At 37.7% G+C, this 72089-nt stretch overlaps 1 pseudogene; it reads left to right on the forward strand.

The window, feature by feature from the left end:
* The first annotated feature begins 21099 nt into the window (after positions 1 to 21099).
* LOC149240479 (respiratory burst oxidase homolog protein F-like) lies at positions 21100 to 50597 on the forward strand (annotated as a pseudogene).
* Positions 50598 to 72089: the final 21492 nt, after the last annotated feature.

Consider the following 72089-nt stretch of genomic DNA (forward strand, 5'->3'; position numbering starts at 1 on the left):
TGCATTGTTGTTAGGGAAACCTTGTGGCTTATTTGGCATGCAGGCTACATCAATGAACAATATTTTATCAGATGACTGGGAAAATAACAGGGAAACATGGATTCAAATCCAAATTTAAACAAATTTAATTGAATTTGAATCAAATTTATACACTAAAGTTAAGCAAATTTATTTGGCCATACTTTTAATTCAGTGAATTTCCAATTTGAAGGATATATTACAACAAAAAAGATGGATAAGCCCTAATTAAATAAGTCTTAGTGATGAGGAAAACATGGGCTTGTTGACAGTATCATTGATTATGTAGTTGCATACATGTATACATGACTACATGTTTAAGTTCCATCATTGTGGGAGAAAGATCATTTGAGTCTATCAACCTACTATGATTATAGGGAAGAAGAGCGATTTGTCATGTAGGTTGTGAGTTTGGCGTTGAACGAAAGACCATATTTTATTTGGATTTCGGGTTTCAAGCATATCATCCCATTGAATTCCCCATAGGATTAGCTATGTTTACTTTTCCTCCACCTAATCATGGTCCACCCATCGTCCCTATGCTGACTATGCTAAGGTTGGAACTAAATAGAGAAGTTGTCAGTCGTGAAATTCATGCATTGTTGTTAGGGAAACCATTAGAGAAATTTTGAGGTCTAAAATGGGCCTCCTAAGGAATATTATAAAATAATAGTGGAAATAATAAAATAAGATTAGATGACACCATCAAATTTTAGAGGAAAAAAAAGAAAAAACTATTTTTTCAACTTGTCTCCCTACGATTTTACTCAAATTTCGAGCAGTGACACTCATTGGATGAAAAATTTAATTCCTCATCCAATGAGTACCCATGTCGCATACTTTCGATGGACCATGTTACATGAAAAATGAGAAATACATGAAAAATGTGATCGCAATAACATTTTTCATGTATTTCTCAGTTTTCTTGTAGTAGGGTCCATCAAACGTATGTGACATGGGTATTCATTGGATGAGGAATTAAATTATGCATCCAACGAGTGCTCCCACTCAAAATTTGAGTAAAACCATAGGGAGATAAGTTGAAAATACAAGTTGAAAAAGTAGTTTCTTTTTTTATTTTTTAATATTTTTACCTTTTTACTCAAAAAATGGTGAATCATCCCCCATGGTTGACATCATCATTTTGAATTCTATTGGTTCTCATAAATTTGATTTTGGTTGTACATTTTGTTTTGAGGCCCATTTTAGACCTCAAAATTTCTCTAATGCTTATGGTTTATTTGACATGCAGGTTGCAACAATAAACAATCTTTGATCAAATACCTGGGAAACTAACAGGGAAACAAGGATTCAAAAGTTCAAGGTAAATCAGATTTGAACATGTACTAACCCTGGTAGATGTAACTGAATTTTTGATAGTAAATTGTGTGAGAGATCTATTGGAACACACACAAAAACTCTAGGTCTCATAGACCAGGCCTGTCAATTATACCCCCACTAACAACTGACCTATGGATTTGATTTTATCTATATTTTCATCATTGGATGACAATGTCCTCGCAAGTGTGAAATGTTGTGATGCATATTCTAGCAAAAAACATTGCACTGGAATTGGAAATAAGCAGCAACACCTACAACAATCCAAGTGCCATTAAGTAGAACTCCATGCCCTGGTTAGTCAGAGCTACATACAACACAAATATAGCCTTTTACAATCCCCAAAAGGATTCAAAATGCCACCCAATTTTATTGTTAGATAATTAACAAGGTCAAGCATGTCTTTGTTAATTTATAGACACCGATGACCCAATGTAATGTAGGACTTTTGGATGTTGGCCTTCTAAAGACTTCTTGAGGCTACTCTATAGTTCCTCCAAAGAATCTCTACTACGTTTTACAAATTTTAGTGAATGAGGTCACATTTTTGTAGCAACGTCTTACTACATGACAATATGTTATTACGAATTTCAGTTTGTTCAGAGAACTAATATTTACTCTTGGTCATCAAATTCTAGAATTTCATCCAAACTATGCATATCCTAATTTTTCTCTAGAATGACAAAGCCGAAGGCTCCAACTCCCAAAATATTAACAAAGCAAATGATAAAAGAAAAAGAAATCTCCATATAATTAATCAATTAGTGTGGATTAATTCTATGCAAAAACCATAAAAATGAGCTGAAGATACAACTTACAGAGACATATTCCATTAGCTGCTTATAGCACACATATGCTAAAAATGGCTTTCTATCTGTGCTTATCTGAACTTGTCAAGTTGAAAGTGAGAAAATATTTTAAATGTTAATGGAAATCTAAAATATACAAGGTATTTAATATTCAATAGTCACAAATACACAATGGATAAATATTGTACAAAACCAATCATGTAACACTATTGTTCCTAGGAAAACATAGAACCAAATATACAATAATAAGGAACATATACATTGTCAAGTTATAAGTAGTAGAAACAAGAGACTGAAAAGCACACCCAACTTCATTATTTTGAAACTGAAAGAATTTTTTCGCAAAGTTGGAATATATATAGGTACATATAGTCTCTTGGAAGATTACAACACTATTCATATGATACCTCATACATTCATTTTAGGTTCAATACAAAAAATCCCAAATGAGTTTTAGTTCACCTTCAAAAATCCAAGAGAATGTACCACAAATAGATGAAGATGATCTACATTGTACACTAATGATCTATGATAAGCAGGTCCTGCTTCCCTCTGCAAATTCTTCAAAATTCCAGACCCTTAGAATGTCTCTACGAACAACATGGCACCTTGTCAAATGAGGGATAAACGAACCCTGGTTGTTATTTTTGTTGTTGTTGGACAACACAGGAACAACCCTTGCACTAACTGTAACGGCTTCTTCTGGAGGAGGTTGTTCCTATGTTGTCCAATAACCCTTGCACTAACTATAAAGGCTTCTAGGAGGTTGTTGGGGTGTAACACCCCACTATAGTTCCACATCTCTGCTCTTATTGGGAATTGAAAGAGTAATACCTTAAATGAAAATCAGTTCATTGTACCACTTGATAGCTCAAGCATGCCAAAATCATGGCTGTAGTGTAGAAGGGTCTTTAGAATGTGGTTAAAATCTACACAATAACCCCAACATTAGCACCTTAAAAACTATTACATTGTAAAGTAGAAATTTTATCTTGAGTAACACCAAAGCATTTGTAATTCTCAAGCAATGTACATTCATTGGACAATGAAGGCATTAGACTGTCCGGTTAAAATTCAAACCATGGAAAAAAAAAACTAAAATTGAAAACCAAAAACTAGATACAAGTGATTATTGTAAATTTACATCCACATGATACACAAATCTGCACTCAAAGAATTTCCTACCACTAAAAACTTCAACTCTAGAAACACCAATCAAAACTTTAGATCTGCATTCACAAGCATGCTTAAAAAACTCACAAATGCAGATCAATGGATGAGATCTGCCAGTTTCCTGCTATTTATAGTTTATCATTTCATGAAATTCATTTTTTGCTTTTTCATGTTTCTCATTTCCGGAATCAGGTTCCCCGCTGCTTCCTTTTCCAGTTCCCATAAAACAATTTCCTAACATTTCCCATCTCTCATTTTCATTCTCGAGGACACATACAATACAGTATTATTAAGATAGAGGATTCTTGACATTAGCACACAACTATTCAAGTATGGATTTCCGATGACCACTTTCAAACCATACCTCTGGATTGTTAATGCCACTGATAAAATTCAAACCAGAGGACGGTCTATAAAAGTTAAATGGTCTTGGCACCTAAACATCGTTGTTGATGCCTATTACACCCTAATAAATTAATAGCTGGAATTAAAAATGCAACAGAGGAAACCCAGAGATTGCTAAAGCACTAGTATATACAGAAAAAAGCACTAACAAGTTTACAATTCAAAATATGCTAAATTTTGCATAATGTCAAAAGGTATTGAATAAGATCTCTCAACTCCGATCTATTCAAATGAAGGCCGGCCACCTGAGCATAAAAAGAGAAGAAACAAAGGAAAAGTATTAGGATCTTCAAGGGGAAATAACACAAATATGTTTGTGTATCAATGCTCGTAGGCAGTTTCTAGTCATTGTCAATAGGATAATAAACATCCAGGGTCTATAGAACCCGCTTAACCGGTTCTAGGGAAACTCCACTTTGTTGTTACTTCTGAATGGTTTACACCATGCAAGCAAGTTAATGTTGTTGTTGTTGCTTGAACTTTGTTTGAAGAAGTAGAGAATCAAACCTGGGTCTCTCAGCTTAGACCCCTGCAAAAATACATATATTGTTGTCAAATTTGCTACACACAAAATAATCCTTTAATCCTTTCACGAGCTGTATATAAAAACCCAACAAAATCAAGAAGCTAGAGTTGTGTACATTTTGCTTCTCGGATAAAAATTGGTTCTCTCAAACAGGTCCAAAATCCCCCTGTTAGTGTCAGTCTTTCCAGCCTTCCTCCAGTGATCAAATATGCTCTTACAAAGTGATCTCAGAGTGTCAAGGTCAAATTTTGTCATTTCAAAGAGTTTTCAAGCAAAATTTGGTCACTAGGCATTAGGTCTAGGGTTTGCTTTAACTCCTTCTAAAGTTGTCAAAATGTCGGTTCATTTCATTATTCAGCTGAGTCTATCATCATTCATAGGGTTGTCATTATCATCTCAGTGTCTAATGAGTCATTGTACACCTTGTTCATGCTTCAGTTGTGCCTTGGCAAGGTCATTTCCCTCTCCTAGGGTTTTGAAAGCCAATTTCTCTTGGACGGTCAAGTCATCGGCAAACCTTGTATCCAGATGTTCATACACCTTCCCCTATCCTTAAAATACCCTATCAAATGCTTCCCATCCCTTAGATCCCCCAAATTCCTCATTTTTGCACAAACCCTAGTTTCTAGCTACAACCTAGCAATTTTCTAGGTTGGGCCTGTGTTTTGCCCTTTTGGACCCCTTCCCCTCGCTCAATCTCTAAGATTCCACTTTCCCCTACTTCCTAACATCCCTCCCCACTCCCAAAAATTTCCCCAAGAATTTAGAAGCCCCCTATCCCCTTCATTTCGCTCCATTTCGACAAAATTCCTTGTTTCACACATCGGGACAAGTCGCACTCAAATGATGTTCCAGAGAAATAAAAGATGAATTTTGGAAAACTGAGAGAGGTTTTTGTCCATAACATGCCAAAGAAGAAAAACCTCCTTCACTTTTTGCACAGGTGTCATGGTTTTAGAGAAATGTCAAAATTTCAATCGCCAGATCCAAGGAGGTTGGCCAAAGCACAAAAACGGAGAAAGAGGCCCAATCCCCTCCATATTTTGGCCGAGGCCTCACTGAAGGACCAAGGCACTAAATAGCCTAGCCATAGCACAAATCCCAAGAAATTTTGAGCATTTTTGGTAAATTTTGGTTTTTTCAGGCAATTTACAGGTTTTCTCCATTAACGGGTCTCACCCCCCGCGCGACCCTTCATCCTGGCAACTCCATTTTGCAAAAACTCAGAATTTTCAGATTTTTCATGAGAAGTTACATATGATCATCCATGGACAAGAGATTTTATGAAGTTTTGGGCCTCCAGAAAGTCAAAAAACAAGCAAAAAATGACTTTCTGCCACATTTTTTAGACACAGAAAGCAGTCTTGGGAGATTGCACTTTTGGAGGGGCAAATGACCACCAAATTCAGAAATTCCAGTTGGTTTGGAAAGTAGACTCATAGAACGTTCCAACAAGCCTACTCTTGCTCAATTTGGACACCTGGAAGTGCCCCAAAAGTGGTCCCAAAGGCGCGCGACCCGTCAGGCAGAGGCGCGCGACCTATCAGGCAAGTTTCTCAAAATTTCACTGTACAGCTCAGAAAAACGCAGTTTTGACCATGTTTGACTTTTTGGAGTGGATTTTTATCCTCCTTGATGTAATTAATGTAATTTTATGACACTTTTACACTTATGTACCTCTTCTAGAAGATTCATTCATGAAATAGGTGAAAATTAAATGAATGAATTGGTTTCCTAGCTTATAGAGGTAAGTTGTTTTGACTGCCTAGTTTTCAGTGCTTAGTTTAAAAGTGGTTGAAACAGCTCCTAGGATAGTGAGCTCGACCCATGGAGGCAGGGAAAGAGGTTAGATGATCTATATTATGTACTTTCTTTCTCATTTTCATGGTTGGACTCTTGAGGGAAAAGCTATCATTGTATTATTCACTGTATCTCTGCAATTTTTGGCTAAGGAAGACCAGGGTTCTGCAGTCCTTTTTGGGATTCTTGTGGTTACATGTATTGATGGTGTGTTTCTCTATGTACTTGTAAGTGTGTTATGTGAATCATTTCCTTTCTTTTCCTTCTGCACATTAAACAAATGAAGTGTTAAAGTAGAATTCATGACTGTCATGCTCTACTTTTAAGTTTGTTTAATTTCAATGTTTTCTGTTGTTTAAGGAGAATTCAAAGTTATTGTTTGCTCTCCTTAGCTCCTCATCTGTCTTTCTCATTCATTCACCTCAATCTAGGCATCAATACTGTATCCTATCTCGCCCCAAAGAACCCCCTGCAGAAACTGTGTCCTATCCCCGCACCCAAAATTGCTACTCCTCAATTTGCCACCAAAAACCCTAAAAAATCCCAAATCAACCCTTTGATCAGTTTACTAGCCTAAAATCAGTGTTACCCTATTGGTTATCTCGCCCATTGAAGATCTTTATCGAGATAGACCGGAGAGAGCCCTCTCCTGCCCCGTAGGGCTAGCTACGAGGCTAAGTGGTTTGATGTTGCCTTGAGGTTTACCTTTCTCAGCCTGAGGTGAAATTTCAAGCGCTAACATATTGGCGACCATACTGGGGAGAACAAACTTGTCTGTTGATTGATGTGTTTGCTTCATAAGTCTTAGACGGAGCCTGAAGTTACGACAGGTAGCCTTCGAAACGTTTTTGCTTTGCATAAGCGGAAGTAGATAAACGCTGCTTCAGTCAATCTCCGTGATCTTGTGAATACAGCGCTTCATTTGCATTTTACCCCAGTACATGTATCAAGTTCAGATCTGATTGTTGATAGTGGACAACGATCAGAGACTGACAAGGCTGAAATCATTCACTGGCGACTCCTTCACTGAAAACTCCAGAGATCAATGCTTCATGGTGACTTCACTGCAGCGAGATCAGTAGCTGTGAGATTTTCAAGATGGACCGAATCACAAGAAGATATGCTCCCTTGAGCCGAGATCACATCCCTGGCTTTCCAAATAAAATTCCAAAGGTAGATTGGTCAAGGAATCTGCCTATATTTAATGATGATGGTAAGAAGGATGCTGCTTTACATCTGGTTAGATTTCACATGCATATTCGCAAGTTGAAGGTTGATTTTCCTGAAGATTTCTTGATGAAGATATTCTTGGCCACTCTGGAAGGTGAAGCCCAATCATGGTATGAAATTTTGCCGCCTGCTTGTATTTACTGTTTAAAGGATTTTCATGCTATGTTCATTGAAAGATATAAGGACTCTTATCCATCATTAAATTTAGTTCAAGACTGTTGCAAACATGCTTCTACTTTTATTGAAAGCCTTGAGAAATATTATGAAGATGATAATTTTATGGATGTTGAGATCATGGAGGCTCTGTATGAGAATCCATTTCAGCCGCGTAAAGAAAACTTAAAGAATTCCCATCAAGGTGATCAAGACATTTTGCAGCAGAATCAAGATCAACAGGTTGAAGATAATATGGCTGAAAATGATGAAAGAGAGGGTTCTATTTCAGATCTGCCCACAGAAGAAGACAGCGTGCAGGGTAGTCAAGATCCATGTGATGCAATCAAGTCAACTATTTCAGATCAACATTCAGATCATGATGACCAAGAATACCTTGTGCTGAATCCTGAAAAGGAGAATTTTGTTGTTGAGATCATAGACAACGGTATGGATTCAAATGTTCTCAGTCGTGCTGCCAGTCTGTCATTAGAACCGAGTCTTCATGAGGAGGTCATTCAGTCAGCTCATGAACAGCAAGGTGAGATCTTTGCTCAAGCAAGTGAAAAAGTTTCTTTGAGTGAATTTGTGGCAAACGATCTAAATGATAATACTGTGCTTGATAATATTGAAGAATGTAATAAGGAACTTGATAATTTGGTTGTGATATCATATGAAGATGACCTACAGCACATTCACACCATAGAAGAACAAAACATTCAGGATTTCCATTCAGATTCCTCTTCATATGTTTCATGTGCTGAAATGCTTTTCCAAGAAGAGATCTGCTCATCCATTTGTTCAGAGTTTTTTGAAGCCCATGAGCATACTTTTACTGAAGCACATGATGAAGGCAGATCAGAATTTGAAGCAAAAGACACCTTGTTCTTTCAGCAGGAGGTGGCAGTGGCAAATCTTCATGTTTTTCACGATCCTCTAGCAAGTTTGTTGCAGTCAGCAGTGAAAGTGATTATTGTTGTGTTCAGTGATAAAGGAGAATATGGTCAACTATGTTTTTGGATGCCCAGTGATAGGTCTGTACTGTTGACCAGAAGTTCTGATAGGAAGAATCAGTCAAGAAGCCATCTGCTTGATTGGTTGCATTGGCATTTTGATATAGTTTGATGGTATATTGTCTTGTAAGAAACAAAGGTAGTTGTCATCATGATTTCAAATCGTGATGGACTGCTGCCCTTCAATAAGCTTTGTAAGTTCTTGTTTTAGTTAAGTCAGTCATGAGTCATTTGTGAGTCAGTTTTCAGTCATGTTGGTTTCATAATTGTGTCAGCTTAAGTCAGGTTTCAGTCAATAAGTGAGTCAAAGTCTTGTGTCGTTTGCCGAAATAATGACTCCATCGCCCAATGGTTGAATGCACTGGTCTGCTCTCCCAGAGGTCTGAGGTTCTTGGCACCTCCAAGGAGCTACCATCCCCATTGGAGACAATGTTAGTGTCAGTCTTTCCAGCCTTCCTCTAGTGATCAAATATGCTCTTACAAAGTGATCTCAGAGTGTCAAGGTCAAATTTTGTCATTTCAAAGAGTTTTTAAGCAAAATTTGGTCACTAGGCATTAGGTCTAGGGTTTGCTTTAACTCCTTCTAAAGTTGTCAAAATGTCGGTCCATGTCATTATTCAGCTGAGTCTATCATCATTCATAGGGTTTTCATTATCATCTCAGTGTCTAATGAGTCATTGTACACCTTGTTCATGCTTCAGTTGTGCCTTTGCAAGGTCATTTCCCTCTCCTAGGGTTTTGAAAGCCAATTTCTCTTGGACGGTCAAGTCATCGGCAAAACTTGTATCCAGATGTTCATACACCTTCCCCTATCCTTAAAATACTCTATCAAATGCTTCCCATCCCTTAGATCCCCCAAATTCCTCATTTTTGCACAAACCCTAGTTTCTAGCTACAACCTGGCAATTTTCCAGGTTGGGCCTGTGTTTTGCCCTTTTTGACCCCTTCCCCTCGCTCAATCTCTGAGATTCAACTTTCCCCTGCTTCCTAACATCCCTCCCCACTCCAAAAATTTCCCCAAGAATTTAGAAGCCCCCTATCCCCTTCATTTCGCTCCATTTCGACAAAATTCCTTGTTTCACACATCGGGACAAGTCGCACTCAAATGATGTTCTAGAGAAATAAAAGATATATTTTGGAAAACTGAGAGAGGTTTTTGTCCATAACATTCCAAAGAAGAAAAACCTCCTTCACTTTTTTCACAGGTGTCATGGTTTTAGAGAAATGTCAAAATTGCAATCGCTAGATCCAAGGAGGTTGGCCAAAGCACAAAAACGGAGAAAGAGGCCCGATCCCCTCCATATCTTGGCCGAGGCCTCACTGAAGGACCAAGGCACTAAATAGCCTAGCCACAGCACAAATCCCAAGAAATTTTGAGCATTTTTGGTAAATTTTGGTTTTTTCAGGCAATTTACAGGTTTTCTCCATTAACGGGTCTCACCCCCCGCGCGACCCTTCATCCTGGCAACTCCATTTTGCAAAAACTCAGAATTTTCAGATTTTTCATGAGAAGTTACATATGATCATCCATGGACAAGAGATTTTATGAAGTTTTGGGCCTCCAGAAAGTCAAAAAACAAGCAAAAAATGACTTTCTGCCACATTTTTGAGACACAGAAAGCAGTCTTGGGAGATTGCACTTTTGGAGGGGCAAATGACCACCAAATTCAGAAATTCCAGTTGGGTTGGAAAGTAGGCTCACAGAACTTTCCAACAAGCCTACTCTTGCTCAATTTGAACACCTGGAAGTGCCCCAAACGTGGTCCCAAAGGCACGCGACCCGTCAGGCAGAGGCGCGCGACCTATCAGGCAAGTTTCTCAAAATTTCACTGTACAGCTTAGAAAAACGCAGTTTTGACCATGTTTGACTTTTTGGAGTGGATTTTTATCCTCCTTGATGTAATTAATGTACTTTTATGACACTTTTACACTTATGTACCTCTTCTAGAAGATGCATTCATGAAATAGGTGAAAATTAAATGAATGAATTGGTTTCCTAGCTTATAGAGGTAAGTTGTTTTGACTGCCTAGTTTTCAGTGCTTAGTTTAGAAGTGGTTGAAACAACTCCTAGGATAGTGAGCTCGACCCATGGAGGCAGGGAAAGAGGTTAGATGATCTATATTATGTACTTTCTTGCTCATTTTCATGGTTGGACTCTTGAGGGAAAAGCTATCATTGTATTATTCACTGTATCTCTGCAATTTTTTGCTAAGGAAGACCAGGGTTATGCAGTCCTTTTTGGGATTCTTGTGGTTACATGTATTGATGGTGTGTTTCTCTATGTACTTGTAAGTGTGTTATGTGAATCATTTCCTTTCTTTTCCTTTTGCACATTAAACAAATGAAGTGTTAAAGTAGAATTCATGACTGTCATGCTCTGCTTTTAAGTTTGTTTAATTTCAATGTTTTATGCTGTTTAAGGAGAATTCAAAGTTATTGTTTGCTCTCCTTAGCTCCTCACCTATCTTTCTCATTCATTCACCTCAATCTAAGGCATCAATATTGTATCCTATCTCGCCCCAAAGAACCCCTGCAGAAACTGTGTCCTATCCCCGCACCCAAAATTGCTACTCCTCAATTTGCCACCAAAAACCCTAAAAAATCCAAAATCAACCCTTTGATCAGTTTACTAGCCTAAAATCAGTGTTACCCTATTGGTTATCTCGCCCATTGAAGATCTTTAATCGAGATAGACCGGAGAGAGCCCTCTCCTGCCCCGTAGGGCTAGCTACGAGGCTAAGTGGTTTGATGTTGCCTTGAGGTTTACCTTTCTCAGCCTGAGGTGAAATTTCAAGCGCTAACACTCCCAAAACTAAATTGTAAAGCATAAGCTACTTAAGATCAAGGGTCAATTTCCACCTAGCCCTAATCCCCTGACTATACAGATATGCTTTTCTACAGATACCCCCAAAAAATAGCTTGAAGAATATGTTAATTTTACTACTTGATGATCGTTAACCCAACCACGATCAGGGGATTTAGCGTTGTTGTTTTCATGATTCTCCCGGCTTAGTCTGATGTAGATATTTGCACGCAGCTCTCGGCTCAATTCGACCCTCTGCAATGGCTCCTCTTCTGCAAAGAATTCAGAGTCCAAGTTCTTGTCCCACCATGACTTTGTGGGAGTCGATGGAAGACTGTAAGAGCAATGTCACATGTTTGAAGTGTTGGGAGAGAAACTTCTATGCAATGCAGCATAGGAAGGCTCAACTTGAAGCCACTGAGAAGGGCCAAGAGGTATTGTGGGAGTTAATGATCCCCCTACATTTAACTCCAAGCTTTGCAGGGAGCGTATTAGATATGAGACTGCATTGCACGGAGACTGACAAGAGCTTAAAGCCTCTTGCAATTTTCCTGCACTCTTTGCTTTCACTGTTATCCTGGAGGAGCATGCCGCATTGACAGAGCTCGCTACCGCATCTGGCTCTGTAGCCCTGATGTGGCGATGCTCAGATCATCATCTAGGAAAACTAAAATCCTAAGGCTCTGTAGCCCTGATGTGGCGATGCTCAGATCATCATCTAGGAAAACTAAAAGCCTAAGGCTGATTATGAAAATCCATGGATTCTTGGCAAAAAATTTTGTACTAATAGAAATAATAAAAATCCATGGATCATAGATATCACTACTATGCAGTGACATAATAATTATTAAAAATGATAATAAAAATTATAAACTAGCAATTGTCCCAAAAGGTACAAAGAGAGGCCAATAGGATTATTAAATTGGAATTGTTGATTTTTTCTAAAAGAGTTAATTGGTTTGTGGAAAACCTTGTTTTCTTGCACTGGATCATTGTGCAATTACTTTTCTTTAGATGTTTTGTTTATATCTATATTACAAGGAACACATTGAATGTCTTATTTCATTTTAGAGTAAGTTAATTACCCAAAATCAAGAGGTTAAGTTAATAAACCAAAATCAAGAAACCTCTATAGATGGCCAAGCATATACGAAGAAATACATCTCATTCATATGCAATACCAAATCCATCTTTTCTTTTCTCTAAGTAAAATTTCAAAAGCATGAACACATGCCATTTCGTATGCATAATAAACCCAACTTCTGAAATTTCAATGCTTGGATGCGTCCCATTCATATGCTACAGTAAACCCATATTTTCCTTAAATTTCAATCCATAAACACATCCATTCATGAGCCATAACAGAACCACAAAAAACAAAACCCAGCCCTGCAATGCCAGAGCATTATCCCCATTCAAAAGCAAAGAAGTGGCAAATATAAACACCAGTGTTCCACAGTGTTGACTGCGCAAACCAATAATTTCCATCTGAAAAATCAAGAAAATAAAGACGATGACCAGTTAAGGAGATGATAGTGGCCCTTTTTCTGGCCTTCTTTGGCCGCCTTTCAACCGGGAGGCTTCATGCTCGCACACATAAAGAAGAATGTCAACTTCAAAAGCTGCAATGTTGTCCTGCAGCGGAACAAAATTGGACAACCCAATTCCGGAAATAGGATCTGCCACAGATTTGATCGATCACTCGCTAACGCCGCAACATTGCCTCGCTTGTCTCCTCTGCAAGCCCAGCCTCTCGAGGCAAATCAAAGAATGGAAGTCAAATTTCGAAAAGCTCTTTACAGATCTTCAAACCAATATTTCTGTGTTTTAGAATGCTCGAGGGATTGTTACGTCGGCATCGCATCAGAAAGAGCTATTACTTCAAGATGCGCCAGATCACTACTTTGGGGGTTTAGGGATTAAGTTTGCAGAGATACAGCTAAAGAGTTGGCCGCAGGTAGTTTTAATTGGTGTGTGGGGTATATAATTTAATACTAATCACTGCTTGCCAAAAGCCAGGGAAGAATAATAGTGATCGCCAAAAGCCAGGGAAGAATAACAGTGCTTGCCAAAAGCCAGGGAAGAAGAACAGCAACAACAACTGGCAGACCAAAGAAACAATTAACTCTGAGGCCAAGAGTGACATAAAAGAATGGGAAAAAGCAGTAAAAATATCTTCAAGAGTGACATAAAAGAATGAGAAAAAGCAGTGAAAATATCTTTCCATGCCACGAAGCGCACAGCAGAACTCAGAGGTGAAAAGAAGGCAACTCAACCGATATTTGGAAAAAGCAACCACATTTCAAATCAACGGTTGAAAGTGTCTCACCTGATCGAACGGAGCAGGGTAAAAGTGTAGACGATTGTTGATGCATAGGAAGGCCTATCGGCCTAAATATATTAATATTTAAAATAAAAATCATCTATTCACTTGTTTTTTTTGTTTTAATGGAGTTTTAATTACAATATATTTGATGGCCATTTTATTACATTTCTTTTTCTTATATTGCTTTTGTCTAAATTTATAGGAACTTTATTACATTCTTATATAGTTTTTGTCTAACTTGACAGGAACTTTCTAATAGGAGGAAGTTCATAATAATTTTTCTTAAAATTATATTTTTCATAAAAGTGGTTACTTCATGGCTTCAGAATATTTTTGGATTTTTTTATAATAATTTTTTTACACTGTATCTACTACATCAATTTATTATTAGAGATGACGTCAATACATAACAATCTATTTATATACTCAAGGGATTAGGGTAGGACCCTAACATTCCTTTCCTTTATGAAAAAATATTTTACTTAAGGTCAAAGGTGAGGGAATCATATCAATACCTTTTGGACACTGTGTTGGTGGAGACAACACTCTCTTTTGTTGAGGAAGGCCACACGCTACAACGAAATGACACCTTCTTAATCTAGTCATGGAAGGCTAGTTTGAACATGGAAATTAGACCCGACTAGTTTCTTTAAGAAAGAGACAATAAATATTGGATGAATTTTAGAGCGACCAGGAAGTTCCAATTTTAAACCAACATTCCAATACACTTAACAATTTTATAGAGCGCATAAATCTTGGAAGCAATCTTCTAGAAGTGATTTTCTTTAAGTGAGGCTTTCTTATAAGGCTACATATAGAGGAATGGGCGAATGCATGAAGATTGTCCATACACTTTTCTTTAAGTAAGGCTTTCTTATAAGGCTACATATAGAGGAATGGGTGAATGCATGAAGATGGCCCATACACTTTTTGGCAAGCGCATGAGTTGGGAAGGAGAAAAAAGTAGCTCGATCGAGCAATATTTTAGCCCTCTATCAAGCTATCTAAGGGCTTAAAAATAAACCCTTGATCAAGCTCCTATGTAACCCAAAGTTACATAGGAGATTGATCGAGCTATTTTTTTAAATTCCCACAAAAAACGTAATGGAGAGCTTATGGTTCAAAGGGCTTGATCGTGTTATAGCTCAATCGAGCCCTTGTTTAACCATCTCAAGAACTCGATCAAGGATGTATTAAACCCTCAATCGAGCTATTTCAAATATTACCTTAAGCGTTGATCGAGCTTTTTAAGTGCTCGATCGAGCTATTGAGGGCCTAAAAAATAGAGTTTTGGCTCCCCTTTTACTGATTTCTCCGCAACATGATTTTGTACCTGAGTGAACTTAGGGCAGAATTTGAGCTTATGTAGCGAAGTTGATCATGTTGGATTCGTGAAGGAATTATCTATCTAATGACATATGAGTTTGACATTTTTTAATTCATATGATATTTTTTATCTATTTTTTTTTAAACATAATGCTTGAATATTGTTTGGACAATTTCAAAGGGGTTGAATAAAAAATCAATAACATAAAATAAACAATAAGATTTTTTTTCAAAAAATAAAAATATATTCGAGTCCTCTTCAACAGGGTACTCTTGGTTTTTGAATTTATTTAAATAGTAGAAAAAAATCTTAAGGGAACACGTGTCTGTAAAATGCAATTGAAATATTACTTTGCCAACTTAACAAAATAATAAAAATATGATTTTGCATAAAAAATTAAATTTTTAATATGCATAAATTAGTTCTCTCTCTCTCTCTCTCTCTCTCTCTCTCTCTCTCTCTATATATATATATATAAAATTACACATTTTAGACTAAGTTATGTTACATGAACACACACATACCTCTTAACATTCATTCATGAGCCGTAACAGAACCACAAAAAACAAAACCCAGCCCTGCAATGCCAGAGCATTATCCCCATTCAAAAGCAAAGAAGTAGCAAATATAAACGCCAGTGTTGCACAGTCTTGACTACGCAAACCAATCATTGCCATCTGAAAAATCAAGAAAATAAAGACAATGACCAGTTAAGGAGATGATAGTGACCCTTTTTCTAGCCTTCTTCGGCCGCCTTTCGCCCGGGAGGCTTCATGCTCGCACACATAAGAAGAATGTCGACTTCAAAAGCTACAATGTTGTCCTGCAGCGGAACAAAATTGGACAACCCAGTTCCGGAAATAGGATCTACCACAGATTTGATCGATCACTCGCTAACGCTGCAGCATTGCCTCGATTGTCTCCTCTGCAAGCCCAGCCTCTCGAGGCAAATCAGAGAATGGAAGTCAAATTTCGAAAAGCTCTTTGTAGAGCTTCAAACCGACATTTCTGTGTTTTAGAATGCTCAAGGGATTTTTACGTCGGCACCGCATCAAAAAGAGCTATTACTTCAAGATGCACCATATCACTGCTTTGGGGGTTTGGGGATTAAGTCTGCAGAGATACAACTAAAGAGTTGGCCGCAGACAGTTTTAATTGGTGTATGGGGTATATAATTTAATACTAATCAGTGCTTGCCAAAAGCCAGGGAAGAATAACAGTGCTTGCCAAAAGCTAGGGAAGAAGAACAGCAACAACAACTGGCAGGCCAAAGAAACGATTAACTCTGAGGCCAAGAGTGACATAAAATAATGGGAAAAAGCAGTAAAAATATCTTCAAGAGTGACATAAAAGAATGGGAAAAAGCAGTAAAAATATCTTGCCATGCCACGGAGCGCACAACAGAACTCGGAGGTGAAAAGAAGGCAACTCAACCGATATTTGGAAAAAGCAATCACACTTCAAATCAACGGTTGAAAGTGTCTCACCTGATCGAACAGAGCAGGGTAAAAGTGTAGACGATTGTTGATGCATAGGAAGGCCTATCGACCTAAATATATTAATATTTAAAATAAAAATCATCTATTCACTTGCTTTTTTTTGTTTTAATGGAGTTTTGATTACAATATATTTGATGGCCATTTTATTACATTTCTTTTTCTTATATTGCTTTTGTCTAACTTTATAGGAACTTTATTACATTCGTTTTTTATATAGTTTTTGTCTAGCTTGACAAGAACTTTCTAATAGGAGGAAGTTCATAATAATTTTTCTTAAAATTATATTTTTCATAAGAGTGGTTACTTCATGGCTTCAGAATATTTTTGGATTTTTTTATAATAATTTTTTTACACTGTATCTACTACATCAATTTATTATTAGAGATGACATCAATACATAACAATCTATTTATATACTCAAGGGATTAGGGTAGGACCCTAACATTCCTTTCCTTTATGAAAAAATATTGTACTTAAGGTCAAAGGTAAGGGAATCATATCAATACCTTTTGGACACTGTGTTGGTGGAGACAACACTCTCTTTTGTTGAGGAAGGCCACATGCTACAACGAAATGACACCTTCTTAATCTAGTCATGGAAGGCTAGTTTGAACATGGAAATTAGACCCGACTAGTTTCTTTAAGAAAGAGACAAGAAATATTGGATGAATTTTAGAGCGACCGGGAAGTTCCAATTTTAAACCAACAATCCAATACACTTGACAATTTTATAGAGCGCATAAATCTTGGAAGCAATCTTCTAGAAGTGATTTTCTTTAAGTGAGGCTTTCTTATAAGGCTACATATAGAGGAATGGGCAAATGCATGAAGATGGTCCATACACTTCTCTTTAAGTAAGGCTTTCTTATAAGGCTACATATAGAGGAATGGGCGAATGCATGAAGATGGCCCATACACTTTTTGGCAAGCGCATGAGTTGGGAAAGAGAAAAAAGTAGCTCCATTGAGCAATATTTTAGCCCTCTATCAAGCCATCTAAGGGCTTAAAAATAAACCCTTGATCAAGCTCCTATGTAACCCAAAGTTACATAGGAGATTGATCGAGCTATTTTTTTTAATTCCCACAGAAAACGTAATGGAGAGCTTATGGTTCAAAGGGCTTGATCGTGTTATAGCTCAATCAAGCCCTTGTTTAACCATCTCAAGAACTCGATCAAGGATAGATTAAACCCTCAATCGAGCTATTTCAAATATTACCTTAAGTGTTGATCGAGCTTTTTAAGTGCTTGATCGAACTATTGAGGGCCTAAAAAATAGAGTTTTGGCTCCCCTTTTACAGATTTCTCCGCAACATGATTTTGTACCTGAGTGAACTTAGGGCAGAATTTGTGCTTATGTAGCGAAGTTGATCATGTTGGATTCGTGAAGGAATTCTCTATCTAATGACATATGAGTTTGACATTTTTTAATTCATATGATATTTTTTATCTATTTTTTTTAAACATAATGCTTGAATATTGTTTGGACAATTTCAAAGGGGTTGAATAAAAAATCAATAACATAAAATAAACAATAAGATTTTTTTTTCAAAAAATAAAAATATATTTGAGTCCTCTTCAATAGGGTACTCTTGGTTTTTGAATTTATTTAAATAGTAGAAAAAAATCTTAAGTGAACACGTGTCTGTAAAATGCAATTGAAATATTACTTTGCCAACTTAAAAAAAATAATAAAAAAATATGATTTTGCATAAAAAATTAAATTTTTAATATGCATAACTTAGTTCTCTCTATGTACACTATATATATATATATATATATATATATATATATATATATATATATATATATATATATATATATATATATATATTAAAAATTACACATTTTAGACTAAGTTATGTTACATGAACACACACATACCTCTTAACATGTATGAAAATTTTCAACGACAAGTGTTTCATTTAATGGAAAATTGACAAATTATACAACACTATATTTTTTGCAAAAAAATATTATTTGGACAACAACATGATTCTCCACAGATTATCTTTTTACTTCGAATCAAAATTCACAATGCTTATATGAATTTCAAGGGCTTCAATTTGATAAAAGAGTGAAATTTTGAAATTTCATTGCCACATTTGGCCCAAAAGTGTAACTCATCTTCATGCATTCACCCAAATACCTTATCCCCTTGTTACAAAATGACATTTGGGAATGATGTTGATCAACATCCTACTTCATCCTTATTCAAGCCATTATGAGATTATGCTTGAGAGTGCAAAAAATGTTGGCTCGAGCAATGAGGGTTTTGTGTATCTTCTCCATCTTAGGATTTCTTGGTAAGTAGGATAGAATTGATCATGGATTTTGACCATAAACAACATCAAGGGGAGTCATTTTAGTGGCACCATGATAAGTTATATTATAGCACTTGACCCATTAGGAATGTCGCCCTAAAGCAAAGAATCAATAATATGCTTCCAAGCACTTGTTGAGAGATTTAGTTTGAACATCAATTTGGGGGTAATATGTTGTGCTAAGATTCAATTGTCTATGAAGAAGCTATTAAATAAAGGCCACTCGGGTACTATTGCACAATTTAACACCATACAAGTTGTTGGCACTCCCCACAAGAGATTCACCTTGATTTACAATTGGTCATCTCTAAGAATCAACAAGTATTTGAAACACTATAAGGTTTACCACCTTCACATATAAAAAGGTATATGTGAAAATATATAAAATTTAGCTATTTAAAAACTATAAAAATTTGTTCTTATAAGATACACGATAAAACTCATAGTTAATGAATGTTAATATAGTATCAGTTGCTTCGTTCTTAAACAAAGAGTCTAATTCGAGTAGGAAATGGTGATGCTTCTACATAATGATTGTCAGAAATATCTTGTTTTTTGCTTGCCCTTTTCTTACAAATAACAAAAAGATCCCTCAACTTACTTGTTGAGATGGTTAGTATTGTTGAGATAAGCTCATCTACTCCAAAAAAAAGTCTATTACATATTAACATCTAAGTATATGCTGAACCATTACCTTGAATATTTCCCAATAACTAAAAATAAATAAAATTTAAAAAAACATTATTCCAAATTAAATATATAACTTTAACCATCAAAAAAATATCATATAAAAATACTTTTAATAAACAAATCGCTTCTACATAATTATGTATAATTATATTCATACACATGTTCATTGTAACATAACAAATATAACTCGAAGCGAGGATTATGTATACCTTGATAAATATTATAGAAACCTTGGTAGCTAGTCCTAATGGTTTTGCTCACAAATCTATAAACCTCTTAACAAAAGTTGACATTGACATCAAGTTGAATGTGATTTATATGTTTTAAAAAAAATCATTATTTAACCATGTAACAAACTATACCATATAAGATGTAATCATGATGTTATTTGTTTATATATGGTTTAATCATGATGTTATTTCTTTTTCGCATTTCTGGGGTTCTTTTTATGAAGCAATGACAGTGTTATAACAAAGCCGGTTTTTAGTAGGGGTTAATGGTTCATGTTGTTTCTGAAGTCATATGAGGTATGGAGGAAAACATATCTATGAAGATCCTCTAGTCAAGCTTGGTCAATAGCACACTTGAGTGTCAATTGTTAAGCGCACTGTCTATGTTATTTTTTTTATTAATAGATACTAGTATGGAGATTAGACTTATAAAATATACCCACTGTAGAGAAGAGACTTTTTGATTCACAGCTTGGCGAAGATGTCACTTCTTTTGCTTTTTTAATAAAATATAGCTCGTTCTTTAATTATATGGAAAATGCTTTTTTAATAAAAGATAGCTTGTTTTTTAATTGTACGGAAAAAAAAAAAAAAAACAAACTCCATATGTCGGATTCATTCCTTCACACGGTTTTAATCAAGCAAATTCCATATCTCAATTTCTCCTTGAGGTTGTTTTAATTAATTAAAAATGACAAGTTAACATAGAGAAGGGAGTAAAAATTAATATTAGTTTTGATGATGAGCCACAGTGGTTAGTTTAAAATGCGTTAGAATGTAATTTCTACTTAAAATTTTTTCTTAATACTGAAGTTCTTAGTGGTTTGGTGTTAGTGTGACTAAAAATTAATATTGATATTTGTTTGGGATTAAGTGAAATTAATAAAGTTTTTGATTTTTTTATTTCTTAAGATAATATTATTATTATTAACCATATAATTTGTAATTTTATATTTTTCTTACGAAATAAGTATTTTGTAATAATATATAATTTTTAAGTGGTCGGTTTTAGATATTAACAAAAAATAATCATAGGTTTTTGTTCTTATGTTTTGGAAGGTTTTTAGGTATATTTTTTTTTCGTAGTTTAGATTGTTTGGAATCTGTAGGATATTTTAAATCACAAGTTTGCGTGGTAAACTCTCCACAATTCTAGTGTTTTAGGAGTTTTTTAGGCTGCTAAATCCATATATGCAATGAAAAGCTCATTCTAGACAATAAAAAAAAGATTTCCAACAAAAAGGAAATTTCACCAAATTTCAGCGAAAACTTCAAAACATAGAGATGTTTAGACAATAGCTTAACAGAAATATATTAAAATATAAATAAAAACAAAAATGAATATTTTCAATATTTAACTTAGGATAGGACCAAGGGTCGGGTTGAGCTCTGCAATCTGAACTAGGGTTGGCGTTAGGGTTTTGTCGTTGGGCACCATGGCGGGACACGTAGGAGGGAGTTCTACTCCCTCCTACAGTCAAATAGTGGCAGATAGAAGCAAGGAAGCTGGAACGCTTCGTTTCAAGAAACCTTTGGAGATGGCAACAGAGTATATTAACACGGAAAAATTGGAAAAAAACAGACCTTATGAATAGGAAGAGGATCAACAGGAAGCTAGTAGGGAGAAGAGGACAGGGGATAGCAGTCAGAAAAATGCTTCCATGAGTACAATAGGCGTCTGTAAACCTAAGTCAACCATTATTCCTCGGATCATTTTAAGCGACTCGGCGCTACAGGTGCACAGAGATCACATGGCGGAATACGCGATTATATGTACATTTATGGGGATATGGCCAACGGAGAAAGCGTTGTATGCATGGATAAGGAGCCATTGGAAACCAAAGGGGGAAATAAACCTTCACCTGGGATCCAAGGGCTTCTTCACAGTGGTGTTCACAAGCCTAGAGGATAAAGATAGAGTGTTTGAAGGAGGACTATATTTGTACGCTGCGGCTGGCCTCTACATGTGGCCATAGATGATGAACTTTGTCCCAGAACACGAAACATTCACATTGGTACCGGTATGGATTAGACTTTACTCCCTTCCTCTGGATTATTGGTTGTCGGAGTCTCTGAAGAAAATCGGCAACAAGCTAGGGCATTTTATAAATATCTCAAATGTGACTCTAAAAGGAAAATACACTTCCTTCGCTCGGATATGTGTGGAAATGGACTTATCTGGGGCACTTCCGGATGCGATTATTTTAGAAGTGTATGACGAAGAATGGGTGCAGACAGTGGACTATGAACATGTCACATTTAGGTGTTGTAAGTGCCATGAACACGCCCATCTATACAGAGACTGCCCATCAAACAAATTGGAGAGAAACTTGAAAACCACCACAAATAAAGATCCCGAGAGTTTCACTAAGGTTGGGGGTAAAGGGAAAGGCGGGAAGCGACAACAAAAGAAGATTGATGAGAATAGACAACCGAGCCACAACGGTTTCAAGATCTTGGAAGAAGAATATGGAAACAACAGGACAAACCAGGATTTGGAGAACATTCCCACTAAGAAGGAAAGGGATGCTAGCATGGAAGATATAACAGAGAACAACCAACAAAAGGATGATCTGCCAAGCATTATGGAGATAAGTAGGGACCATGAGATGACCCCAAGTGAGGCTAGAACAAAGGACCATGAACTGCAGGAGATTCTAGAAAGGGAGAATTTAGATCTAGAAAAGTTTCTGGAGCAAGGAATCACCAAAGGAGTGGACTCCCTGCCAAAAGAGGAGTTTGATAGGGTTCAACAACTCTTCCTCAGGAGATCACAATCGAAGTGCTCTGGATTCAAAAGAAACCATGATAGCCAGGAGCATAGAGCAGTCAAAACGATGGAGGATACACAGATACATTCTTCCAAGAACCCGGGTAGGAAGAGAGGAAGAAAAAGATAGAATGAGTTGCTGGCCGAATGTGGGAAACTCATTATTAACTCAGGTAAGATGAGAGATCTTACCAGTTATTCCTTTACAAATCTTTCTTAATGAAGCTTACAACTTGGAACATTAGGGGTCTAGGTAGTAGAAGGAAACAAAGAAATCTTAGCAGTAGAATAAAAGAAGAAAAACCAGATATGGTTTTTATTCAGGAAACGAAGTGTTCGATGGACAAGATCAGAGAAATACATAGAAAATGGTTAATCAAGTATGAGTATCTAGAGGTTAAAGCAAACAACTCGGCGGGGGGGATTCTTACGCTCTGGGATCCCCAGAAATTTGGAATCCTGGATGCTGAAGCGCCCAGGAATTATCTTTCATTGGTATGTCAACCTTTAGGGGATCAGGAGATTTACATGATCACAAACGTCTATGGGCCTCAAAAGCAAGAAGATAAACTCAAGATTCTCACCTCCCTTGAGGAGCTAAGAGCGAGACAGCCTGATGTGCCCTGGATTGTAGCAGGAGATTTCGATATGATCAGATCTCTTACAAAGAAAAAAGGCGGTATCATACAACTAGGTAGAGACTCCATTTCCTTCCAGAACTTCATAATGAACATGGGGTTAGTGGACACTGAAACAATAAATGACACCTTCACCTGGAACAATAAAAGGGGAGGTGCTTCTCAAGTTGCCTCTAAGCTAGATAGATATATCATCTCAGAGGACCTCCTGCTTTCAGGCCCTTCCATGTTAGCTTCTATCCTTCCCTTTGGAGGCTTGGACCATTGGCCTGTACAGCTTGAAGCCACTTTTATGTGTACACCAAGAAACATACCTTTTAGGTTTGAAAATGCATGGCTCTCCCACCCCGAATTCACCAGCAATATTGACAAATGGTGGAGGGAGGATCTGTACATACAAGACACTAAAATGATCTTGCTCCAACAGAAACTTAAACACATCAAATCTAGGCTTAAAGGTTGGAACAAAAAGGAGTTTGGTAATATTTTCAAAGCCAAAAGAGAAGTTGAGCAAAAACTCCAGGAGGTCAATCAGGTCATCATCACAGATGGTTTTACCGAGGAGCGAAAAAATCTAGCTGACTCTCTGCAAGAAGAATGGGAAGATCGATGCATGCAAGAGGAGATTTTCTGGAGACACAAATCAAGGGTGTAGTGGATTAGAGAGGGAGAAAGAAACACAAAGTTCTTTCATAAATCTACCATAGATTACAAGGCACACAACAGAATCACAAAACTCAAAGATTCTCAAGGGATAGAGCTTGTCTCTCACAAAGATATGGAATCTGTCCTTGTTCAACACTTCCTTAGCATAACAGAGGAGCCTCTGGTCGATAGATCTAGGTTCATCAATAATTTCACAAAGTACATTCCTTAGCTGGTCACCAGAGAAGACAACCATAATCTTAATAGGCCAGTGTCAGAAGAGGAGGTCAGTGAAGTGATCAATGAAATGCAAAATGGAAAAGCTCCAGGCCCGGATGGGTTCAATGTGGACTTCTTCAAAGCTTGCTGGAGAACAGTCAAACAGGATATCCTTGAGGTGGTGGAAGACTCAAGAAGATCCAAATCAGTTCTGAAGGCTCTTAATGCCTCCTTCATAGCTTTGATCCCAAAACAGGAAAAAGCCATGACTCCGGATGGTTTCAGACCCATAGCTTTATGTAATGTGGTGTACAAAATTATTTCCAAAGTTATCGCCAACAGACTCAAGCCCCTTCTTCCAGCTCTTGTCTCAGAGGAGAAAACTGGCTATGTCGAAGGAAGACAAATTCTCAATAACATCATCCAAGCTCACGAGGTAGTACACTCTCTCAAAATCAATAAGCAAGCTGGTATGATCATTTAGCTAGACCTAGTGAAAGCTTATGATAAGCTAAGTTGGTATTATATAAGGGTAGTACTAAGAGCTTATGGCTTCGACCACAACTGGATAAGATGGGTTATGGCACTAGTATCCACAACCAATTTTTCCATCTTGCTTAATGGCGCTCCTTCAAGAACCTTCATGCCCTCTAGAGGTCTTAGACAAGGGGATCCGCTCTCTCCCTTCCTCTTTGTTCTCATGATGGAAGGGCTAGGCAGAGCGATCAAAACAACAAATGCTGAAGGAAGAATCCAGGGTCTCAAACTTACCCTGGATGGAGAGGCAAATACTCACCAAAAATTTGTGGATGACACGATGTTGCAGGGTATACCCATGGTTAGGGAAGCCAGAGTGATCAAACAAATCTTAAACGACTTTGCTATGGCGGCTGGCACAGAGGTAAGCCTCAACAAATCAAAAGTTTTCTTCTTTAACACTGACATTGCTATTCAGAGGAACATCACCAGAATTCTTGGGTTTCAAAGGGACCAGTTACCTTCCAAGTACCTGGGAATGCCTCTTATAGAAAAACCTCTAAGTAAGGGAGTGTAGGAGCCGATAATGAATAAGCTTCAGGATAAGATCAGGAAATGGACATGCAGGTCTTTAAATTTGGCGGGGTGCCTTGTGCTCACACAGGTAGTCTTGTAGGCTATTCCCTTTTTCATGTTCTCAGCTCTTCCAGCTCCTAAAGGAGTTATGCAACAAATCAGGAGCATTCAACAAGATTTTCTATGGGGCAGAGGAGAATAGTAAAAGAAATGGGCTTTAGTAGCCTGGGCCAAGATCTGCAAACCCATGACCCATGGTGGTTTGGAGCTTCATGACCCTGAAACCCTCAGCAGAGTTTTGGGAGCTAAACTCTGGTGGAGGTGGCTCAAGGAATCGACAACCCCTTGGGCCAAGCTCTAGAAACAAAAATATGCAAAAAATTGGTAGGAGACGGATCATATCTGAATGTTAGGGCGCATAAAGGGCTCCCACATTTGGAACCTTGCTTGGGAGAATAGAGGTATTGTCCAACAGCATAGTTTCTGGGAGATCCGAGCTAGGAACCTGGCACAATTTTATGAGGATAACTGGAAACAGAAACCCAATTTGTTTAAGGACAAATTGGCTGCTCTCAAGAATGATACTGACAACAAAGGTTTATTTATGGTAAGTGACTTCTGGGATCAAGTAAGGAACAATGGTAAATGGATAATTTGGAAGGTTCTAGGCCACAGTGAAGATAGCCCTTTGAAGGCCCAGGCAGATTCTCTTGCTCAGGATTTGGAGCAAAGGAAGATTTTGGTGTCCTCCTTGTCCAACCAACTAAGATGGGGAAGGAACACCGAAGGAACCTTTAACCTCAAAGAAGCTAAAGGAATAGACACATGGTTTAAATACCAAAACCCTGATCAAGTATGGAAGAACCTTTGCCAGAACCCACACTGGATGAAAAAAAAATTGTTCATATGGCTAGTTCAACAAAAGAAAATTCTAACTTGGGAGAATATTCTGAAAAGGGGTTTTTTCAGCCCATCCAAATGCCCTCTGTGTGGCTTACAAGAGGAGACAATGGATCACCTAATCAACCTCTGCCCCTTCACCTCCACTATGTGGAATTAGGTGGCCTCAGTCTTCAGGCATATTGATAAGGACAAACTCAGCATCACCAACACTTTGAAGAACTGGAGGAAAAACTTCTCGGGCAATGAAATCATCAATAAAGCTTGGACTTTGGTTCCAGGCTTTGTCATCTAGGATGTTTGGAAAGAACACAATGGCAGAATCGTCAAGAACAAGACAAGCACGCCCTAGCACATAATTGCACAAATTTTACGACATCTTAAAGACACAGTCAGAGGTTTGTTATGGAAACTTCCGAAGAACCCTCCTTTGCCCCAGGATGCTTGTATACTACTGCAGTTGGGTCTCCAGTCAATAGTTCCATAGGGCATAAACAAGGGTGTGAGCCAAACAAATGCAAGTATGGATATTTGGAAGCCTCCTCCACATGGCTTCTTAAAAGTCAATATAGATGGAGCGTCTAAGGGAAACCCAGGGTTAGCTGGTTTTTGGGGTGTTACAAGAGATGAGCAGGGATGCATAAAGGATATATTTCATAGTCACTTGGGGAAGGCCATTAATAACATGGCATAACTCATGGCCTTAGAGCAATGCCTGGAAATCCTGGTGGATTTGAATTCACACAATGTCATCATTGAAGCAGATTCAGAAATAATTATTAAAGCGGCCAAGAAAATGTGCAATGGAACGGCACTGGAAAAAGTGTCGAAACATTGGAGGCTATCGCAGGTCTTTCACCATATTCATACCCACCTGCAAACCTTAAGGACCGTAAACTTTGTCCGTGTGAGAAGAAAAGCAAATATGTTAGCTCATCGTCTGGCGAATGAAGGAGTGATTAGTAAGGGAAGCTTTACTCGGCACATTTGGGAGTTGATACCCCCCGGAAAACTATGTGATGATTGTCTCTGTCAGGCTGCCAAAGATATGGAACACTTCCAGACCTTCAGTAGTGAGAAGGAGGAAGACTAGCGAAAGGAGAGAGAGAGGAGTTCCTTAGGCTATGGTCTCTCCCAATCGCTAAAACTCAAGGAAAAGAAGATCTAAGAAGTGAAGTGGATATGTAGTTCTTGTTGGATCAGCGATCATGGTGTTGTTCTGAATGAGTTGCTTCAGGGGGAGCTCAAAAATGAATAGCGGATTTCAGTCTAAATATGGTTGGATCAGGAATAGAGGAAATATTCTGGAACGATGGATCAACAGGATGGACTGACGGTGCTCAGGAGACCTGCGGGAGTAAAACGTTGCTAAACTCGTTCGCCAGTTGAATGGCCGCAGTCTGCAGGTTCTTTTGGCCTCAGTCATCCAACAAATTTCGGGTCGGAAAGAGAACGACCAATAACCACTTGGATGGACCCGAAATCCTATAGATTGAGGTGCTACAATATTTTTTGGGTCCGGATTTTTGTTAATCATCGTGCTAGTGATCGGGCTAAAATCGTGGTTGACCGTTGGATTAAATATGCTTTGATCGACGGTGCTGGTTCTCCGATCAACTCTTTTAATCGGAGGATTTTTTGACCATCGGATGGGAAGTTTGTTTCGATAGTGGGGATTGTGTGTTCAGGTTTGGGCTTGGGGAAGTGGACCGGAGAATAATTTTGGCGCGATTTTGTTATATTTGAAGTCCGATGGTCTTCGCAGTCTGTATGAGAAATTGGTAAAAGCACATTGTGGTGCGTGGTGAAGCGATCCTGTGTTAGACGTGGTTTTGGTGGTTATTTTCACTGGTGAAAAGAAAGGATATCATATCTCGAGTGTTAGGGCTCCTTAGGTCTTTTGCTTAAGAGCAGTTGTAACTCCGTGAGATTTTGTTTGATATTGGGTTTTGTTAACCCTGTTGATGGTAAACCAGCAACGGGCTTGTCTTGTGATGGTCTTTGCACTGGTAAAGACGTCTACCATATGTACTGCACTTTTACAATTAATAGAAGGTTCCACTCTTACTTGACAAAAAAAAAATATTTAACTTAGTTATAATATCTTTTGGCCTTTTTTATAGGTAGAATTGTTGATTTTTTTTAATAAGTTTTTAAAGAGTTTATGTTTTCTCAAATTTTAAATTGTTTCATCTAAGATTTATATGATAGTTTTTTTTGTTTAGTTGAAGATCAGTTTATTGTATTAATCAATGGTATATTTGTAATGTCTATGTTACCTACCTATATGATATCATTGGTATATTTGTAATTTCGTTGAAAATAAATATATGATAATATTGTAGTGTTAGAACATTTATTAAAAACTAAAGATTTTTTTAAAAGGAATAATACAATATAACATTTTTTACACAGTGGGAAAATTTATCATAACTCATGTTAAATCAACAATGCGGACAATCGTCCTAGTTGCATGTAAGTTGTCTCATTACCACTAGATAAGGAAAACCATACTATCTAGAATTACCCTGTTGGTGGTCAATAAGGAGGCAAGTGTTGAACTAGGTTGTCATTGATGTCAATATGGCAATATTATGGATACTAGAGGATGACATGAAGCCAAGGGGATGCAGAGCAGATTCATGAAGAGACAGGAGCAAAGGCCATCAGTATAGCCGAGCCATATATATATATATATATATATATATATATATATATATATATCATATATATATATATATATCATATATATATATATATATATATATCATATATATATATATATATATATATATATATATATATATATGCGGAAACAGACTTATATGCAAGGAGGTCTTTGAAAGACACTGCCAAGCCAGAGGAGTAGATGGAGACAAGAAGCCAGAGGAGCCACATTGGACATGACTAAAAGGAGCTGCAGGAGGAGCCACATACATATATACATATGCCAAAACAGGCATATCAGAGAGGAGCAGATGGAACAAGAGGAGCCAAGAGGAGACGGACCGAGAAGAGCAGATGGACCAAGAGGAACCAAGAGGAGCCATATATATGTATATGTCACATATATATGCCAAAGAAGAGGAGCACACAGAGACCGATCAAAAGAGCATAGAGAAAGAGCGGAGGACACAGCCATCGGAGCAACAGAGGAGTAAACAGAGCTATCGGAGCCATAGAGGAAGCAGACAGAGTTATCAGGAGCCTATCGAGAGCTAAACAACTATCGGAGAGCCATATCAGAGCAAGAGGAACGTTGCTTGTAACATAGCCATATATGCCGCAGATAATAGATATCGGGAGCATACACATATATCGGAGCAAGAGGAGCAAGAGGAGCCATCGGAGGAGCTATCGGAGCATATAGGAATTCATTTGATGGCGATCAAATGAACTACTAATATATACATGCCCAGACTTTCCATCAGAACGACGAGAGCATACACAGGAGCCATTTGGCCTTCCAGATCAACGGTCCAGGAGACATGGGAATAGTGCGATGAGCTGTGAGCCGTCCGATCACTAATCCGGATCGACGGTCCCGATCTAATCGGCGATCAGGAGATCGGAGGAGTGGAGCCTTTCGGGACTGCGAAGTGGAGAGCTCCGATATCCGGAGCCGAAGTCATATTAGAGAGCAGCCTAAAGGGAGATCGGGTCCGATAAAGAATTGCTTGCGAAGTGGAGAGCTCCGATATCCAGAGCCGAAGTCATATTAGAGAGCAGCCTAAAGGGAGATCGGGTCCGATAAAGAATTGCTTGCGAAGTGGGGAGCTCCGATATCCGGAGCCGAAGTCATATTAGAGAGCAGCCTAAAGGGAGATCGGGTCCGGTTTTGTATCGGCGGATGCACACAGATATAACCCGCGACGAGCGATCGCCGATCGCCGACGAATTACCTTTGGGCGGAGGCGGATGCGATAAAATATAAACTGTGGTGCATAGCATATCGGGTCCGCGGAGCAGAGAATCCTTATCGCATCAGCGAAATCCGGAGCCGAAACTCTTATCAAGCAAAATAGAAAGCATATCGGGTCCGCGGAGGACTTGTATCATTTCGGAGGTAGCGACAAGTGAGCGTCGATATACATCGGACCCGAAACCAGTATAGAAGGGAGTCTAAAAGAGCATCGGGTCCGCTCCTCATCGGAGGTCAGAGTAAATGGATTTATTGTGATCGCCGAAATCCGGACCCGCCGATAACTATAAAGGCAGGCGGATAAGATTTAAAATCTGTGAATGTTCATTTGAGCGGATTTACATGGGTTCCTGTGTAGTAATGTATATGTGACTGAAATCTTTATAAAGGGGTTTTATAATGTTTCCCATATATTATATGTGGCTGTGGGTTTAAGCCTTAAGACATATATTGAAATGCTTGTGTTGATTGTATGTGTGGACACGGTTGGGCGGTGGCTTCCGATAGACATAAAAGCGGTGATAAAAAGGGTGGCTCTGATTCTATAGTGTGGAGGCGAAAATACTGTGAGGAACAGTCCCGATAGTGCGGGAGACCAAATCATGGCGACTATGATTGTGATAAGGACGTGGCTGTCCGTTAAAAAATGCCATCCCTGTGTATGCCCACAATCATTGGCAAAGCAACGCTGTTACAAGTTTTTGAACTTGTGTTCTCTACGGATGACTCGATCCTTGCTCATTGATTCAACTTGTCCTGTGAAAATGAATGGACAGAGGAAGCTACAGCGACAAACAAGCCAACAAGTGAGGAAGCTGAAGCAGGCGAGAAGGAAGCCGAAGAGCCAACAAGAAAGAGGAAACGAATGGACAAAGACAGGTATGCATAAAACAGTAAACAGAGGACTGCATGTTGTGTGATGGTTGTTGCAAACAAACCAGAATATGAGGTAGTAGAAGCAGCAGAGGTGGTGGAGCATTTTTTGAATTTGCTAGTGAACACTGCTGCAGCTGTTGAACACTGTTGGAGCTGCTGTGGGGGTGAAGAACCAGAGTGTGAGGTAGTAAAAGCAATAGAGGCTATAGAGGCTGCAGAAGCAACGGAGGTTAGAGAGGCAGCAACAACAGAAAAGGCTATTGGAGACTATGCGTGGGCAATGTGCAGAGCTGTGAAGACTCATCCATAAGAAGACATGGTTGTCATTGATACTGTAGTTTGGAGACTACAGTGAAGCTGTAAATAGACAGAACTCAGCAGAGAAGAGTTCTGAGAGCAGAAGGATTGGAGTCCTTAGGGTTGGAGCCTTAAAAGTGAGAAGGATGGGAGTCCTTGAGGCTGGTGCCTCAGAAGTGAGATTAGATTGGAGTCCTTGGGGTTAGTGCCTCAAAAGCAGGAAGGATTGAAGTCCATGGGAGTTGGTGCTCTTAAGTCCAAGATTGGTGTCTTGGGAAAATAGAGTTGGTGCTCTAGAGGTTGGAGCCTCACCAAAGTCCAAGTTGGAGCTTGGAAACCGATTGTGACCATCTATATATTGTATTTATTTTACTGCACAGTTATATTAATAAAATCATTTATTCTTGTTGTTCATATTGTGTTCTGAATATATATGTTTTAACTGGTAAAACAATAGTGGGAAAAAGAAATACTAATTTACCCCCCCTCTTAGTATTTCCAACAATTGGTATCAGAGCCAAGTTCCTTCATTCAAATCTTAACAGCTTGAAGGTTGACTCTCAGAACACAAATGGCGAGATCAAGGAAGAAAGTCTCCAATCCTCCTAAGGATGTGTCTCCCTCTACTACTAAAATAGAAGACAATGAATTTAAGGAGGCTCCAAGGCTCAATGGGAACTTTAATATATGGGAAGTAAGAATGAGGAATTTCTTACAAACTCAAGGTTTTGAAATCTGGAAATCTGTGATTGATGATAGCAGTATGGATGAAAAATCCAAGGAGTACAATGCAAAAGCAGTAAAGGCAATCTTGAATGGACTACCTGATTCTGTAAAGAACAATCTAGGAAAATGTTCATTAGCAAAGGGTATATGGGACAAACTTCATGACCTTCACTCAAAAGGAGCATTGACCATGAACATCAATCAAGAAGATAAAGGAAATCTAGAAGGAAATCCAGAACCCATCATAGAAGCTGAAAATAAGAATGATGACATCAAGACTGTAGCAGACCAAAAATATGAAGAGAATGAAAAAGACTTTGTAGAAGAACTCCTTGCTCGACTTATGACTGTCATGGAAGAAAATAATAATTTGAAAAAAGAAAATGAGGCACTTAAGAAGATAGCTCCAGTTGGTGACCAAGATCAAACAAGGAAGAAAGTTGATCTCATCAAGCTTCAAGTACAAGAAAGGGATGAAGAGCTTGCCAAGCTTAAGAAGGAATATCATAAAGCAAAGAAGCAGGAAGATATCTTGTCAAGTCAACTTGAACAAAGGCACAAGAGTGCGAACAAACTTGAAGAAGAGATTGTTCAGTACAAGGTAGAGGTCTCCTCCGTTAAGTCTCAATTACAAGAAGCCGGGAAACAGGCACAAGGAGCTGAGAAGAGAATGGAGAGCAGTCAAGCAAAGAATGAAGAAATCTTCAAAATGAAGTCAGATATCATCTCCCTTAAAATAGTAGCAGCTGAAGCTACTCGTAGCAAGGAAGAAACTGAGGAACAACTTGCAAAGAAGAATAATGAGTGTGAAAGATTAGAAGAAGAGATTGTCCTCCTCAGGAAAAAGGTTGAAGGGATGAAAAAAATCATGAAGAGCTCTCAGGCCTTGGATGACATGCTCAGCTATCACAGATGTCCATCTGATAAATCAGGTCTCGGATATGTAGGTGAATCCTCAAACAAGAATGAAAATGCTTCAAACAAAAGAGATGTGAAGAAGCTAGAAAGAAATAGTGATGCTCCCAGTTCCAGCAAAGGCAAGGAGAAAAATCAAGGTTACAATAGAACAAATCCTGCTCCAAGAAGAAATCCTACTCCAAGAAGAAAACCCGCTCCAAGAAGAAATATAGATGATGACAAAGATGCGAGAGGCAATGGTTATCATCAAAGGATCTCAAGGCAGCAAGGCTTCAGAAGTACACCAAAGAAACCTCCATGTCCCAGGTACCAAAGTTCATTTTTTTGTTATTGTTATTCCTGTTCAAACTTTGGTCATATGGCAAAAGACTGTAAAGTATATCTTAAAGATAGATGTTGTGGTCCCCAACCATCTCATAGAGATAGATGTTAGAGCCTCCGACAACCTCCAAGAAACAATTTTGCAAGAGGAAACCATGAATTCTTATTCATGTACAATGTAGAATGCCTCAAGTGTCATAACATTGGTCATATGGCACGAGATTGTAACTTAACATGGGCTCTTACACAAGCTAGAACCATGCAAAAGAAGAAAGTTACACAAGTATGGAGAAGGAAGAAAATACAATCCGAAAGTCCCTTGAGTTCTTTAGCCAACAGCATGTTTCATTGGCCTAAATTCTGACAATCTAAGCATTTTATAAGAAGACTCTGCCAAGAGGAGATGATGCATACAGTTAGGGGGAGCCTATCATGTTTCAGAAGCACTCCATTGAAGCATATGATCCTGTAACCATTCTTTGGACTGTTGTTAAATAAATAGGGCAAACATACATGGTGTTGTTATCACAGAGGTTTATGTCTTAACTCATGAATTTAATGTGAGAACAGATAAATTCTGGACACTAACAGAGGCAGTCTTCAAACAAACAGATACATCTGGAATGGAGGTTGAAGTAAGAGCATCTAGCAGCATATAACAAATTGAAGCATTGTAAAATGATGCAGATCAGCAATTGGATTTAAAAGGCAGTCATAGATTGGATATTTGAATCTATAGAGATATGTACAAGAACGCAAGGAAAAGATGGCTCACAGGAAGGAGAATGTTGTGCAGTCAATCATAACTGAAGCTGATACAGATCACTTAAGGAATATAGCAACAACAAGGCACAACCCCTCACATTTTTTTTTTGTCCAAATGCAATGATGATTGAATACTAGATGGCAGTAACTTAAGGGGAAGCACAAAGACACAAATAAACTCAAATCTGAAGAAAGACAATCTCAGGAGCAGTTTCTATCTTGATTCGAACTCTGAAGGTCTCTCAATTCTGCCTATGGAGACATCAATATGGATTGAGCATGAAAGCCTGAACTTGGACACCTGTGTATGGCCATTTTCAATCTGAATGAAAGCATTAAAGTAGAGCATCCTGAAGCATTGTTGAAGCCATGATAAAGCAGTTCTGAGACATGAAGATGATAAAGCATCAATCATTCTATCTTGAAGAAGAAGAGCACTATGACAGCGGGAGTCACAGACCCATGAAGATCTACCATTCGTGAAGAACAGAAGCAGTTTGATAGGGGGAGTCCCAGAGCACTCCTTTGCCATTGATGTCAAAGGGGGAGAGAAGAAGAATATTGCCATCAATAACAAAGGGGGAGATTGTTGAACTAGGTTGTCTTTGATGTCAATATGGCAATATTCTGGATACCAGAGGATGACATGAAGCCAAGGGGATGCAGAGCAGATTCATGAAGAGACAGGAGCAAAGGCCATCAGTATAGCCGAGCCATATATATATATATATATATATATATATCATATATATATGCGGAAACAGACTTATATGCAAGGAGGTCTTTGAAAGACACTGCCAAGCCAGAGGAGTAGATGGAGACGAGAAGCCAGAGGAGCCACATTGGACATGACTAAAAGGAGTTGCAGGAGGAGCCACATACATATATACATATGCCAAAACAGGCATATCAGAGAGGAGCAGATGGAACAAGAGGAGCCAAGAGGAGACGGACCGAGAAGAGCAGATGGACCAAGAGGAACCAAGAGGAGCCATATATATGTATATGTCACATATATATGCCAAAGAAGAGGAGCACACAGAGACCGATCAAAATGGCATAGAGAAAGAGCGGAGGACATAGCCATCGGAGCAACAGAGGAGTAAACAGAGCTATCAGAGCCATAGAGGAAGCAGACAGAGTTATCAGGAGCCTATCGGGAGCAGAACAACTATCGGAGAGCCATATCAGAGCAAGAGGAATGTTTCTTGTAACATAGCCATACATGCCGCAGATAATAGATATCGAGAGCATACACATATATCGGAGCAAGAGGAGCAAGAGGAGCCATTGGAGGAGCTATCAAAGCTATCGGAGCATATAGGAATTCATTTGATGGCGATCAAATGAACTACTAATATATACATGCCCAGACTTTCCATCAAAACGACGAGAGCATACACAGGAGCCATTTGGCCTTCCAGATCAACGGTCCAGGAGACATGGGAATAGTGCGATGAGCTATGAGCCGTCCGATCACTAATCCGGATCGACGGTCCCGATCTAATCGGCGATCGGGAGATCGGAGGAGTGGAGCCTTTAGGGACTGCGAAGTGGAGAGCTCCGATATCCGGAGCCGAAGTCATATTAGAGAGCAGCCTAAAGGGAGATCGGGTCCGATAAAGAATTGCTTGCAAAGTGGAGAGCTCCGATATCCGGAGCCGAAGTCATATTAGAGAGCAGCCTAAAGGGAGATCGGGTCTGATAAAGAATTGCTTGCGAAGTGGGGAGCTCCGATATCCGGAGCCGAAGTCATATTAGAGAGTAGCCTAAAGGGAGATTGGGTCTGGTTTTGTATCGGCGGATGCACACAGATATAACCCGCGACGAGCGATCGCCGATCGCCGACGAATTACCTTTGGGCAAAGGCGGATGCGATAAAATATAAACTGTGGTGCATAGCATATCGGGTCTGTGGAGCAGAGAATCCTTATCACATCAGCGAAATTTGGAGCCGAAACTCTTATCAAGCAAAATAGAAAGCATATCGGGTCCGGGGAGGACTTGTATCATTTCGGAGGTAGCGACAAGCGAGCGCCGATATACATCGGACCCGAAACCAGTATAGAAGGGAGTCTAAAAGAGCATCGGGTCCACTCCTCATCGGAGGTCGGAGTAAAGGGATTTATTGTGATCGCCGAAATCCGGACCCGCTGATAACTATAAAGGCGGGCGGATAAGATTTGAAATCCGCGAATGTTCATTTGAGCGGATTTACATGGGTTCCTGTGTAGTAATGTATATCTGACCGAAATCTTTATAAAAGGGTTTTATAATGTTTCCCATATATTATATGTGGCTGTGGGTTTAAGCCTTAAGACATATATTGAAATGCTTGTGTTGATTGTATGTGTAGACACGGTCGGGCGGTGGCTTCCGATAGACATAAAATCGGCGATAAAAAGGGTGGCTTTGATTATATAGTGTGGAGGCGAAAATACTGTGAGGAACAGTCCCGATAGTGCGGGAGACCAAATCATGGCGACTATGATTGTGATAAGGACGTGGCTGTCCGTTAAAAAATGCCATCCCTGTGTATGCCCATAATCATTGGCAAAGCAGCGCTGTTACAAGTTTTTGAACTTGTGTTCTCTACGGATGACTCGATCCTTGCTCATTGATTCAACTTGTCCTGTGAAAACAAATGGACAGAGGAAGCTACAGCGACAAAAAACCAACAAGTGAGGAAGCTGAAGCAGGCGAGAAGGAAGCCGAAGAGCCAACAAGAAAGAGGAAATGAATGGACAAAGACAGGTATGCATAAAACAGTAAACAGAAGATTGCATGTTGTGTGATGGTTGTTGCAAACAAACCAGAATATGAGGTAGCAGAAGCAGCAGAGGTGGTGGAGCATTGTTTGAATTTGCTAGTGAACACTGCTGCTGCTGTGGGGGTGAAGAACCAGAGTGTGAGGTAGTAAAAGCAGCAGAGGCTGTAGAGGCTGCAGAAGCAGCGGAGGTTATAGAGGCATGTTATCAGGAAAAGTGTCTATTTAGAACGACCCTATCCCACTGGGTTGTGATAGAGACCTCAGAAACAAACAGGGAAAACTACTCTTGTATTCTCCTTTATGAACTATAAACGAAGATGAATAGGATGAACCAACCTGTGTCTTGCGCTAGTCCTTTGATCCAATCTCTCTTCTCTTTGACAGCTTCCAGCTATCTGCTCCCTCACTTACCCAGCGTCACCAAGTTCCTGCAAGTTCACAGAAGAAAGAAACTACACAAAGACATGGATTTATGTTCATAAAAAGCTTAGGATCAGATTTAAGCTAAACATACAAATATAACACACATCAATGATATACAAGCATGTAGGAGAAACTCAAATAGTTTTATTGATAAAACAAGAAGATCCAGGAGGAGTTACAACCGATGATTCCTGATCCAGCATCAACCTCCCAGCATAGAATCCCTTCTTCACCTCCAACAAAGCATAAATCACCCAATACTCTGATATCTATCCCAAAACCAACAGCAATTCTCTGCAATGTACAAAATTCCAGCCTCTGGATCTCTTGGTGAGGGATCCATATATAGATGTATGCAAAGAGGATGAGTCAGCTCATGAATTGATTAGTGGCCTCTCTCTATCAGTTCTTGCTTCCACTTGGAGACTGAGAGCCTCTTACTCATCACTGGTCGAATTCAGTGAGGCAAGTGTCATTGGAGAAGATTCTGGAAGCTTCCATTGTCTCTCCACCTCGTGGAATGACTCTGCCACTTGTCATTTCCCGCTCAACGCACCCTGGTAGTGCATTCAAGTGCGTTGCAACGCACCTAGCCAGTGTATTTGGGTGCTTTGCAACGCAGCTAGCTAGTGGAGCATCTAAAATGATCCTTATTTGACTAGTTCTGAGCAGTTTCTGGTGGAGAACTTCTAGGAGAAGCTGTAATTTGTTGACCTTGTTTCTTTAGGAGCTGGAACAACACTTTTAGGGACTTAGGATCCCTTGGTTTATGGACATTTCATGCTTATAGCTGTAAGGCACAAAAATGTCTATAACAGTTGCCCCCTAAGGTATGAGGTCGTTTATCGGGTGAAATGCTTTATTAGGAGGATCCGAAGTTCTTCTAATGCTGGGGAGGAGACCTGTAATAAGATACAATACAATACATTATCTTCATACTGTTTTCATGATCTAGCTGAGGCGGGCATTCCCATGCTCAGCATTATAAATTCATTTTCATGTACATAGGACAGACAATCGTCTGATGGTAGACTGATGATTCTGATGAAGTCATCATCCTTTTGGTAGGATGATTATCTATGCCGCAATACTGTACATTTCAATGTCTTTATTTTTCCTGAATATATATTGCAGCCCGGATGGATGAAACTAGATCTGGGGTCTTCAATCTCGTCTGATCTTCACTCGAAGTACAAGTCGATCCATGTGAGAAATGTTTTGAAGTCAAACATGGAAAGACATCGCTTGATTACCAGTCAATGATGTAAACTATTAACAAGTGCGAGAGGAATCACCGATAATGATAATGACCCTCAAGGTACTGCAGTACAATTCACGTGGTGTGAATAAAGGACTTGGCGTCGAACACCACGCAAAATCTTTCGGTCGAAGGTCATTGATGTATACCTGTCGCCGGAAGTGAGAAACTTGCCATTGAGGCATGCAAGCTTCAAAGTACTGAAGGGATTGTTCCTAGATCAACTTCTTGGATAATGAGCTGATGTCGACAAGAAGCGATCCGTCAAAGGAGGGCCTTAATGAATCCCACATCAATGACATGGAACGGAGCAAACGATTTCGATGGAGGTGAAAACGATCTGGTGATATACGGTTCAGGGTGGCGGTCATGAAAGAACGAAGTATAATGTATGGTAGTGGATGGGACACAGGTGACTTCTCTTGAACATGTCGGCGACACTTATGTGATGGATTGGTAGCATTTACCCCAAATGTGGATGGTATGGCGTGACCATGGTGATGTGACCGGTGAATGAAACAACCCAACCCGACTCTGGCACGGAGTGGAAGTGTCATGTTCAAGAGCGACTTGCTACCAAGAAAGTTTCTTTGAGTTTTCTTCCCAATTTTTCCCCAGTCATTGCTGACCAGTACCTCTTTATTTTTGTCAAGCTTGAGGAGGATAACATATGCTTGTTCTATAATTTTCCCTTCGGGCAAACCCATCGCTATGTTTTAACGAGCCTAGCGATAGTGAAACTCGTTCTCGCCTAAAGACAAGTTTGTCGCTATTAATTCTTTTTAACGAGTATAACGACAAAGATAACTCGGTCCTTTTCATTTTTAGAGAGTTTGAAAAGGTACGTAAAGGTAACTCCAAAGTTCCTTTTTCGTCATCTAATCCCTTAAGTCTGAAAAAGTATAAAACAATATACAAGGGATGATTTTTCGATTGCTTTAACGAGCCGAACAAAACAAGCGCTCGATCTTTTTGTGCAATAATCCCTCAGGTCCAAAAAGATTAAAATTTATAGGAGGGATAGGACTTCCTATCGCTTTAACGAGCTGGAAGGCCAAAACTCGGCAATCTTTTCATATTTTACGAGTCAAATGAAAAGAGCTTAAAGAAGAGTCGTCTTTTGAGGAACGAGTGATAAAATGGGTAGCAGCTGATTCCAGGTAAGGTTTGGAATTTTCCAATCACGGCAGTGTCACAAGGATGGCTAGTGAAATCACTCTTCGCAGTTGTTCCTCAAAATGGGTAAACAATCAGATGGAGGTGAATGATCGGCCAATGGAAAAGTGGAAGTGATGGTGCAAACACGACCAAGGCTTTAATGGCTGAAAATGCTTCATTCACAATGGTTATTTACCGGGGGAATAGTTCATTTTTTAACGAGATTAAACGCGGGTGGAAACATTTGCTCGGTCTCATGTTTATTTTTTAACGAGCTTGAACTATGTGCTAAAACTGCTCGATTAATCCAGTCATATGATAAGAATGTCTCATATAAAAGCGGCAATCTTTCGAGTGTTGCCCCACATCCTTTCTTTATGCAAGTTAGGAAACGACCAATCCTACGAGTTTAAAGGGTTAGAGGTCCTATAAATTTAAAAAATAAATAGTCGCTCTTCGCTTGCATTCCAAAAGGTTTGCATGCCCCCAGGTATAAAACAGAGTTTCAAGGTTACCCCTCAATTTGCAGACAAAACATTTGTTCTATCAGGAGAGGCCTACCTCTTACAGGTTACCCAAAGATTGTTCTATTTACGGTGTAAACAAAACACTTCTTCGGCGATGTTGCTCGAAATAAACAAAGGTGAGTGACGATGCTCGCCAACTCACATAACTTTGACAAGAGAATCTTATTCTAGAATAACCCCTCTTCCACTGACGGACGGGGTACAGACTAGTCATATTCTCCCACGAAAACCTAATCTATACCCGAAGTTTTCCTGCCGAAGCAGACCAGGATGCATGCCCCCTGGGTTTCAGTCATATCCCTCCGAATTACTCGCGCTCATCGGGAGGACGGACTGGGGATTAAGACATTTCTTGCATGAAGAGACCATTTAAGGACGGTATATGACTATTTGCTATGCGTGATCCGGGAAATGAAAGCTGGTCCACGAGCTTGACCACTCTTCCCTCGTGGGGAAAACACATTACTCTAAAGAGTGAGGAGACAATGGCTCCCATGCAATAAATATAGTCTTGTCCAAGGAGTAGGTTATAATCAAAGGGTCCTTGAACTACCATGACGTTCATACGAACTGTCTTCCCTCTCAATGTTATGGGCACATCGGGAAGGATCCCTAAAGGTCGACTGGTTCCTTTATCAAAGCCTCTCAGATTTCTCATTTCAGGCAACAGCGATGGCGAACCAAGTGCTTTCTAAGAAATAGAGGAAAGGATACTCACAGAAGCCCCCTCATCAATGATGGTACCAGCCATGACCATTCTATATATTTGAATGATAATTCGGAATGGTATGCTTGCTGGCAAATGGGGTCTGCCTAGTTGATTCCAGTCGAAGGATACAACTAGGTTGCTTGGAGGTGGGACCAAGTAGACGACCGGGTATGGCTCTGACGAACTTCCTTCCTGCAGTAAAGGAACAGGTGGATTGCCCCCATGTTCGTCAGAGTCTGTGTTGATGAAGAGAATTTGGACGGTGTCATCCTTGTTCTCTTCAGTGACTGTATCATCCGAAGATAAAACCTCTGAAGGCAAGACCGGGTCAACTGCTGCCTCGACCTTTTGACTTTCGTCTGGTGTGGATTCAGTTGGTTTATCTTCAATGATAGACGCCTCAGCCGACCACTTGAGCGGGCCAGCTGGGTTCTCAACTAGTGACGGACTCGGCAAGAGTTTTTTGTATCCAGGAGGAAGTCGCAACGATGAAACCGAACGATCATCCAAAACTCTTTTAGCCTCGTCTAATAAGGGACAACAGTGGAGGGCATGATCGCCTTCGCACAGTTTACAAGGAAATCTAGCTTTCCTTCTTTGTCCTGGGGCTTCACTTTCACTAGTTGACGGTGTGCTTTCAACATGATCTCTAGAGGTTGATGACATCGGTTTGTGCAAACGAGGAGACCAGTCCCTTAGTATCCGGGGGATGCAAGGACAATCTCTGTGAAAGTGGTCTCCTCTGCAAATGACACATGGCGATTTAGGCCTGGTCGGTGTTGTGTGTGGATTTTCGTTAGACGACACTCGTTTTCCCTTATTCGCCTTTGGCTCCTTCTTCTTTTTCTCTTTCTTCTTCTTTTCCTTCTTCTCCTTAGGAACTTGGCTTTTAGCTTTACCAGTCTCGTCAAGCGAAGAGGAAGGAGGAGAGGAAGAATTAGAGGAAGTAGAAGGTTGGTGGGTAACTCTGAACTCGTCTAATTGCTGATTCGATTGTTCAGTAATAGTGGTGTTCTGAACGACATTGGTTGAGAAGAGCCATACTGGCAAGCCAATTGTCAGTCCTGGAAGCGACAATGTGGCCATATGGGGCGCACCAACATCTGCCCAAGAGGAGAAGGGACTAGGATTTCCACCAAGGGGAATTCCTTGGTTGGTAGGCTCCATTTTCTCAACCTAAAGATCAACGCAGGAAAAGGGTATGAATATTCCGTTTAAAATAAATTTTAACACGCTTTGACACAACTTGTTTTTTCAGTTTTAAAGAGTCGAGAAAAAACAAAAGATGACTCTAGTCTCCTTCGATTTTTAATGAGCATGAAGTGACAAGTGCTCAAATGGACCTTTTCCGGTAAGGAGTCTGAAAAGGAACGAAAGGGACTGCTCTGGAGGTCTAGGTAGAGGGAGTACCAAACCAATCGAAAAACTGCAGAATACTTTTTAGGGTACAGCAGTCAATCTTCCCGAATGCTGTGTTTGGTGCATTGCGATCAGTAGGGCGGCCGACACGGCTTCCTATGGATAAAGGTTTTATGCCTATAGGGGTCTCCCAATATATACTCGACGGTACGTGGGAGCACAAGTCTGTACTGGCACTTATCATCTCAAAGTGGAGGAATCACCCAACCATCAATGAGGACAACAGTTACCAGGCTTTACGACGCTGGAATACGTCTCTAGCCTAGACCTCTAAATGTTGTGCGTTAAGTTACAAAGCGTTGTTAAGTTCATTGAATTTATTTTAGGTTGATCTTTCTTATGAAGTTTTCCTTTTGGGTTCACCACGAGATGTAGATGTAATTCCTAAAATGCAATCTAAAGATGATAAGCAAGCTTTTATCTCTTTTCAGCAATGAAAATGCTAGCTACAAGGGGAAAAGAAAGACACAATCTTTTCTCAAAGAGCAAAGAGCACACTGTAAATGCACTTTTCCTAAATCAAGCCAAACAGACTGTCAATATGAAAATGCACATGTGCATGTATTTGTTTTTCACTTTCTTAATATTGATGCCTAAAAAGAAAGTTGTTGTACAAATTTGAATTCGATTTCAAGTGAAAAACACAAACAAGCTTCTTTTCGAAATCAAAAGGTAGAGACGATTATGACACTTTATGATTTTGAAGTAAACACTTGTTTCGACACTAGAAATTCACAAATTCAAGCCAAAGGCAAAAGTAAAAGCATAATCGACTGTCAACAACAAATAAACTTTCTCCTAAGATCAAAATCGACACTTACGACAGATCTAAATCCAAGGACGACAGTATGACTAGTTTACTTTTGCAATGGGAAACTGTAAATGACGTAACAAACACACAAAAACAAATACAGTTTCTTTTATACAACTGAGGCGGAATTAAGGCAAAGAAAAGGGGCTTTCAAATAGACACACACACTGATCACAGGCTGCAAAAATCAGAGGCAAAACTGGAAAAAGTGAGCAAAGAACCTCAGTTGCACAGGGTTAAGCTGATCAACACACCTGCTACACAGAGAAACTGAATTGCAACGCAGGTAGCCCTCTCGGGAACTGCGCTGAAATGCAGAGTCTCTTCACAGAGCCTGCGCTGGAGCAGAAACGAGAATTCTCTCCGGGTTCTGGGTCACGGTTTTCAGTTTAATCTATGGTTTTTGGCCGGGTAAAAGCAATCAGTAATGCACAATCAGAGGGTTGATTTACAAGAGGTTTAAGAGCTATCACAAAGGGTAATTAGATCACTTGTGAATCAGCTGTTCAGATCATAAACAGATCCAGTGAATGGACTAGAGTAGCAGATGTCTACTTTGCATTTGTAAATGGCAAATGCAGTTCGATTCGCTACTTCTAAGTTTATGAGATGAACAACAATAGAAACACAAACAAACTAACTAGACACGATCCCCAGTGGAGTCGCCATTTTGTTATCAGGAAAAGTGTCTATTCAGAACGACCCTATCCCACTGGGTTGTGACAGAGACCTCAGAAACAAACAGGGAAAACTACTCTTGTATTCTCCTTTATGAACTATAAACGAAGATGAATAGGATGAACCAACCTGTGTCTTGCGCTAGTCCTTTGATCCAATCTCTCTTCTCTTTGACAGCTTCCAGCTATCTGCTCCCTCACTTGCCCAGCGTCACCAAGTTCCTGCAAGTTCACAGAAGAAAGAAACTACACAAAGACATGGATTTATGTTCATAAAAAGCTTAGGATCAGATTTAAGCTAAACATACAAATATAACACACATCAATGATATACAAGCATGTAGGAGAAACTCAAATAGTTTTATTGATAAAACAAGAAGATCCAGGAGGAGTTACAACCGATGATTCCTGATCCAGCATCAACCTCCCAGCATAGAATCCCTTCTTCACCTCCAACAAAGCATAAATCACCCAATACTCTGATATCTATCTCAAAACCAACAGCAATTCTCTGCAATGTACAAAATTCCAGCCTCTGGATCTCTTGGTGAGGGATCCATACATAGATGTATGCAAAGAGGATGAGCCAGCTCATGAATTGATTAGTGGCCTCTCTCTGTCAGTTCTTGCTTCCACTTGGAGACTGAGAGCCTCTTACTCATCACTGGTCGAATTCAGTGAGGCAAGTGTCATTGGAGAAGATTCTGGAAGCTTCCATTGTCTCTCCACCTTGTGGAATGACTCTGCCACTTGTCATTTCCCGCTCAACGCACCCTAGTAGTGCATTCAAGTGCGTTGCAACGCACCTAGCCAGTGTATTTGGGTGCTTTGCAACGCAGCTAGCTAGTGGAGCATCTGAAATGATCCTGATTTGACTAGTTCTGAGCAGTTTCTGGTGGAAAACTTCTGGGAGAAGCTGTAATTTGTTGACCTTGTTTCTTTAGGAGCTGGAACAACACTTTTAGGGACTTAGGATCCCTTGGTTTATGGACATTTCATGCTTATAGCTGTAAGGCACAAAAATGTCTATAACAAGGCAGCAGCAGCAGAAAAGGCTATTGGAGACTATGCGTGGGCAGTGTGCACGGCTGTGAAGACTCATCCATAAGAAGACATGGTTGTCATTGATATTGTAGTTTGGAGACTACAGTGAAGCTGTAAATAGACAGAACTCAGCAGAGAAGAGTTCTGAGAGCAGAAGGATTGGAGTCCTTGGGGTTGGAGCCTTAAAAGTGAGAAGGATGGGAGTCCTTGAGGCTGGTGCCTCAGAAGTGAGATTGGATTGGAGTCCTTGGGGTTAGTGCCTCAAAAGCAGGAAGGATTGAAGTCCATGGGAGTTGGTGCTCTTAAGTCCAAGATTGGTGTCTTGGGAAAATAGAGTTGGTGCTCTGGAGGTTGGAGCCTCACCAAAGTCCAAGTTGGAGCTTGGAAACCGATTGTGACCATCTATATATTGTATTTATTTTACTGCACAATTATATTAATAAAAGCATTTATTCTTGCTGTTCATATTGTGTTCTGAATATATATGTTTTAACTGGTAAAACAATAGTGGGAAAAAGAAATACCGATTCACCCCCCCCCCCCCCCCCCAGTATTTCCAACAGAAAGTTTCACTTCGGCTAGATGCCTTTGAATCTCGAGCCATTAACCTATTTCCTTAGGTCATAGAAAAACAAACTCTTAACCAAATAAAAACAATTTTAAAATATTTTATAAGATAAAATAATTATTACTTTCAATTTCCCTTTTTCTTTTTCAAATAAAAAGCATAATATAATTTAAATTCATAGAACTAATTAAAATGATATATAAATTTTCCCTTTAAATTTGATCTATCGACCTTTAATACTCAAAAGTTACATCCATTCATTCTCCTTGTCCATTTTCTATGAGATTTAATAATTACACTTATTTTATCTGTCTCCACTTGTTTTGTCTTGATTTACATTGTTCACCTTGGTCAAAAGAATTATAATAAAAAAGATAAGCTAAGATTTTAGGAGTCATCAAAGGGAGTCAGGAAGAGTAGTGTACTTTATCCCACAGAGTAACTGCGAAAGTAATTACGTCAATAGGCGTTCTCTCTGCAGGGTTGGGGTGTATAGACACTATTCACCCCAACCAATCATCGGTCTTCATTTTCGTCGTCCTTTTCTCAATTAAAATTTTCCACGTGGACTCTAATCGTTGGGCCTTTCATCTATAATTTTTGTGGTTAAGTTCCATTTTTGGGGTTTGGATATGATTTCACTGCAGCAGACTCAGATCTCGCCATTGGTGAGGGAAATCATAACAGATCGTCTAATGGAAAGTGACAAGCCAATCCATGCGAGTGAGATCTGCCAAATGCCGAGAAAAAGGCAATTGGGTCACAATGTTATATCAGCTTTGATGAGTTTCAAATTGTTAGACATTTAACCTACAATAGAAGTAGGTTTTTTTCAGCATCAGATCGACCTCTATCACAGTTGGAGGATCTTTAATGACACACTTGTCGATTTGAAGGATTGGAGCTCTTGTAATGATGACATTAGCAGTTGCAGAGTCTATTCTTTAAAGTTGCAGGGATACAGTCCCACAAGAGTTCCAGTTCGAGTGGAGATGAAGGCAGATACGTGCCTAGATTATGTCGCTTTTCAACTCTCACCCTAGCATACAAGGTGCATTTGAATTTTTTTTTAGAAAAACATCTAATTATTTATTTTGTGAAGGTTTTACTATTTTTTTCAGGATCTGTGAGTAAGTGTTGAAATTCAGACTAGATAGATGTATTTATTCATGCAAAACTTAAGGTTTGGATTTAGCGGTGAGGGTTTTATTCGTTAGAGCAGTTTGAGAGATTATTTGTTTTTGAAATGCGATGACTCCATGTTGAGGTTCGAACCTATGACAGTAGGTGTGAGTTGTTCGTTTCTAGCGGTAGTGAAAGGGAGGAGCTTGCGACGGGGCTTCTAAAGGCGTTTGTCACACATTTGTGAGCTACGAAAGAGTAGGTTGGGAGAGTTGAGCATTTAATAAAACTTGAAAGTGATGAAATTCAAAATGATGCCCCCTGGTTACTAAAGGGTTATCCCTTGTGGAATAAATGAACTTGTGATAACTTTCAATGAATGCTTTGTATCATGGGATCTTATATGTTTAATGTGTTTTTCATAAAGCTTATTAGCTCACTATTATAAAATAAATGAGTGCAAAACCAATTATAACCCTCTTGTATCTTATGTTAAATGCTACTTCATCAATCAAAATTTTGTACTTATGATATGTTCTGATAGTTATGTTACTCTACTGTTTGGAGTTGTAAATACTTAAATTTCTCAGATCTTGGATTTACATATTTTTTAACAATGAATTTTCCATAAATCATTTTAACACCTTTCATGCCACTTGAACTACCTTAACAACCTCGTAGTAGTTGCTTCATCTGCTTTTCTAATATTCCATATCACTCCGTGTCATAGAATGTTATAGGGAAGCTAATGTCAAAATATTTTTATTAGCATTTAGTGTCTATTTAATCAAAGCAAACCACTGAGAAAATCATAAAAAAATATTGACATTATACTTATATTTCTGTAAATTGAATTCTTATTTTATACATAGTAAAAAGCACTATTGTTTCTACAAATATCCTACGAAACTGTAAGATCAAGCAAAACAAAGGAAAAAAGGGAGTTTTTTTGTCTTGTAATGTTATGTTAAGGCTTACGTTTACTGCATTTACACATTTAGTTTTATAAAAATACATATACACTCTTAACTTACAGTCCATGATAGACACCCCTTATGGGGACAATGGCTACAACATTGAGACCAAGTAATGCACATTTAAAACCATAAAGTGTTTATCTATTAACCCAATATTATTTTATTAAACCACTAATTATTTACAATGAACATGGTGCTTATTGACAGGTCACTGTAACCATTTTGATAAAATATATGTGCAATAGAGAGTCTTGACTCCATCTTTGCTCATTCTTTTAAGTTTTTCCACCCCAAAGATGGTTTACTAGATTTTTACTCTGTTCATTCTTCTTTGCTTTCTTTTGTTTCATTTACTCTGTTCATTCTTCTTTGCTTTCTTTTGTTTCTTTTCTCTTGTATGTAGTTTGTCTCTATTTTTCTTTTCTGTTTCTCATATGGAAGTGATGACATCAACATAATTATGGAAAAAATATCACAAGATCATCTCATATCTCCAACAAGCTTAGGTTCACTCTATTCATAATTCTACTTTGGATTATTTAGCTAAGAAGTCGCTTGGTGATTTCATTCTAAACAACAAAAATTAAGATTTCTAGGCAAAAAAATTTCACTAGGTTCCACCCAAAACTTCAAAACATAGATGTTTAGAAGATGGCTTATCAAAAGTATATTAAAATATAGATAGAAACAAAAATGAACATTTTTCAGTATTTAGGCCGATAGGCCTTCCTTTGAAAGAGACTTTCGTCGTCCTTTTCATTCTAAGGTTGACACCTGGCATTTTTTTCAACAACAGCCAAATTGACATCTTGGTATTTTGCATCTTGCAGTTTCGCATTTGTTAATGCCACTGTGTGCGCTGTTAATACGTGTGTGCCCAACCTGCGTGTGGTGCGGTGAACGTGTGCCCAGGCTGCGTGCATGCTCCTCTCTGGACGATCTCCAGGATTAGTACCTAAGGAATCGAACCCCACTCCAGCGTGATTGAGACCGAAAATTTGTGGAAGGTGAGGGAGTTGTGGCGCGCCTGGCGCGATGAGACAAATCGACGACGAGCAGAACTATTCCACCTCATTGACATGTGTTTAACTGTATTCGTCATGGTCTTCAGTTACGGGCGGACGGAATGGTGGGCATTTTAGTTATGGGCGGAGAGTTTGAAAACAAAATCTACTAGGCTTTTCTTTGCGATTCTTCTTCTTCTGCTCGGGGTCTCTTTGGTGAAATTGTCCGCGCAGGAGGAGGGCTGAGGGCAGGGCTCGGCTCGGTTTGGCAAGAGTTATCTCAGGGTTTTTCTTTTTCTTTTCTGCGTCTTCAGACTCGGGCTTGGAAAATGGCGTCACAGGACAGCTCAAAAATGCAAGAGGAAGGGAGTGGGAGACAAGTGTTGGAAGGGCCCATTCACTACTAGAACAACTGCCTTCGTTCTCGCAACCACCTGGTTTAGAAGAAGTTCAGTGAAACTTTCTCGACAATTTGATAAACTGACCGGATTCAACGCTTCCTGGTATTCACATCATGCATTTGTCGTGATTTACCTGCTTCTCATTGTCATTCCATTCACCTTTTCTTCGTGCGAGATTGGAGGGAGAAAACCATAAGGACATTTCAACTTGTTTTCTGTTAATTCTAAACTACATGTCTAACTTCGAAGTAAAATGCCTCAAAAATTATTCCCTAAAAGATTTAAAGTAAGAAATGAATATCTAATTTCATTCTAAAATGCTTGAGAATTTAGCTTAAATGAAAAGAAACATAGACAATTTGCTTCAGAATTTGATGATGTTTATCCTCTCAGAAAATTCAGGGCTTAATTTTTGACGTGATTTGAACGTGCAGATTTGGATGTATATTGCTGTTCAGGTGCTTTTATATTGCGGCGAGCGCACACTGAGAGCATTCAGAGCAGGGAATTATACTGTCAATATTGTCAAGGTCATGTAATTTCTACTTCAGATATGCAATTTTCTTGTATTATCTGTATCTTGAAATCCTTTGCAAGCGCAATCAACATATCTGCTTTATTTATTTTGCAGGTGGTAGTTTATCGCAGAAACGTCCTGGCTTTGCATATGTCAAAACCTACAGGCTTCGAGTACAAGAGTGGAATGTATTTATTTCTCCAGTGCCCCAAGATCTCGCCTTTCGAATGGTAATTTTAGAACATACATTAGAATTTATCAATTGATAAGATCTTTTAGTGTTTCTTCCACGATTCTTACATTTTTTTTCTGAACTTTCTACATGCAAGAATCCATTCTCGATCACCTCTGCTCCTAATGATGAACACATTAGCGTGCATATCAGAACAGTTGGAGACTGGACACAGGAGATGAAAAGAGTTTTCTCGCAGGTGATTACTAATTTATTTCCTTTAGCTTTAAGATGAAGTTTCTTTGTCGGCCGTAAGTTCTAATCACAGATCTTTGCAGACAATGGAGGCCCCTACAGCTGGAAAAAGCGGGCTTATGAGAGTGGAGCGTGAAGTTTCTTTGTCGGATGTAAGTTCTAATCACAGATATTTGAAAGACAATGGAGGGAAAAAGCGGACTTCTGGGAGCGGAGCGTGAAGTTTCTTTGTCGGATGTAAGTTCTAATCACATATCTTTGAAAGAAAATGGAGGTTCCGACACAAAATTACAAGAAATATGATGTGCTGTTGTTGATAGGGCTTGAAATTGGCGCTACTCCCTTCATAAGCATTCTCAAAGACATGTTAAATCACATGAAAATCGCAGATTCTACTTCCAAAAGGAAAAGGAAGGATCGGGGTCTGACGAACACTTATTTCTACTGGGTCACAAGGGAGCAAGGCTCCTTCGACTGGTTCAAGGGGGTCATGAACGAAATAGCAGAGATGGACGACAGGGTTATAAACGAATGTTGGATGTTTGTGAATCCAGGCTGCTATTGAAATGCACAACTATCTGACGAGCGTTTATGAATAAGGCAATGTCAGGTTGGCTTTAATTACAATGGTGCAAGCTCTGAATCATGCCAATGCTGTAATCGATATTCTCTCAGGAACCAGGGTACAGATATATATATATATATATATATATTCCATTATCGCTGTAGTATTACATTACCTAGGGGCTGTAGGAAGCCATTGTTTGAAACACCCGTTGGTCTGCAGGTCAAGACTCACTTTGCCAGTCCAAATTGGAAATAGGTTTTCTCAAAAGTTGCTTCTACTAATAAAGACAAAGACGCCAGAATTGGTAAGTCAAGCTTTCAAAATTTCTGACAAACGTAGGGAATTATGGCTCCTTTGAGAATCACCTACTTATATTAACGTTGGTTGAATGCAAGGGTTTTCTGTTGCGGGCCTCTAATTTTGGCCAAGGAGCTGAGAGCCATCGCCAAAGATTACAACCACAAAATGAACACTAAATTCGAGTTCCATAAAGAAAATTTCTAACACATGCAAGCTGTTTACATTATTTCAACTTACAGGGCTATTATATTCTAATTTTTAGTAAAATAAAGGTAAGATTTGATTTCATAGGCAACCATTTGATAGTTGGACATGAAAGAAAGCACACAACACACACCTTCCTGTCTTTTTCATCAAGATAGCAAGACAAACTGTGATATAAGTTTGACTGAGTAGACTCCAGAATTAGAGACCTGTCCTTATTTCCACCGTTAGCCATTGTCTGTAACAAGAAATAATAGATATGCATTGTAGATAGATGGAAATGGTATTGCAAAATATAATGCTCATACAATTTGCATTGTATAAGCAGGGGAAGGTTCCATCTGATCTGAAATGTTTCTGGGTCCTCATCCTCGTATTTGCAGTCAAAAGGTCTTGAAAATTATATAAAACTATAATTTAAATTATATTTTATTTTTATTATTATTATCAGAGATAATTTAAATGGGAAATAATAAATATTAAAATTGATAATCATTTTAATATTTTATTATTATTATTACTTTATTTGTATTAATATGTTTTTAAAAGTAAGTTTCTGTCATTTATGATTTATAAAAAGTTTTTTTTTAGAAATTATATAGACATTTTTTAGGTTAACTGGTTTCGAACCACTAATTGTGGTTCATAATCATTTATGTGATTTATTTAAAAACTTTTTTATGATATTTTTTTAATTAAATATTATTTCAATTTTTAATTTTTAAATTTGATTGATTTTAGCTTATAATTTACTTTATCTCTATTAATATTTATATTCAACTTTTAATCTTTCAACTCCATGCACATCTCAAGTAGTCTTTAACTTTTAGTTTTTCAATCTTTTCATCACCTCATCAATCTTCAACTTAATTTTGATTCTTCATTTTTATGTACATGTTTGTTTGGCTTCCTCCTATGTTATATTTTTCATGCCAATTTGTGTATACAATATTTTTTTAGCATTAATCTACACACTTTCATTTTCTCATTATCTTTTTATGCACTCGATCTATAAATCACCTAATTTTTATACACATAATTTATTGACCTTATCCAAATATTTGTTGCATTTTTTCCTCTAAGCAAAATTGCATGCTATAACTATTTGCTTCTATGCATATAAATGTTATGGCACCCACACTATTCCTTCCTATCTTATCTTTGCACTTTGGTTCTCACCTTGTATAATCTCCTTATATAACATGATTTCTATGCTTATAACGAAACTTGTCATGGATTCTCCTATGCCAACTTCGTCTTATATGGAAAACTTGGTTTGTCCTTACACTAATTCTACATCCTCATTCCTACTCTTTCCTCTTCATTATTTCTACATCATCATTCCTACTCTTTCCTCTTCATTATTTCTTATACAACATCTCAAGTACCTTTGTGTTGATGTCAATGGTTTTAGCCTTCCTTTTTATCAAACATTACTTACAATGAACAATCCATCTTTGAAATTTCCTTTCTTCACAATATTTTCTATATCTTCTAGCTTCTTTCTTGGCATTCACTTCATTCAATCGATCTAAACACTCTCTTATATTTCATTTGCGTTATTTTCACTTCCTTCTATAAATGCAAGTTCACATCATAAAAAATAAGTGAAATATCAAACTCTTGGTTACTCCACCTCATGTGCATTTTCACCAAACTTCCTTCAGATCCTACATGATCTTATCTTCTCCAGGTTGAACTTAATGCATGTACCTTATATGGGATAATGCTCTTTCCTCAATTGTAGAATCACTTGATTGACAATGCCAAAGGACTTAATTTGGTGCACATGTGTTTTGTCCTTGTACCTCATGCTATTTCCCTGTTTGTAACTCTTCTTGAACCTGTACAAATATCTACCATACCAATTCTATACAAGATCTATCATCATTTCTCCTCTTCAAATCTATAATAAAATCTACTAAGTTTGCTACTTTGGGGTTTGGCTTCATTTCACACCTATCTAATTGAATGGAGTAGATAATGTCAATTTTTTCATTGACCTATTATTTAACCAATTTCCTTATGCTCGTATTGACAACTCTAATTCAAGTTATCTTTAACTAAACATATTATCATATTTCCCAAACTTTTTGCAGCAAGAAAATGATGCCTATTCGTATCTAAGGCCTCTTAGTGTTCTATTTCCCTGAGCTTTGGTTAATGCCTGTGAATCTTAAAAACAATCAAAATTTGAAAAGCTACACATATTTCTTTCGAATACTCTGTACACTGTAACAAAAAAAAAAAAAAAAAAAATGAAAGATCAATTCAGGCTTGTAAATCTCAAAAAACAACCAAAATTTGAAAATTTATACACACATTTATTTTGAATAATATGTACATTGTAAAAAATTGAAAGATCAATTAAGGCCCGTAAATCTCAAAAAACAATCAAAATTTGAAAAGCTATACACATATTTTTTTTTGAATAATATGTACACTGTAAAAAAAAAATTTAAAGATCAATTACATACATATGATATGATAGTTATAACAAATTGAAAGATCAATTACATACATATGATCACTGCAACAAATTATCAATGCTCTCTCTCCCGGACCAAAAATGACGTGGAAATCTAAAATTATCTGTAACAATTCTTCAATTGTGTTAATATTCAATTTCCCATGGTAAGGTGGACAATTAACAATACAAATCATGTCTACAAATACATTCCACTTAAACAAATGAGTATTTATATTTTTATTAATTTTTCATCAAGATTTCTTAATTTTTAATGTTTATTTCTTTACATAAAGCCATTTTTCATTACATCAGACAAGAAACGTGAGATTTATTTCTTCATTATTGAAATAAATTTCAGTTTGCCTTTACATATAAACCACTCTTCATTATTTTCACTTTGAATGAGCATACAAAGTGGATCCATTTAACAAATTTGTGTGGACAACTTTCTTTCTTCTGGGTAGAGTATTTTGATTTTGCTCTATGTATGTGCATAATTCTTTCCAAAGGCAATTTATTTGTGTAATTGGCTTGCTTCTCCCTCCCTAAGTATTCAATCTGGTTGGGTAGAGAAACATTGTCAAATGGTAGGGGATAGTCATGGTGGTTATTGCCTTGGTCACTAGAAAGCTTTGTAGATGCTTGGCCATCTATAGAGGTTTCTTAATTTTGGGTAATTAACTTACTCTAAAATGAAATAAGACATTCAATGTGTTCAGTGTAATATAGATATAAACAAAACATCTAAAGAAAAGTAATTGCACAATAATCCAGTCCAAGAAAACGAGGTTTTCCACAAACCAATTAAGCCTTTCAACCTTTTCGGCTTATTTGCTTATATCAAACATTTGTGCAGGGTTTCAACCAATTAACATTTCATTGAGTATATATCTACAAATCAGTGATTTTAAGATCAAATCCCACAAAGCAATTCTATACCTGCTCTTCAAATTCCTGTGAAGCTATTGAAAGCAAAACCAATGAATTATCAATATAATTTTACCATAATAAAAAAACAATTAGAAGGCATTCCGTTAGACTTGAACCAACATCTCTTCTAGAGAAATTCAACAATTCTAATTTAATAATCCTATCGGCCTCTCTTTGTACCTTTTGGGACAATTGCTAGTTAGTATAGTTATAATATCTTTGGCATTTTTTTTATAGGTAGAATTGTTGATTGCTTTTTAATAAGTTTTTAAAGAGTGCGTTTTCTCAAATTTTAAATTGTTTCAACTAAAATTTATATGATAGTTTTTTTGCTTAGTTGAAGATCATTCTATCATATTAATCAATAGTATGTTTGTAATGTCTATCTATTCATTTCAAAAAATGATAGAAAATAAATATATGATATAAAAGTGTTAGAACATTAGTTAAAAATTAAAGATTGTTTTAAAGGAATAATACAATATAACATTTTTTTTAAGGAATATATATAATACATTACAATACACTTAATCTTATTCTCCATCATTTGAGTGTCTAAGGAGTTTTTTAGGTTGCTAAATCCATATATGTAGTTAAAAACCTATTCTAAACAACAAAAATTAGGATTTAGCAAAAAAAAAAAAAAATCATTGACCAAAACTTCAAAACATAGATGTTTAGACAATGGCTTAAGAAAATATATTAAAACATAAATAAAAACAAAAATAAATATTTTTCAATATTTAGTTTAACTATAAAATCATTTGGCTTTTTCTTATAGGTAGAATTGTTGATTGTTTTTAAATAAGTTTTTAAAGAGTTTATGTTTTCTCAAATTTTAAATTGTTTCATCTAAGATTTATATGATAGCTTTTTTTGCTTATTTGAATATCATTTTATTATATTAATCAATGGTATGTTTCTAATGTATATCTATTCCTTTTAAAAGATGATAGAAAATAAATATATGATATAGAAGCATTACAACTTTAGTTTAAAATTAAACATTTTTTTTAAAAAGAATAATACAATATAACATGTTTCTATACAATGGGAAAACTTATCATAACTCATGTCAAATTAACAATGAGGACAATCTTCCTAGCTACTTGAAGGTTGTCTCATTACCCTTAGATAAGGAAAACCATGCCACCTAGAATTACCCCGTTGGTGGTTCATAAGGAGACAAGGTTTCACTCCACTAGATGTCTTTGAATCTTGAGCCATTAACCTATTTCCTTATGTCCTAAAAAAACGAACCCTTAACCAAATAAAAACAATTTTAAAACATTTTTTAAGATAAATAATTATTACTCTCAATTTCCCCTTTTATTTTTTAAATAAAAAACCTAATATAATTTAAATGGTTAACCTAAAAGAACTAATAGTTTATTAGAATGATATATAACTTTTCCTTTTAAATTTGATCTATCGACCTTTAATACTCAAAATTACAGCCATTGATTCTCCCTGTCCATTTTCTATGAACTTTAATAATTACACTTATTTTCTCCGTCTCCACTTGTTTTGTCTTGATTTTCATTGTTCACCTTGGTCAAAAGAATTATAATAACAAAGATAAGCTAATATTTCAGGAGTCATCAGAGGGATTCAGGAAGAGTAGCGTACTTTATCCCACATAGTAATCGTGAAAGTAATTGCGCTGACAGGTGTTCTCTCTGCAGGGATGGGGTGTGCAGAAACTGTTCACCCCAACCAAGCACCGGTCTGTCCTCTTCCCAATTAGAAATTTCCATGCAGACTCTAATCGTTGGGCCTTTCATCTATAATTTCTCCGGTCGGGTTCCATTTTTGGGGTTTGGATATGATTTCGCTGCAACAGACTCTGATCTCGCCACTGGTGAGGGAAATCAGAGCAGATAGTCAAATGGAAAGTGACAAGCCAATCCAAGTCAGTGAGATCTGCCAAATGCTGAGCAAAAACCCGTAGATATTACAGTCAGACAGGGATCTTAATACGGTTGTTCAGAGAGACCTAATGCTTGGGTCACAATGTTATATTAACTTTGATGAGTTTCAAATTGTTCAACATTTAACCTACAGTAGAAGACAGGTTTTTTTAGCATCAGATTGACCTTTATCGCAGTAGGAGGATCTTTAATGGCACACTTATCGATTTGAAGGATTGGAGCTCTTGTAATGGTGACATTAGCAGTTGCAGAGTCTGTGCTTTAAAGTTGCAGGGATACAGTCCCACGAGAGCTCCAGCTCGATTGGAGATGAAGGTAGATACGTGCCTAGATTATATCGCTTTTCATCTCTCACCCTAGCATATAAGGTGCATTTGAAATTTTTGTTAAATATTCACCTAATTATTTCTTTTGTGAGGTTTTTCTGTTTTGCTCAGAATCCATGAGTAAGTGTTGAAATTTAGACAGATAGATGTATTTAATCATGCAAAACTTAAGGTTCAGATTCGACGATGAGGGTTTTATTCATTAGAGCAGTTTGAATGCTTTTCTATTTTTGAAATGCGATTACTTGTTGGTGTACATGCACTTAGACTAGCTGTGTTGGTGTACATGCACCTAGATTAGCTCCAGTTAACTTATTGCTTGCATGTGGCACATGTACACATTAACATAAGATAAAGCACACTTAGCTTTAGTTAGCTTTAGTTATTGCATGTACAACTAAGCTTAACTTAGTTGCTTTTATGTATTTATTCTAAAACTAATATTGTAGAATCAATCTTTCATTCTTTTCTCAATTCTTGCTCGCTTCCTTCCTTCTCTTGCAAGCGTGTTTATTGTTTTGCAGATCTAGATCTGTGTATCTCAAAAATCTTACATGGTATCAGAGCACAGGGATTTGTAATCAGTGCACAAGCAATTTTATTTGCAGGTTCAGAAGATTGAAGCAACAACAAAGAATGGAGTCTAAATTGGAGTTTCCACAATCGGCAATTCTCACTCCATATAATTATTTCGAATGGAAGCCAAAGATTCAACTTCATCTCAGAAGTAGAGGCTTATTTCGAATAACCATGGAAACGGAAGTTGAACCAACATCGGCAATGGAGAAAACAAGATATTTCAATCGCATGGACGAGGCCTTCGGCATCCTATGTTTATCTATTTCTCCGGAACTGCTATTTCATGTTGAATCATGTTCAACTCCAAATGAAGTATGGAAAATTTTGGAAGGATTGTTTGGAAAACAGGATGAAATGCAAGGTCACATTCTCGAAAATGAGTTAAACTCATTAGATCCGAGAAACTTTGAGAACATTCAAGATTTTTTCACAAGGTATAAAGCCTTGTTGGTTCAACTGAAAGGATGCGGGATCGACAAATCCAAGCAAGAAAATCAGTTGATTCTTTCCATTTTATCAAAACTTGGTCCAGAGTATGCAGTATTCGTCTCTACATTCCACACAGTCAGATCTGCAGCTGGTGCAGCTTGGAAGATGCCCTCACTGGATTCTTTTATTCAGTCTTTGATGCATGAGCAAGATAAGCTCATCAAAATGGGCACACTTAAAAATTCCAAAGCGCATGCACTTACTGTGCATGCAAAAGGAAAGGCAAATTCCAAAGACCATCAGAAAGGAAAAGGGAAGAAGGATCCTGATCCAAGAAAGGGAGGACATCCCAAACCCCCTGATGGATCATCTGGCTCAAAGGAAAGGAAAGGAACGAAAGGGCAATCAATGTGCAATTATTGCCACTGTGGTTTTCATCCTGAATCTACATGCATGAAGAAGACTATAGATCTTAAGGCGCAGACACTCTAGCAACACAATCTTGGAGACCACATTCCTGAGAATGCTAAGAAGAAGTCTGGAGAAAAAGCACCAGATCCAAGAGGTAACGGGCATGCTTTGATTGCTCTTCATTTTGCACCACAAGAATGGATCATCGATTCAGGAGCTTCACATCATATGGCTTCTTCAAAGGAATCCTTTTCTTCTCTACATGCATACTCAGGTCCTCCCATTCTCATGGGGATAATTCTGTAGTTGCAGCAACTGGACAAGGAAGAGTGCAATTCGAAGATGGAAGTTTTGAAAATGTCTTGCATATTCCAAGGCTTTCTGTGAATCTTCTCTCAGTGTATCAGATGACACACACAGGCAGCGGAAGGAAAGTGGAATTTACCCCAGATTCCGTGAGCATTTATGACATGCAAACCAATTTGAAGATTGCATCTGGCAAGGTAAATGATCAATCTCGTCTGTATACATTTTCTGATTTTGTTCCTCAATCAGATTCTATTTTGCTACTTACGCATGCAAATGAAGAAAGTAGTATTTGGCACGAGACATTTGGGCACTTGAATTTCAGATATATGCAACAGCTTAGTAAGCAAGGGATGGTCAAAGGATTGCAAACCATTGAATTTTCAGATGGTGTTTGTAATGGATGTGCTCTTGGAAAGCATCCACAAGAAAAATTCGAGAAGAGGCATGCATGGAGAGCCTCTTCACCTTTGGAACTTGTACACAGTGATCTCATGGGTCCATTTCTGGTGCTTTCAATGAGCAAAGCAAGATATGTGTTGTCATTTATAGATGATTACACGAGATTCACTTGGGTTTACTTCTTGAAACTCAAGTCTGAAGTTTTTCAACATCTAAAGATTTTCAAAGCGCATGCGGAAAATCAGTTTGGAAAACGCATCAAAATACTCTGCACAGATAATGGGACGGAATATGTCAACAAAGATATCAAGAATCTTTGTGATGAAGCAGGCATACAGTTGCAGCATACAGTTCCTTACACTCCACAGCAAAATGGCGTGGCTGAAAGGAAAAATCGATCTTTGAAAGAGATGGCTAATTGCATGTTGCATGCAAGATCTCTTCCGTCGAAATTGTGGGCCGAAGCTATTAATTGTGCCTCATACATCTAGAACAGATCTCCTCATAAATCTGTTACTGGAAAAACACCTTTTGAGGCTTGAACTGGCATGCAACCTGAAGTTAGTCATTTCCGCATTTTTGGATCTCGAGCATGGGCCCGCATTCCTCCAGAGAAGAGAAAGGCTTTGGAGCCTCAAAGCAAAGCATGCATGTTTGTTGGATATTCTGATGAAGTCAAAGGGTACAGATTGCTTGATATCCATACTGAAGAGCTCTTTATTGAAAGGAGTGTAAAGTTTGACGAATATATTTCACATGCACCAGTAGATGAACTTGTTACCAAATTTTCATCACCACTCATTGATGAGTATGCAGATGAAACTTCAGACCAACATTCTGATGAAGATGAGTCTTTTCCTATGACCCCTGTTAGACCACCAGTTGTTGAACATCGAGATCATACTTCTGCATGTAGTTCGGAAGATTCTCGACCACCTTCAACACAAAAATGGCGCAGCATGAGTGATATCCTTGATGATCCTGCCTCTATCCCTCTGTTTGAGGAAAATCCGCAAGCACTCTTAGCTATGGAGCCATCCATGCCCATGCATGCTTATATGATGCATGGATCTGATCCACAAACTTATGCAGAAGCAAATGGGCATCCTGAATGGGAATCCGCCATGGATGAGGAATATAACTCTCTCATTGAGAACCAGACTTGGGATTTGGTTCCGCTGCCTTCAAATCGCAAACTTGTGAGATGCAAGTGGGTTTACCGGACCAAGAAAGCATCAAATGGCCAAGTTAGTCAATATAAGGCATGATTGGTAGCAAAATGTTTTCAGCAAGTACATGGTGTTGACTATGATGAACTTTTGCTCCAGTGGCAAAAATGGATTCCATTCGGCTAGCTCTCTCCATTGCAGCAGCAAGAGGATGGGAGGTGCATCATATGGATGTGAAGAATGCCTTTATTCATGGTGATCTCGAGGAGGAAATCGACATGGAGCAGCCACCGGGATACATGCAAAATTCATCTCTGGTATGCAAACTAAAGAAGTCTCTCTATGGCCTCAAGCAGGCACCTAGAGCATGGTATGCAAAGATGGATTCTTATTTGTTATCTCAAAATTTTGTACGCTGCAAATCTGATTCCAATGTTTATTTTCTGAAGAAAATTGACTCCTTGTTGATCATAGTACTCTACGTAGATGATCTTTTGATAACGGGTAGTTCAGCTTCTGTCATTACTAACATCAAAACTGCATTTCTTAAGCGGTTTTCTATGACAGACATGGGCTTGCTAAATTTCTTCCTTGGACTAGAGGTCCATCAGCGTGATTCTGGCATTACCATTTCTCAACCAAAATATGCCAGAGATCTTTTGGCACGATTTCACATGAGTGACTGCAAGCCAATAGCCACACCTTTCTTATCAGGGATAAAGCTTGAGAATGGCAAAGACACACCATTGGTTGATTTCACATTGTATCGCCAGCTTGTGGGAAGTCTTCTTTATCTCACTCACTCCCGTCCTGATCTCTCCTATGCTGTCGGAGCAGTTTCCAGATACATGCAGGAGCCACATGAGTTACACTAGAATGATGCAAAGCGCATCCTTCGATATGTCCAGGGGACAATCACCTATGGGATTCATTATGCAACCAATTGTTCCTTGAATCTCATCGGGTTCACAGATTCAGACTGGGCTGGCGACACCAATGATCGCAAGTCTACTTCCGGTTATGTACTTAGTTTGGGATCTGGCCCAATTTGTTGGTCAAGTAAGAAGCAGGCTGCCATTGCTTTATCATCAGCAGAGGTTGAGTATAGAGGAGCAGTCAATGCCACTATTTAGGCAATTTGGCTACAACATTTCCTATCTGAGCTTGGGATTAGTGTCCATCATCCAACTGTCATCTAGTGCGATAATCAAAGTACGCTAAAGTTTTGCAGAGATCCAGTGCAGCAGCAGCATACCAAACACATCGAGATCCACACGCACTTCATTAGAGAACTCATTCAGGATGGGATCATCGATCTTCAGTACTGTCCTAGTTCCGAGCAGATTGCTGACATCTTCACCAAGACTTTCACTGAGCAGAAGTTTCGATTCCTGCGAGATCATCTCGGGGTGAAGGACACGACTGCCTAGCAGTTGTCTTTTCTCTACTTTAGCATTATATTTTGAGGGGGGGTTTTCTTCCCACTGGGTTTTCCTTCTTTCCTCCTTTTTATGCATTGTATATGGGTACCTAAAATGGCCGTGTTTCCGGGACTCATTCATTTTGCATCACACTCACCTAAGTTATGCTTAAGGGGGGGTGTTGGTGTACATGCACTTAGACTAGCTGTGTTGGTGTACATGCACCTATATTAGCTCCAGTTAACTTATTGCTTGCATGTGGCACATGTACACATTAACATAAGATAAAGCACACTTAGCTTTAGTTAGCTTTAGTTATTACATGTACAACTAAGCTTAACTTAGTTGCTTTTATGTATTTATTCTAAAACTAATATTGTAGAATCAATTTTTCATTCTTTTCTCAATTCTTGCTCGCTTCCTTCCTTCTATTGCAAGCTTGTTTATTGTTTTGCAGATCTAGATCTGTGTATCTCAAAAATCTTACATGACTCCATGCTGAGGTTCGAACCTATGACAATAGGTGTGAGTTGTTCATTTCTAGCGGTGGTGAAAAGGAGGAGCTTGCGTCGGGGATTCTAAAGTCGCTCATTACGCATTTTCGAGCAACGAAAGAGAGTAGGTTAGGAGAGTCGAGCATTTAATAAAGCTTGAAACAGATGAAATTCAAAATGATGCCCCCTGGTTCACCAAAGGGTTAGCCCTTGTGTAATAAAGGAACTTGTCCTAACTTTCAATGAATTCTTTGTATCATGGGTTAAAGATGAGTCTAATTTACCTCTTTTTGATTTTTTTTCTGTGCAACACTCAGTTATTCTTTACGATACTTAACTAAATTATCTACACTAATGATTTATTTTTAAATTTCCCTAAATTCCCCTAATTCTTTTGCTTTAACTAAATTCCCTTAATTCCGTGGATAAATTTGTCTAGTTCGTTAGCACTCGTGAGGTGTTGGAGTTGGTCAACACAGTTGACACCGAGATGTCGCAAATGGAAGCTGCCAGAAACTTTCAGCATACTTTGTATCCAAAGGTGGGAAGGATACCAAATTCTTTCTAATTTATTTGGAACAATTTTTGTCTTTGCTTGGGGCTAAAACATGAATATAATTAATGTATTTTTACTTTTAACATGGAGCTAGAAACATGCTTCTATTTCGGGGCCAGATATACACTGGATCTTATATGTTTTATGTGTTTGTTGTAAAGCTTATTGCATCACTGTTATAAAGTGAATTAGTGCAAAACCAATTATAACCCTCATGTAGCTTATGTTAAATGCTACTTCATCACTCAAAATTTTGTACTTATGATCTGTTTTGATAATTATGTTACTCTATTGTTTGGAGTTGTAAACACTTAAATTTCTCAGATCTTGGATTGCTACATATTTTTGAACAATGAATGGACCATAAATCAATTTAACACCTTTCATGCCACTTGAACTACCTTAACCACTGCATAGTAGTTGCTTCATCTTCTTTTCTAATATTCCATATCACTTTGTGTCACAAAAGTGACAATGTTATAGGGAAACTAATGTCAAAATATTTTTATTAGTATTTAGTGTCTATTTAATCAAAGCAAACCAATGAGAAAATCATAAAAAATTATTGACAATATACTTCTATTTCTGTAAATTGAATTCTTATTTTATAGATAGTAAAAAGCACTATTGTTTTTACAAATATCCTACAAAACAGTAAGATCAAGCAAAAAAGGAAAAAAAAGGGAGAATTTTTTTGTCATGTAATGGAATGTTAAGGCTTACGTTTACTGCATTTACCCATTTAGTTTTATAAAAATACATATACACTCTTAACTTACAGTCCACGACAGACACCCCTTATGGGGATAATGGCTACAACAACGAGACCAAGTAATGCGCATTTAAAACCATAAAGTGTTGATCTATTAATCCAATATCATTTGATTAAACTAGTAATTACTTACAATGAACATGGTGCTTTTTGATAGTTGTTGTAACCATTTTGATAAAATATATGTGTAATAGAGAGTCTTGACTCCATCTTTGCTCATTCTTTTAAATTTTTCCAACCCACAGATGGTTCACTATATTTTTACTTTGATCATTCTTCTTTGCTTTCTTTTGTTTCCTTTCTCTTGTCTATAATTTGTCTCTATTCTTCTTTTCTTTTTATGATATGGAAGTGATGACATGCACGTAATCATGGAAAAAATATCACATAATCCTCTCATATATCCGACAAGCTTGCATTCACTTTATTCATAATTCTACTTTGGATTATTCAGCGAAAAAGTCACTTGCATGGAGAGGGGAACTTGCAAGCTCTACGAAATCATATAAAATGCTTATTAAACATTATAAATTTGTATATAAATTGTTTTAAATATCCCACGTAGATCTTATTCCAAATAGGTGATGGGATGTGTGGATATAAACCTTATTCAACATTACATAGGCATAATATTGTAATGTAGTTCGTTCTAGACCTTCACAATCCTCTTTGGTGTGCTAAAATACCTTCAAATACACATTCTAGGGATGACATTGGTTGTTTGTTGGAGTCCCACTAACAAAGGGTAGAATTATGTAATGAGGTCCAGCTAGTCAACTTTGTGGTTATGAATGCACATAATAAATCCTTCAAAATGCATATATCTTGTTAGTATTTCAAATATGAATATTTCAATATCTTGGTTGGGCTTTTAGTTCTGGATGTAATCTTTAGTTCTTTTGGTCTAGTTTGGTCTCTTGTGGACACAATATTTCAATTTAACCGTACTGTATTGAACTTTGTTTTTCTTCTATATCTGTAACTAAACTTGTGATGAGAGAATGTTGACCATCTTAAAATATTTTTTGGAAGTTGCAGGATAAGAGTCTTCACAGTATCATTACTATCACTTCATATGCCATCTTGAAAATTGGTTATAGTTTCTCATTTTCATATCATAAATGGCCTTGCACAACTTAAGAACACACATCTACTTATACTTTTTGACTTTCCTTTGTACCTTCAAGGTAACATTAACTTAATTGGATATTGATCTTGATATTCACATTTTGTTTTCATCCATCCATCATAATCATTTCTATGACTACACCTAGGTTTCCAAACATGTGAATTCCCATCAAATGTCTTTTCTTTTTAGGATTATTACAAGGGGTCATATTTCAAAACTTGTTTTCTTGAGTATGTCAACGATGCAACCTGCCAAGGGTCAAATATGTCTATTGCATTTGACCAACCTAATATTAGGTTATCTTTGGAAGATATCAATGATATCTTATTGGATTCTTCTGATCAAAGCAATTCAAATGAGATTTCTCTTCTAGCAGACTATTGTTATAACAAATTTTCTTCATAATGCCTATGTTATACTTCATAATTGAAGATGGATGATATAGAATACAATCAATTATTCAATCTCTACTAGTTCCATATCTCAAAACAAGAGAGGGATGAAACACGACCTTCACAAATATGTATTGGACATAGTCCAAAAAAATAGATTCACAAAAAACCAGAATATTCATGATGCACACAACACAACTAGCATGTGAGTAGTTTGTCATGAAGGACAGATTCACCTACTGTGACTCGAACCCTGGTGAGTCCTTTTTCGCAAAATCCTCATCAAAATCTCAAGGAGAAGCTTAAAATACTTACCCAAATACATGCGCAAATCGGAAGCAATGGGCATAAACAAAGTGACACTCCATAAGTCAGTAAATCAACTGAGCAAACCAGGAGTTAATGCACGATCATCCTAGGCACAAGTTCGTTGCTAATGAAGAAAATATGCCGAGGGGTACAAAGAAAAACCCAGGAAATCAAATGCATATAGCAATATCAAAACCACCTAGGGTTTGAAGTACTTATAATCAGGTTAAAGAAACAAAGGAAAAGGTTGTTGTTCTTGCAGATGAGCATACCAGTTCTAGCAATTTCGGGAATTCAAGGTTCACATTTAACCTACTAGAAGAATTTTCTTTCCCAAACCCCAATGTAGGCATAAAGGAATGACCATCAATTGTCCCCAAAGGTTTGAGTATCCTAGATGGGAAAAGAGAAGCAAAGCCCATTCCTATGAAAGGTAAAAAGGAGATTGATTCATTGACCCCTGCTACAGATGGGCAGGTGGAAAAAATTATGGTTTATTTTGAAGTGTGACCTCTGTCCAAGAAAGAAATTGAAGCAGGCACCCACAATTTTGTTTGTGTTGTTAACAACACAAATATTTACATCACTGAATTCACTTCTGAGACTGACTACCTGAGACTAAAGAGGGTTTGTGGCCGACATTATTCATTTGATGAACTCTTCCCTGACACTACAGAGTAAGAGGATGTTTATATGACTAGGTATGTTAGTTCACATTTGGCTCTATTTCTCATGCTCGACATATTTTAATTTTAAAATGTGGCATACACATGTAGACATTTTGTGTCTTTTATGTGAGAATATGCAGTACAATAGAGCTTATTGAGGGTGTTCTGCAAGGGAGAAACATATTCGTATTTTTCTATGGGGCAACGGAGGTAGCCAAAACACACACAATGTTAGGTATTGTTAAGAATCTACAAGTGATGGTTTTAGCTACATAGGATTTGTTTGTGAAGCTTAAGAAGTGAAGTCGCAATGACAAGCATTTCGTTCGGCTATCTTATCTGGAGGTTTACAATGAATCTATCAAGGACATGTTATCACCTATTGGGGGTTCTTGTTCATCTTCTTCCCACTGCATTTGCTACCCTTTTGAACTTTTCATGTTGAAAATATAAGAAAAGAAGTTGAAATCAAAGACGAGTGAATATCAATAGTTGTATGGCCAAAGGTCAAACCAAGAGACTTAATGAATTATTAATGAGCAAAGAATGGTCAAACACATTTTTTTCATTCTATTTCTGCCATTCGATGTAATGAAACAATTTGGAGGGAAAACCCCACATAGTTGTTAAATCTAGCTAAAGCATATGTTGGAGGCTCTAGGTGTGAACTTGTTGGATTATACATAGATTATTTAATGACTTGTCCCATTTGCGAGTCTTTTGTGCATGATTTTGAGGTATCACCCTAGCTTCAACTATTGTAATAAGCTAAAATTATGATTGTTACTTGCCTACTATAGAAATTGTTTGTTCTTTACTCTTGTAATGATGCCAGGCACAAATAGGTTGTTGTAGGGATTTCAAATGATGATTATTGTTGGCATGATCAAATGACTCCTTTGTAGAAATATATAGAGAAGAATCAATACAAGCTATGGATAGCCTCCAATGACCTATAGTTTATAGTATGTTTCTAACATTTAATAACTATTGATGAAGAATTTTTTTATAGGGTTGGTCCATTTCCCTTGAACATGGTACCAAAAATCAATATATATCCATAGTATTTTGAAGTAAAACTACATAACATTTTGAAATTCTTTATATTTTTGGTAATTCCATCACCCATTACAAGCCAATGATTAAAAACATGAAGATTAATTCAGAAATTAAGCAAGAAACAATTTTATAGATAATAACTAAAAACTAAATTTACAGAAACATTTTAAAACAAAGTTGAAGTAATATTAAATTTTAGTTTAAAAGTTATAATGGAGGAAATGAAATAATTATTAAAAATGGAGAATTATTGTCAGTCTCCTCATCATCATTATTATGAATAGGATAATGTTGTTGAAATTTATTAGAAAAAGGAATGAAATTTAGAGATCTAAATTGTTCTATAAACATATTATGAAAACTATAAAAAAATGTGGTCAAAATTATTAGTTGTTTTTGTGTTGAATGTTTTTATAGTAATTGTTATAGTTGTATTAATAACAATCGTGGTTTGCAATCATACCTATATAACTTAATACAAAATTGAGGGAGTTTAGATCTCTCAGATTCTCGCCTAGTCTTAAGGAAAAATTGACTACTAAAGGAGTCTTACTTATGAGCTTCTTATTTTAACTTATGAAATGACTTGAGCATTACTTGATAAGTTATTTTTATACAATGAAAAAATAAACCTAAATTTCAAAGGAACTTCACATAGAGTAGCCAAATTTGGTTAGAGATGCTTGTGAGCCTAGTGTTATATTCAAATGAGCATCTCATTCTCTGGTTTTCTTTCTCATTATTGGCCTCTATAATTTTTTTTATTTGATCTAGTGCATGAGGGAGTTCATGGATCCATTTTTTATGTGTCTTGAGTGCAGAGGGCTTCCATTATTTCATTTCCTCTCTTCATATTTGTCGCTGGTTGATTCTTATACCACCTTGGTACTTCCTCCATTTCGCAAATTTCATATGGGATAACATCATTACTATGCCATTCTTTTAGGAAATTTATATTAGTGTAACTTTCTTCTTAACTTTAACCTCCTGCTACATTCTTTAGAAGATATATGGAAACTCAAATTTCAAATGTATTTTATTGTCCACATATTTCACTTGATTTTTGCCTTCCACATTCCCCAACTCCTCCTATCGGCGCTCCTTTGCACCTCTCGGTGCAATTTCTAGTTCATTTATATTAATGGAGAGAGATGAGGGTACTAATCCCAAGTTGGGCAATGAAGAGATATAGCACAATAAGGAGGTTTCAAGTTCCTTCCGTAAATCAGTTCGATGTTAACGCTGAAATCTGTGCATATGAGTCCATGGTTGCTATTTGTACCTTAATTTTAATGTAATCATGGAATTTCTAATTGGTTTCACAGTTGTGGTAAATTCCAATTAGTTTTAGAGAGTAATTTATATCGCATCCTAGTTGTTGTAGTATAGTGGTAAATAATCTTAATCTGTAAATATCGACGGGGAGTTCTTTGAGTTATTATCCCACATGGATGAATTATAAATGTTATTTATCATTTACAAGGCACTAGTAAAGAGGTGAATGTTGTCTTTGAAAACAAAGGCTGCCACAATGCTAATTTGACACTATTCTGAGAGTGATGGTCACAGGGTTTATTTGGCATCCTAAAAGCTAAATGATTAATTCCCTTCCTTAAAGCAGCCTCAAACAACACATAACTTTAATTTTAAATAGATGATTAATTATATTGCTTAAAGGCTGACTCAAACAACACATAACTGTAATTTTAATTTTTGTGAACTTATAAAATTTAAGATATATATAGTTAAAATAATAAAATATCTTAAGACTACTAATAAAAAATTAAGAAATGCAGTGAAAATGATTAAATATATTAATATTTAAAATAGAAATGATCTATTCACTTGTTTGTTTTATGAATAGAGTTTCAATTACAATATATTTCGCAGGCATTTTATTACATTTCTTTTTTTATATGGTTTTTGTCTAAATTGATAGGAACTTTATTGCATTCTTTTTCTTATACAATTTTTGTTTAACTTGATAGGAACTTTCTAATAAGTGGAAGTTGTTGCAAAATATTCTTGTTTATTAGCTAGCTTTATCGAAGATTCCCAATGGCATCCTCAATTCTATTAGGCAACTAATGTTTAGATTTTTGTGGTCGTGGAAAAACAACAAAGAAGGTTTCGATCTAACAAGCTAGACCTCTATTTCAACCCCAAAATCTCACGAAGGATGGGGACTTAAAAATTTGAATTGGTTTGCAAAATCCCTAGCTATAAAAAATTTATGGAGAAGCTTATTTGGGGAAGGCCTATGGAGCTGAACTTTAAAAGAAAAATATCTAAATAGATTGTCAGCGGTTGTGTTATCACTGGGATGGAAAAGGTTGGGCTGTGTCAACCCTCAACCCAGTGTAACTATTTCAAACCAACTTTTAACTGGAAGTTAGCCCTTCCAATTTGAGAGGGCTCTCTCAAAAAATTCGCTATGATAAGATTAAAAATTAATATGGCTAACTCTGGTTTTCTATGTGATTTTGAGATGAAAAAGTGTGAGGACAACCACCATTGGGCATGGAGTCAATTAAATAAAATCAAATACAAAAAACATTGTTTTGTGGAAGCTGAGGCATGTTTTGGTTTAGTAATGTAAATATGGACATTTACAGTAATCACAACAAAATTGAAGGAAGTTGGAGCAATATAACATTGAATTCCAAGTAATCAAATAAGCTATGAAAACTGATAACAACATAGAAGCATGATAGGATGGAACTGAAACAAAAAATGAATCTCAGGTTAAAACAAAGTATTGTTGCAAACTATATTTTTATTAACTGAAAAGTATACAAAAGTGGTGTTCTCACATGATCGATTCCCCTCTCTGAAAGTCAATAAACCACACATATATAGAGTGAGATATTCTTTACAAAATCTGCCTCCTGGGCTAGATTCGATCAACCGTTAAGAGATCTAATCCTATTTGATTAATTAAACATTGATCCTTCATAGGGATTTTCTGTTTTAACAGTGTTTGAATACAAATAGGAGTCACTTACATAAAACCTATCTAATTGTTACAATAAGTTAAGAAAACTGCTTGAAGTGTTGGCACTGTATTTGTGGAAATTCAGAACATCTGGCCCTTCGAATATGCAATGTTGTTTGCTGATTAAAACGTGCTTGAAAGTGTTCTCATTGTCCTATATGTCTCATTGTCCCACTGTGTCTCACTGTCCCACCTTTCACTGCATTATGTTTGATGACTGTGTTGTTGGCTATACGCTAAAAAATACCCTCGATGTCATCTGAGCGGAAGGAGAAATGGATGTTTTGATGCTCATTGATCTGGGCTTGATGATTTGGGCTGATTCAATCTAGGTCATTGATCTGAGCCTGTTGGTATCACAATTGTAATACATGAGAGGGCCTTTTTACCATGTTTCATAGTGTTTACCGATTGTCTGGATGTGAAACTTTAATACAATATGTCACATAAATTATCACATCCGAAAGGGTGGTTCATCGTATCGTTGTCACAAAGCAGAGGAGGGACCTGTAACACTAATTTATAGTAATTTCTCATTGTTCCGGACGTGACATTTTATAGAATGCATCACATAAAATATCGCATCCAGGAGGGTTCTCGCACATCGCAATCGCAAGTCGGAAGGGACTTCAGTGGAGGAGGGACTTATGACTATGTGATCCCCGATTGCGGCATCGTAATCGGTAGGGGAAGAGCTTATGGTAATCGGCACGATTTATTGCAATCAGCATGATTTATTGCAATTGGCAGTCAGAGAAGGGACTTACAATATCACAATTGGCAGGCGAAACTTGCGATATACGATATTGCAATTGCAAAAGGAAAAGGGAGACGGGTGGTCGTTGTATCACAAAATGGAAGGGGCTGATAGCGATATAATTTGTGGGTCCCATCCCTTTTAAAAAGGACTACGACATGATTTCTTAGTGTTTAAATGGGTTAATGTGGCTAGAGTTGGAAATGGGTTAATGTGGCTAGAGTTGGGATATGGGTTAATGCAGCTAGAGTTGGGATATTAATAATGAATGGAAATGGCTAGAGTTTTAAAAACAAAGGATGGAATGGGATGAGTTTTAAAGAATATCGAAATTTCTCCAAAACAATTTAAATTGGACCTGTTCTTCCTCCTTTAATCTCCAAATGTAAGCACAGCAACATCTTTCAGAAAAGCAACAGATAGATGCAAAGAACAGTGGTGAAAAACCTTATCTTAAATAACTAATCAAACGAAAAATTATTTAAGGGGGTTATCATGGATAACAATGGCTCCAATGGGGATGTTGCACCCCTGTGGTGCCACAAAGAATTAGCAAACCAGTTGTCGAACCATTGGGTTGATCCCAATTTGAAGTCTACATTCAAACCCACTTCATCAAACTGAAAAGAAGATTGAAAACCGACAGAAAACCAACTACTACTGCTGCAATATGATATCAAACTGTTGTGCAAACTGAAACTGACAACTGTAAAATATTTCCTAAAGCTGAAGGAAATGCTTTTCCAACAAGCTTATTTAAGTATTGTTGTAGCGGATACAACCACCCTCCAAATTTTTTCCTTAGCTTAGTTTTGGCGCCTCCCTACCAACCATCCTTAGCAACATGTCTTGCATTGTCACGTACATAGACTTCATTGGTTTTTAGCATCTTGTCAACCTGTGCATGTTAGTTTGATTCTCTCCCCTCAAAGGCTCCCATTCTAGACATGGGCTAGTTGCTGGCTGAGACACTCCCCCAGAAAATTGCACAATTCTGGAGGGGAACCAACCTTCCCTCTAGAAATTGCATAAATCATCCAAGCAACCTAATGGGCTCCAAAGTTGCGCAGAACAGTCAGACAGGCTTCCTTGCAAAAACTGTGCAATCTGGCCGAGCACTGCAGCTTAGCCTAGATATTGCGCAATTCTGGGAAGCAGTCACCTGCTCCTCCCAGAAATAGCACAATCCCTCTGGGACAACCAACCCAACTCCTCTCCGAAATTATGCAAGTCCCTCTCTCAGTCAAGCAGGTTGTTGCATGTGCCTTCAGGTTGACCGGTTCCCTCCAGGATCGAGCAAAACTGATTTGCATGCATGGGTTGCTCTTCCAGAAATAGCAGAAGGTAGCATACAAAAGGCATCCCTAGATCTAGGGATTTATTTTCAGCAGCTGGAGGTTACATGCAAAGATCATTTTAGAAACCTCTCGCCAAGTGTCATTTTTTTCCTAGATTTGTGGCATGCGCGTCATAACCTCGATCTTATCAAAAATCATGAACCAAACGCTGCAGAGCTCATTCCTCACATTGACCTTGCAGCTCTGACATCCCACATTGTATCCAGGAACCTTCAGCACTTTCAGCTTAGCTATTTCAGTATAAATCTGCTTCTCATGTCTTGCACTGTTTTTCTGTCGCTTTTTGCATTTCACTTCATGTGAGTGTTGTCTGCTTGATTTCAAGGAGTGCTTGATGTTTTTTAATGTATGTTAGTTGGATGAATTCTAGAGCGACCAGGAAGTTCAAATTTTGAACCAATAGTCCAATACACTAGACAACTTTATAGAGGCCATAAATCTTGGAAGCAATCTTCTAGAAGTGATTTTCTTTAAGTGAGGCTTTATTATAAGGCTACATATAGAGGAATGGGTGAATGCATGAAGATGGACCATACACGTTTTGGCAAGCACATGAGTTGGGAAGGAGAAAAATGCATCTCGATTGAGCAATATTTTAGCCCTCAATCAAGCTATCTAAGGGCTTAAAA

Source organism: Pinus tabuliformis, chromosome 8 (genome assembly GCF_031772625.1).
Source record: "Pinus tabuliformis cultivar Carrire ecotype Pingquan chromosome 8, CPIR1, whole genome shotgun sequence".
Taxonomy (NCBI): domain Eukaryota; kingdom Viridiplantae; phylum Streptophyta; class Pinopsida; order Pinales; family Pinaceae; genus Pinus; species Pinus tabuliformis.